The 72,089-nt window shown below is 44.6% G+C and overlaps 2 protein-coding genes and 1 non-coding gene across 4 annotated transcripts; all 3 read right to left on the bottom strand.

Moving 5' to 3' along the window:
- Positions 1 to 34,620: 34,620 nt before the first annotated feature.
- On the bottom strand, positions 34,621 to 44,807 carry LOC123445114 (uncharacterized protein At5g08430-like). 2 transcript variants are annotated; one of them, XM_045122048.1, is made up of 14 exons: positions 44,381 to 44,807; positions 44,175 to 44,254; positions 43,395 to 43,588; positions 42,209 to 43,079; positions 41,791 to 41,912; positions 41,613 to 41,672; positions 40,420 to 40,470; positions 39,444 to 39,514; positions 39,116 to 39,273; positions 38,915 to 39,028; positions 36,560 to 36,616; positions 36,408 to 36,452; positions 35,918 to 35,983; positions 34,621 to 35,571 (listed from the first exon to the last, which is right to left on the bottom strand). In XM_045122048.1, exons 1-14 carry the CDS (start codon positions 44,485 to 44,487, stop codon positions 35,075 to 35,077), a joined length of 2,493 nt encoding a protein of 830 aa, XP_044977983.1. In that variant the 5' UTR covers positions 44,488 to 44,807; the 3' UTR covers positions 34,621 to 35,074. The 2 variants fall into 2 exon arrangements, with proteins under 2 accessions (XP_044977983.1, XP_044977984.1); XM_045122049.1 differs by lacking the exon at positions 38,915 to 39,028.
- Positions 44,808 to 63,507: 18,700 nt separating this feature from the next.
- Positions 63,508 to 63,589, bottom strand: TRNAS-AGA. The gene has a single exon. It is a non-coding gene; the product is annotated as a tRNA-Ser (tRNA).
- Positions 63,590 to 64,478: 889 nt separating this feature from the next.
- LOC123445113 lies at positions 64,479 to 66,961 on the bottom strand. Its single transcript, XM_045122047.1, has 2 exons — positions 66,148 to 66,961; positions 64,479 to 64,863 (listed from the first exon to the last, which is right to left on the bottom strand). Exons 1-2 carry the CDS (start codon positions 66,763 to 66,765, stop codon positions 64,756 to 64,758), a joined length of 726 nt encoding a protein of 241 aa, XP_044977982.1. The 5' UTR covers positions 66,766 to 66,961; the 3' UTR covers positions 64,479 to 64,755.
- Between the last annotated feature and the right edge of the window lie 5,128 nt (positions 66,962 to 72,089).

Raw genomic sequence — 72,089 nt, 5'->3', positions numbered from 1 at the left:
CTTCGTAGAATATGTAGGATCCAATATGGGCATCCAGGTCCCGCTATTGGATATTGACCGAGGAGTCTCTCGGGTCATGTCTACATAGTTCTCGAACCCGCAGGGTCTGCACACTTAAGGTTCGACGTTGTTTTATGCGTATTTGAGTTATATGGTTGGTTACCGAATGTTGTTCGGAGTCCCGTATGAGATCACGGACATCACGAGGGTTTCTGGAATGGTCCGGAAACGAAGATTGATATATAGGATGACCTCATTTGATTACAGGAAGGTTTTCGGAGTTACCGGGAATGTACCGGGAATGACGAATGGGTTCCGGGAGTTCACCGGGGGGGCAACCCACCCCGGGGAAGCCCATAGGCCTTGGGGAGACACACCAGTCCTTAGTGGGCTGGTGGGACAGCCCACAAGTGGTCTATGCGCCAAGAGAAGAAAAATCAAGAGGAAAAAAAAAAAAAGGGGAGGAGGTGGGAAGGGAGGAGGACTCCCTCCCACCAAACCTAGTCCAACTCGGTTTGGGGGGGGGAGAGTCCTCCCCCTTGGCTCGGCCGACCCCCTTGAGGGTTCTTGGACCCCAAGGCAAGGACCCCTCCCTCCCACCTATATATACGGAGGTTTTAGGGCTGATTTGAGATGACTTTTCCACGGCAGCCCGACCACATAGCTCCACGGTTTTTCCTCTAGATCGCGTTTCTGCGGAGCTCGGGCGGAGCCCTGCTGAGACAAGGTCATCACCAACCTCCGGAGCACCGTCACGCTGCCGGAGAACTCTTCTACCTCTCCGTCTCTCTTGCTGGATCAAGAAGGCCGAGATCATCGTCGAGCTGTACGTGTGCTGAACGCGGAGGTGCCGTCCGTTCGGTACTAGATCGTGGGACTGATCGCGGGATTGTACGCGGGGCGGATCGAGGGACGTGAGGACGTTCCACTACATCAACCGCGTTCTCTAACGCTTCTGCTGTACGGTCTACAAGGGTATGTAGATCACTCATCCCCTCTCGTAGATGGACATCACCATGATAGGTCTTCGTGCGCGTAGGAAAATTTTTGTTTCCCATGCGACGTTCCCCAACAGTGGCATCATGAGCTAGGTTCATGCGTAGATGTCTTCTCGAGTAGAACACAAAAGTTTTTGTGGGCGGTGATGTGCGTTTTGCTGCCCTCCTTAGTCTTTTCTTGATTCCGCTGTATTGTTGGATTGAAGCGGCTTGGACCGACATTACTCGTACGCTTACGAGAGACTGGTTTCATCGTTACGAGTAACCCCCTTTGCTCAAAGATGACTGGCAAGTGTCGGTTTCTCCAACTTTAGTTGAATCGGATTTGACCGAGGAGGTCCTTGGATGAGGTTAAATAGCAACTCATATATCTCCGTTGTGGTGTTTGCGTAAGTAAGATGCGATCCTACTAGATACCCTTGGTCACCACGTAAAACATGCAACAACAAAATTAGAGGACGTCTAACTTGTTTTTGCAGGGTATGATTGTGATGTGATATGGCCAACGATGTGATGTGATATATTGGATGTATGAGATGATCATGTTGTAATAGAAATATCGACTTGCACGTCAATGGTACGGCAACCGACAGGAGCCATAGGGTTGTCTTTATACTAACGTTTGTGCTTGCAGATGCGTTTACTATTTTGCTAGGATGTAGCTTTAGTAGTAATAGCATAAGTAGCACGACAACCCCGATGGCAACACGTTGATGGATGATCATGGTGTGGCGCCGGTGACAAGAACATCGTGCCGGTGCTTTGGTGATGGAGATCAAGAAGCACGTGATGATGGCCATATCATGTCACTTATGAATTGCATGTGATGTTAATCCTTTTATGCACCTTATTTTGCTTAGAACGACGGTAGCATTATGAGGTGATCTCTCACTAAAATTTCAAGACGAAATTGTGTTATCCCCGACTGTGCACCGTTGCTACAGTTCGTCGTTTCGAGACACCACGTGATGATCGGGTGTGATAGACTCAACGTTCACATACAACGGGTGCAAAACAGTTGCGCACGCGGAACACTCGGGTTAAGCTTGACGAGCCTAGCATGTGCAGACATGGCCTCGGAACACATGAGACCGAAAGGTCGATCATGAATCATATAGTTGATATGATTAGCATAGGGATGCTTACCACTGAAACTATACCCAACTCACGTGATGATCGTACTTGGGATAGTGTAAATGGATCATGAACCACTCAAATGACTAGAGAGATGTACTTTTTGAGTGGGAGTTTAGCATATAATTTGATTAAGTTGAACTCTAATTATCTTGAACATAGTCTAAGTCCACTTTGAATATATTTGTGTTGTAGATCATGGCTCACGCGACAGTCATCCTGAATTTTAATACGTTCCTAGAGAAAGCTAAGTTGAAAGATGATGGAAGCAACTTTGTAGACTGGGCTCGTAATCTTAAGCTAATCTTACAAGCTGGGAAGAAGGATTATGTCCTTAATGCTGCGCTAGGAGATGAACCACCCGCTACGGCTGATCAGGATGTTAAGAACGCTTGGTTAGCACGTAAGGAGGACTACTCAATAGTTCAATGTGCAGTCTTGTATGGCTTAGAACCGGGACTTCAACGTCGCTTTGAGCGTCATGGAGCATTTGAGATGTTCCAGGAGTTGGAGTTTATCTTTCAGAAGAACGCCCGGATCGAGAGGTATGAGACCTCCGATAAATTCTATGCTTGCAAGATGGAGGAAAACTCGTCTGTCAGTGAACATGTGTTCAAAATGTCTGGGTACTCAAACCGTCTAGCTGAGCTGGGGATTGAAATCCCGCAAGAAGCTATCACTAACAGAATCCTTCAATCACTGCCGCCAAGCTATAAAGGCTTTGTGTTGAACTACAACATGCAAGGGATGAACAAGTCTCCCGGCGAGTTGTTTGCGATGCTGAAAGTCGCAGAGTGTGAACTCCGTAAAGAGCATCAAGTGTTGATGGTGAGCAAGACCACTAGTTTCAAGAGAAACGGCAAAGGCAAGAAGGGCAATTCGAAGAAGAGCGGCAAGCCTGTTGCCAATCCGCCGAAGAAACCCAAGGCTGGACCTAAGCCTGAAACAGAGTGCTTCTATTGCAAGGGTATGGGTCACTGGAAGCGCAATTGCCCCAAGTATCTGGCAGATAAGAAGGCGGGCAAAGAAAAATCAGGTATATTTGATATACATGTTATTGATGTGTACTTAACCGGCTCTCGTAGTAGTGCCTGGGTATTCGATACCGGTTCTGTTGCTCACATTTGCAACTCGAAGCAGGAACTGCGGAATAGACGAAGGCTGGCGAAAGACGAAGTGACGATGCGCGTGGGAAATGGTTCCAAGGTTGATGCAATCGCCGTCGGCACAGTGTCACTTCAGCTACCATCGGGATTAGTGATGAACTTAAATCATTGTTATTTAGTGCCTGCGTTGATCATGAACATTATATCTGGATCTTGTTTATTGCGAGACGGTTACTCTTTTAAGTCTGAGAATAATGGTTGTTCTATTTCAATGAGTAACATCTTTTATGGTCATGCACCGAATGTGAGAGGATTGTTCATATTGAATCTTGATAGCGATACGCATATACATAACATTGAGACCAAAAGAGTTAGAGTAAACAATGATAGCGCCATATTTTTGTGGCACTGCCACTTGGGTCATATTGGTGTAAAGCGCATGAAGAAACTCCATGCTGATGGACTTTTGGAGTCACTTGACTTTGATTCACTTGACACGTGCGAACCATGCCTCATGGGCAAGATGACTAAGACTCCGTTCTCCGGAACAATAGAGCGTGCAAGTGACTTGTTGGAAATCATACATACCGATGTGTGTGGTCCGATGAGCGTAGAGGCACGCGGCGGATATCGTTATTTTCTCACCTTCACTGACGATTTAAGTAGATATGGTTATGTCTACTTGATGAAGCACAAGTCTGAAACATTTGAAAAGTTCAAGCAATTTCAGAGTGAAGTGGAAAATCATCGTAACAAGAAGATCAAGTTCCTACGGTCTGATCGTGGGGGTGAATATCTGAGTTTCGAGTTTTGTGCTCACTTAAGACAATGTGGAATTGTTTCGCAGTTAACACCGCCTGGAACACCACAGCGTAATGGTGTGTCCGAACGTCATAATCGTACTTTGTTAGAGATGGTAAGATCTATGATGTCTCTTACTGATTTGCCGTTATCATTTTGGGGTTATGCATTAGAAACAGCTGCATTCACTTTAAATAGAGCACCATCAAAATCCGTTGAGACGACACCATACGAACTGTGGTATGGCAAAAGGCCAAAGTTGTCGTTTCTTAAAGTTTGGGGATGTGATGCTTATGTCAAAAAGCTTCAGCCTGAAAAGCTGGAACCCAAAGCGGAAAAGTGCGTCTTCATAGGTTACCCAAAAGAGACAGTTGGGTACACCTTCTATCTCAAATCCGAGGGCAAAGTGTTTGTTGCTAAAAACGGAGCTTTTCTCGAGAAGGAGTTTCTCTCGAGAGAATTGAGTGGGAGGAAGATAGAACTTGACGAGGTTGTCGAACCTCTCATCCCTCTGGATGGTGGCGCAGGGCAAGGGGAAACCTCTGTCGTTGCGACGCCGGTTGAGGAGGAAGTTAATGATGATGATCATGAAACTCCAGTTCAAGTTTCTGTTGAACCACGTAGGTCGACGAGATCACGCGCTGCTCCAGAGTGGTACGGTAATCCCGTCTTGTCAATCATATTGTTAGACAACAATGAACCTGCAAATTATGAAGAAGCAATGGTGGGCCCAGATTCCAACAAATGGCTAGAAGCCATGAAATCCGAGATAGGATCCATGTATGAGAACAAAGTGTGGACTTTGGAGATACTACCTGAGGGCCGCAAGGCTATTCAGAACAAATGAATCTTTAAGAAGAAGACGGACGCTGACGGTAATGTGACCGTTTATAAAGCTCGACTTGTGGCAAAGGGTTTTTCACAAGTTCCAGGAGTTGACTACGATGAGACTTTCTCACCCGTAGCGATGCTTAAGTCCGTCAGAATCATGTTAGCAATAGCTGCATTTTTCGATTATGAAATCTGGCACATGGATGTCAAAACGGCGTTCCTTAACGGTTTCCTTAAGGAAGATTTGTATATGATGCAACCCGAAGGTTTTGTCGATCCTAAGAATGCTAACAAGGTGTGCAAGCTCCAGCGATCCATTTATGGACTGGTGCAAGCATCTCGGAGTTGGAACAAACGCTTTGATGAGGTGATCAAGGCATTTGGGTTTATACAAGTGGTTGGAGAATCTTGTATTTACAAGAAAGTGAGTGGGAGCTCTGTGGCGTTTCTAATATTATATGTGGATGACATATTACTGATTGGAAACAACGTAGAGCTTTTGGAGAGCGTAAAGGATTACTTGAATAAAAGTTTCTCTATGAAAGACCTAGGAGAAGCTGCTTACATTCTAGGCATTAAGATCTATAGGGATAGATCAAAACGCCTGATAGGACTTTCACAAAGCACATACCTTGATAAAGTTTTGAAGAGGTTCAAAATGGAACAGTCCAAGAAAGGGTTCTTGCCAGTTTTACAAGGTACGAGATTGAGTAAGACTCAGTGCCCAGCAACTGATGAAGATAGAGAGCATATGCGCTCCGTCCCCTATGCTTCAGCCATAGGTTCTATCATGTATGTGATGCTGTGCACTAGACCAGATGTTAGCCTGGCCATAAGTATGGCAGGTAGGTTCCAGAGTAATCCAGGAGTGGATCACTGGACAGCGGTCAAGAATATCCTGAAGTACCTGAAAAGGACTAAGGAGATGTTTCTCGTGTATGGAGGTGACGAAGAGCTCGCCGTAAAAGGTTACGTCGATGCAAGCTTTGACACAGATCCGGACGACTCTAAGTCGCAAACCGGATACGTATTTATTCTTAATGGGGGTGCAGTAAGCTGGTGCAGTTCCAAGCAAAGCGTCGTAGCAGATTCTACATGTGAAGCGGAGTACATGGCTGCCTCGGAGGCGGCTAAGGAGGGTGTCTGGATGAAGCAGTTCATGACGGATCTTGGAGTGGTGCCAAGCGCACTGAATCCAATAACCTTGTTCTGTGACAACACTGGTGCCATTGCCTTAGCAAAGGAACCACGTTTTCACAAGAAGACCAGACACATCAAACGACGCTTCAACCTCATCCGCGACTACGTCGAGGAAGAGGACGTAAATATATGCAAGGTGCACACGGATCTGAATGTAGCAGACCCGCTGACTAAACCTCTTCCACGGCCAAAACATGATCGACACCAGAACTGTATGGGTGTTAGATTTATTACAATGTAATTCGCATGGTGATGTGAGGGCTAGATTATTGACTCTAGTGCAAGTGGGAGACTGTTGGAATTATGCCCTAGAGGCAATAATAAATATAGTTATTATTATAATTCCTGTATCAAGATAATAGTTTATTATCCATGCTATAATTGTATTGAATGAAGACTCATTTACATGTGTGGATACATAGACAAAACACCGTCCCTAGCATGCCTCTAGTTGGCTAGCCAGTTGATCAAAGATAGTCAGTGTCTTCTGATTATGAACAAGGTGTTGTTGCTTGATAACTGGATCACGTCATTAGGAGAATCACGTGATGGACTAGACCCAAACTAATAGACGTAGCATGTTGATCGTGTCATTTGTTTGCTACTGTTTTCTACGTGTCAAGTATTTATTCCTATGACCATGAGATCATATAACTCACTGACACCGGAGGAATGCTTTTTGTATATCAAACGTCGCAACGTAACTGGGTGACTATAAAGATGCTCTACAGGTATCTCCGAAGGTGTTAGTTGAGTTAGTATGGATCAAGACTGGGATTTGTCACTCCGTGTGACGGAGAGGTATCTCGGGGCCCACTCGGTAATACAACATCACACACAAGCCTTGCAAGCAATGTAACTTAGTGTAAGTTGCGGGATCTTGTATTACGGAACGAGTAAAGGGACTTGCCGGTAAACGAGATTGAAATAGGTATGCGGATACTGACGATCGAATCTCGGGCAAGTAACATACCGAAGGACAAAGGGAATGACATACGGGATTATACGAATCCTTGATACTGAGGTTCAAACGATAAGATCTTCGTAGAATATGTAGGATCCAATATGGGCATCCAGGTCCTGCTATTGGATATTGACCGAGGAGTCTCTCGGGTCATGTCTACATAGTTCTCGAACCCGCAGGGTTTGCACACTTAAGGTTCGACGTTGTTTTATGCGTATTTGAGTTATATGGTTGGTTACCGAATGTTGTTCGGAGTCCCGGATGAGATCACGGACGTCACGAGGGTTTCCGGAATGGTCCGGAAACGAAGATTGATATATAGGATGACCTCATTTGATTACCGGAAGGTTTTCGGAGTTACCGGGAATGTACCGGGAATGACGAATGGGTTCCGGGAGTTCACCGGGGGGGCAACCCACCCCGGGGAAGCCCATAGGCCTTGGGGAGACACACCAGCCCTTAGTGGGCTGGTGGGACAGCCCACAAGTGGTCTATGCGCCAAGAGAAGAAAAATCAAGAGGAAAAGAAAAAAAAAGGGAGGAGGTGGGAAGGGAGGAGGACTCCCTCCTACCAAACCTAGTCCAACTCGGTTTGGGGGGGGAGAGTCCTCCCCCTTGGCTCGGCCGACCCCCTTGAGGGTTCTTGGACCCCAAGGCAAGGCCCCCTCCCTCCCACCTATATATACGGAGGTTTTAGGGCTGATTTGAGACGAATTTTCCACGGCAGCCCGACCACATAGCTCCACGGTTTTTCCTCTAGATCGCGTTTCTGCGGAGCTCGGGCGGAGCCCTGCTGAGACAAGGTCATCACCAACCTCCGGAGCGCCGTCATGCTGCCGGAGAACTCTTCTACCTCTCCGTCTCTCTTGCTGGATCAAGAAGGCCGAGATCATCGTCGAGCTGTACGTGTGCTGAACGCGGAGGTGCCGTCCGTTCGGTACTAGATCGTGGGACTGATCGCGGGATTGTTCGCGGGGCGGATCGAGGGACGTGAGGACGTTCCACTACATCAACCGCGTTCTCTAACGCTTCTGCTGTACGGTCTACAAGGGTATGTAGATCACTCATCCCCTCTCGTAGATGGACATCACCATGATAGGTGTTCGTGCGCATAGGAAAATTTTTGTTTCCCATGCGACGTTCCCCAACAGTTAAGTGCACACTCGGAGAGAGTTAATACTTAGGCGATGCGGGATCGTAGCTAAGCCTCCGAGTGTGACGTTAAGTACTCACTCGGAGAAAGTTAATACTTAGGCGATGCTAGATCGCAGCTAAGCCCCCGAGTGTGACGTTAAGTGCACACTCGGAGAGAGTTAATACTTAGGCCATGCGGGATCGCAGCTAAGCCCCCCGAGTGTGACGTTAAGTGCACACTCGGAGAGAGTTAATACTTAGGCGATGCTGGATCGCAGCTAAGCCCACGAGTGTGACGTCAAGTGCACACTCGGAGAGAGTTAATACTTAGGCGATGCGGGATCGCAGCTAAGCCCCCGAGTGTGACGTTAAGTACACACTCGGAGAAAGTTAATACTTAGGCGATGCTGGATCGCAGCTAAGCCCCCGAGTGTGACGTTAAGTGCACACTCGGAGAGAGTTAATACTTAGGCGATGCTGGATCGCAGCTAAGCCCCCGAGTGTGACGTCAAGTGCACACTCGGAGAGAGTTAATACTTAGGCGATGCGGGATCGCAGCTAAGCCCCCAAGTGTGACGTCAAGTGCACACTCGGAGAGAGTTAATACTTAGGCGATGCGGGATCACAGCTAAGCCCCCGAGTGTGACGTTAAGTACACACTCGGAGAAAGTTAATACTTAGGCGATGTTGGATCGCAGCTAATCCCCCGAGTGTGTACTTAGGCGATGCGGAATCGCAGCTAAGCCCCCGAGTGTGACGTTAAGTACACACTCGGAGAAAGTTAATACTTAGGCGATGATGGATCGCAGCTAAGTTTTTTTTTTGAGACCGGAGTCTGCGACCGCGGAAGAACTTTGAACCTGCAAAAAACTCAGTCTGCTTTATATTATTTCGCCAACACTTGTTCTTTACATCGCTTCAGTCGACGGTCACGTGTAGAAGCGCTTCAGGAGATCTCCGTTCCATGCGCGCGGCTCGTCAGTCTCTCTTTCGATGTTGTAGGGTCTGTATGCTCCGTTGTTCAGCACCTTGGAGATGATGAAGGGTCCTTCCCAGGCCGGAGCCAGCTTGTGGGGTCTTTGTTGATCCACTCGGAGCACCAGGTCGCCTGCTTGGAACGTCCGACTTCTGACGTGGAGTGCATGAAAACGCCGCAGATTTTGTGGATAAATGGTCGAGCGAGTTAACACCATCTCGCGCTCCTCTTCCAGAAGATCCACTCCGTATTGCCTTGCTTGTTCTGCTTCGGCTTCGGAGAAGAGTTCGACTCGTGGCGCATTGTGAAGCAAGTCACTCGGAAGGACCGCTTCTGCTCCATAAATGAGGAAGAACGGTGATCGCCCTGTAGATCTGTTCGGGGTTGTCCGAAGTCCCCAAAGCACTGAAGGTAGCTCGGTAACCCAAGCGCCAGCGGCATGTCCTATCTCTCGCAGGAGTCGGGGCTTCTATCCTTGCAAAATAAGCCCGTTTGCCCGCTCTGCTTGTCCATTGGACTGAGGATGTGCTACGGAAGCAAAATCCACTCGGATGCCCTGGCTTGTACAGAACCCTTTGAATCTGTCTGAGTCAAAGTTTGTCCCAGTTGTCCGTAATTATGCTGTGAGGTACACCGAATCTGAAGATGATGTCCCTGACAAACTTGACGGCTGTCGAAGCGTCGAGCTTCTTGATGGGCTTCGCTTCGATCCACTTCGTGAACTTGTCGACTGCCACCAACAGATGCGTGTATCCACCTTGGCCTGTCTTGAATGGGCCGACTGTATCTAATCCCCACACTGCAAACGGCCACACAAGAGGGATCGTCTTCAACACAGACGTTGGCTTGTGGGACTTGTTGGATTAGAACTGGCAGCCCTCACATCGATCAACCATATCCTTAGCCATCTCATTAGCCTATAGCCAAAAGAAGCCAGCCCTGAACGCCTTGGCTACGATTGCTCTCGAAGAAGCGTGATGACCGCAGGTTCCCGAGTGAATATCCTCCAGAATCAGCTGCCCCTCCTCTGGGGAGATGCATCGTTGAAGAACACCCGAGATACTTTCCTTGTACAATTGGCCTTCAATGACAGTGAATGACTTCGATCTGCGGACTATCTGCCTGGCTTGGACTTCGTCTTCTGGAAGTTCTTGCCTCAAGATATATGCCATGATCGGCAGAGTCCAATCGGGAATGACAGCTAGAATCTCCATGACCAGATCAACCGCCGCAGGTACATCGACTTCAGTCGGATCTGTTGCGCTCTTGGGTTGTACCGATTCCTCTGTGAAAGGATCTTCTTTGACTGAGGGGAGGTGGAGGTGCTCGAGGCAGACGTCACTCGGGACTGGTCTCCGAGTGGATCCGAGTTTTGCTAACTCGTCAGTCGCTTGGTTCTTCAGTCTTGGAACATGGTGGAGCTCCAGACCTTCAAACTTCTTCTCCAGCTTCCTCACTGCATTGCAGTATGTGGTCATGGTGGGGTTCCTGACGTCCCACTCTTTCATCACTTGATTGACCACCAAATCCGAATCGCCGTAGACCATCAAGCGACGGACGCCGAGTGAGATGGCCATGCGCAATTCGTAGAGGAGAGCCTCATACTCTGCCTCGTTGTTGGAGGAATCAAAGTGTATCTGCAACACGTATTTGAGCTTGTCGCCCTTTGGTGATATGATCACAACGCCAGCGCCGGAGCCATTCAACATCTTAGACCCATCGAAGAACATTGTCCAATGAGCCGAGTAGATGTGGGTCGGTTGCTGTTGTTCTACCCATTCTGCTATAAAGTCAGCCAGAGCTTGAGACTTAATAGCTTTCTTGGCCTCGAACTTGATGTCACAGTACAGCATCTCCATTGCCCACTTCGCCACTCGGCCTGATGCGTCTCGATTGTGGAGAATTTCCGACAACGGAGCATCAGAAACGACAGATACCGAGTGGTCTTGGAAATAATGAGCCACCTTCTTCGCAGTCATATAGATCCCACAGATAAGTTTTTGATAATGGGGATACCTCTGCTTGGAAGGAGTCAGGACTTCGGAGACGTAGTACACTGGCCGCTGAACTTTGTATGCTTTGCCTTCTTCTTCTCGCTCAACTGTAAGAACAGTACTGACGACTTGATTTGTAGCCGCAATATATAGAAGAAGGGGCTCTTTACTGAGCGGAGCAGTAAGAACCGGCTGGGTGGAAAGTAGGACTTTGAGGTCGTCGAATGCGACTTGGGCTTCATCTATCCACTCGAAGGTATCTGATTTCTTCATGAGTCGGTACAGAGGAAGTGCTTTTTCGCCGAGTCGACTGATGAACCTGCTCAAAGCCGCTAGGCAACCTGTGAGCCGTTGAACATCGTGTATTCTGACCGGCCTTTCCGTTCGGACGATGGTCCCGATCTTTTCGGGGTTGACGTCGATCCCTCGTTCGAAAACGAAGAAACCGAGTAACTTTCCGCTGGGAACACCGAATGAACATTTGGCTGGGTTGAGCTTGATATCGTACCTACGAAGGTTGGCGAATGTTTCTGCCAAGTCAGTCAGCAGGTCGGAACCTTTGCGTGACTTGACTATGATATCATCCATATATGCCTCCACATTGCGACCGATCTGGTCGAGGAGACATTTTTGGATCATGCGCATAAAGGTAGCTCCTGCATTCTTCAGACCGAAAGGCATAGTGATGTAGCAGAAGCACCCGAATGGGGTGATGAAGGTTGTCTATAACTCATCGGGACCATACAGACGGATCTGATGATAGCCCGAGTAGGCATCAAGAAACGACAGACGCTCGCAACCCGCAGTCGAATCGACAATTTGATCTATGCGGGGGAGCGGAAAATGGTCTTTCGTGCATACCTTATTGAGGTGCTTGAAGTCGATGCACATTCGGAGCGACTGGTCCTTCTTGGGCACCATGACAACATTGGCGAGCCACTCGGAGTGGTGAACCTCGCGAATGAAGTTGGCTGCCAACAGCTTGGCCACCTCTTCCCCGATTGCCTTCCTCTTGTGTGCGGCGGACCGCTGCAGGCGCTCTCGGACAGGTCGAGCCGTGGAATCCACGTGCAGTCGGTGCTCAGCCAACTCCCTGGGTACACCTGGCATGTCAGAGGGTTTCCATGCGAAGATGTCCCAGTTCTCACGGAGGAATTGGGTGAGCTCGGCTTCCTATTTAGGATCGAGGGTGGTGGAGATGTTCGTCGGGGCAGCAGTGGCGTCCGTCGGGTGGATGCTGACCTTCTTCGTCTCTCCCGCCGACTAAAATACAGACTCTGAAGCTGGCTTCTTCGAGCGCATCAGGTCGGCGGGGTCGACTGTTTTCTTGTACTCGTCCAGCTTGAGGACGGCCATCTGCTGGTCGGCAATCCTTGATCCCTGCTGCAGACACTCTTCAACCCGCTGTCGATTGCCTGTGGTGGTGATCACGCCTTTCGGGCCCGGCATCTTCAACTTCAGGTACACGTAACATGGACGGGCCATGAAATGCGCATACGTTGGGCGACCCAGAATTGCGTGATAAGCGCTCTGGAAGTCAACCACTTCGAACGTCAGCCTTTCCTTGCGAAAGTTCTTGTCGGAGCCGAAAACGACGTCCAACGCGATCTGGCCGAGTGATTTGGCCTTCCGTCCAGGGACGACTCTGTGGAACTGCATGCTGCTCTCGCTGAGTCTAGACATCGGGATGCCCATCCCCTTGAGGGTGTCGGCGTACATGATGTTCAAGCCGCTGCCGCCATCCATGAGGACTTTGCGCAGTCGAACTCCTTCTACCACCGGGTCGACGACCAGGGCCTGTCTTCCCGGGGTGGGTACATGTGCCGGATGATCCGACTGGTCGAAGGTGATCGCAGTCTGAGACCATTTGAGGAACTTGGGGTTGGAAGGGGTGGCCATGTTCACCTCTCGGTTCACCAGCTTCAGTCAGCTCTTGCTCTCGACGTCAGCAAAGATCATCAGGGTGGCATGGACTTGGGGGAACGGATCCTCCTTATCCTCCTCATCCTGTTCATGGTCCTTGTCACTCGGTTGCCCTTTGCTGAATCCCTGGATCAGGAGGCGACACTGTCGAGTGGTATGCTTCGCATATATGGAGTTGCCTTCTTTGTCCATCTTCGTGTGCACCGGACAAGGCTGGTCCAGGATGGGATTGTTGAACGGCTTCTTCTTGGGGGTAAACTGCGCCTTCCCTTTGTCCTTGAACTTAGCATTGGTCACGGCTGCAGCCTCTGCTTGCGGTGTGGGCGGAGCTTTCTGTTTCTGCTTCCGAGTGTTACCTCCGTCAACATCACCGACTGTCTTGTGCTTGCCGCTCCGGATGCGGTCCTCTTCTTCGCCATCTGCATAGCGCGCCGCTATCTCCATCATCTTGCTCATGGAGATGTCGCCTGTTCGACCGAACTTTAAGTACAGCTCTCTGTACCGCACGCCTGCCTTGAAGGCGCAGACTGCCTGATGCTCGGTGACGTTCTCCACCGTGTGGTAGAGAGTTGTCCAACGCTGGATGAAGTCGCGTAGGGGCTCATTCGGCTTCTGGACACAGTGCTGGAGCTCCACAAGGCCTGCAGGGCGTTTGCACGTCCCCTCGAAGGTCCTGATGAATACTCGGGCCAGATCTGCCCAACTGTAAATGCTCGAGGGTGGCAACTGGTTTAGCCACGCTCGCGTCGAGCCGTCGAGCATCAGAGGGATGTGCTTCATAGCGACATGGTCGTCCCCTCCTCCGATCTAGACTGCCACTCGGTAGTCATCCAGCCATGTTTCCGGCTTGGACTCTCCTGTAAACTTACTAATTCCCGCTGCCAATCGGAAGTTGGGCGGGATGTCAGCCGAGCGGATGGCTCGACTAAAACACTCGGGACCGGACACGATGGCCCTGCTTCCACTCGGACTGTCCATATCGTAACCATCGCGGTGGGCTCGACCCCTGTCGACTCTTCGCTGGGCGATACGTCCTCTTGCGTCGGGTCTTGGGTCGTGAGTGTCGCCGACTGAATGCCGATCATCATGATGTCGGGACCCATAAGTCCCACCCCGCGGAGGGGTGCGTGAGCGGCGGCGATCTTCATGAATCAAGGAACGGCTGCCTCCCCTATGGCACTGATGGGACCCAGGGCTGTGAACCGACCGATGCGTGTTGGCGTGGACGGAACTATTGTAGATCCGGTTGTGCGACTGGGAGACTGCCGAATTCTGCTGCTGTGCCGTGTGCAATAGGGCTCGGATCTGCTCGATCCCCCTACCAGCCTCTGAATCAGTCGGCTGGAGGGAATCGTCTATCTTGGCAGCAGGAGCCAAGTTGAGGAGGGGCGTGCGGAACAACTCTACGTTGCTCCGCCGAGTGTGTCGACTGGCAGAACGGCGAGGTGGACGGCGCGCACCGGATGCTTCGCTGACCTCTCGCTCGCTTTGACCAGCTTGACGGGGATCTTCATGGGTGTTGGCCATGTGAACTTCTGCTGCAGGCCCGCGGCCCGCGTACTCGGAAGGAAACTCAGTCGGAACTGAGCCCGAGTGCTGGGAACGCGGGGCAACCACAACAGACTCAAGAACTGCCACTTGAGAAGACGCGATCTGACGCGCTCGGGCATGCTGCACCCAACGTTGGAGACGTGGACGGCGGGACCGCTTGTTGCGGCGCATGATGGAGGTGAAGGTCGACAACGGAGCCGGTTGTTGGAGAAGAAGAACGCCGCGGGCGCCAGCACGGAAGTGCGTGGCCCCGCGACGGGGAAGCGCCTCGACGTCGAGAGGTGCCTCCCGAAGCCACGCCGAATCGTCGACGGTGAAGGAGAGAGCGCCGAAGAAGATCTGGTGACCCATGCTCGAATCTCCACCGGACGACATGACGAAAGGAAGTAGTCGCAAACTCGCCGGAAGTCGCTTAGACGCCTGCCCCACGGTGGGCGCCAACTGCCGTGGGTATAAGCTTGACAGTAGATGTGTAGGGTACGAATGAGATGGGCAGAGTCCTAGCTACGACGAGGTTGTATGAGTTCAGGCCCCTCTGTAGTGGAGGTAACAGCCCTACGTCTCAGTGCTCTCGGAGCTTGTTGTCGAGTGTAATATGGAATACAATGATTTTCTAACCCTTCTACCAGTGGGGGAGGGCGGCTTATATAGAGTGCGCTGCCCTCCAGAATGGTTCCGGTATAAGGGCGGAGTAGTGGGGATTGAATGCATACGTTACAGGTAACGTATGCTCTAAATGCTAATAAATGCACCCGGAAACGTACGACCGTTTCCCTCCAGGGAGGTTACGATGTACCGAGTGTATCCAGTCGGTTAGCTTGGTATTCTTTGAATGCTAGTATCCGACTGGATGATATAGGACCTGTTGCCAACTGGATAATGGGGATTCCTTAATTCAGTCGGGGTAGACTTAGGGTCTTGCCCTTTGTGTGGGGTAGTCCTTGGGTAGGACCTGCATGGTAGGCCTATGACCCTACCCTAGGACTATGACCCCATCACCATGATTTCACATCTGAACCTATTATGTTGTCGCCAATATACGTGTGTTTTAGATCCTATCTTGCAAGTTGTAGTCACCTACTATGTGTTATGACCCGGCAACCCCGGAGTGACAATAGCCGGAACCACTCCCGGAGATGACCATAGTATGAGGAGTTCATGTATTCACCTTGTGTTAATGTGTTGGTTTGGTTCTTTATTAAAAGGAGAACCTTAATATCCCGTAGTTTCCATTAGGACAACGCTGCCACGGGAGGGATGGACAATAGATGTCATGCAAGTTCTTTTCCCTAAGCATGTATGACTACATACAGAATACATGCCTACATTAGATTGATGAACGGGAGCTAGTTACATATCTCTCCGTGTTATAGCTGTTACATGATGAATCACATCCGTTACATTCATCCATCACCGATCCACTGCCTACGAGTCTTTTACTACTGGTTCTCGCTACGTTACTTTGCCTAGGCTTGTCCCTTGCTACAAGAGGGATTGGGCCACTTTGGTGCTGTTGTCACTACTACTCTTACTTGTCGCTTTGCTGCTGTTGTCACTATTGCTGTTACTTGTTACTGTGCTACTGCTGTTACTTGTTACTCCATTGTTACTTGTTGCAAGACTTTGTTGGCGCTAACATCCCGTCAACAAGGCTTTTTCTAGCGTTATTGCTGGGAATTGTCAAAGCTTTTTCTGGTGTCGTTGCTATCATACTACCTTGCTACTGATACTTTGCTTGCAGACACTAATCTTCAGGTGTGGTTGAATTGACAACTCAGTTGCTAATACTTGAGAATATTCTTTAGCTTCCCCATGTGAGCGAATCAATAAATTTGGGTTGAATACTCTACCCTTGAAAACTGTTGCGATCCCATATGCTTGTGGGACATCAAGGTTTTTTCTGGCGCCGTTGACGGGGAAGCACAGCTATATTCTCTGAGTCACTTGGGATTGACGTCTGCTGATCACTATGAGGAATCTGAAAGATCCAAGAACTAAAATCTTACCTTCCACTACGAGGAGAGGAAACGAACTGCCATCTAGCTCTGCACTTGATTCACCTTCAGTTTTGAGTAAGTTTGCGACATCGCCTCCGCCTAGAAATCTTGATATGTCGCTTATGCCTGATGATGCTATGCTTGATACTATGCCTGATGATGTTATGCTTGATACTATGCCTGATGATGCTATGCTTGATACTATGCCTGATGATGCTATGCTTGATACTATGCCTGATGATGCTATGCCTGATACAACTTTGCCACTTGGTGCCCTTGATGCACAACTTGCTAGAATTGCTGCTAGATGTGATGATACCTCTGAAACTGCTGATACTATTGAAGTAGAACCTGCTACTATACCTGAATTGCCTGTTATGCCTGATACGCGCTATGTTATGGAGGGAGAGATATCTGAGGATTTTCTTGCGTGTAAGGATAGCTATGATGTTGAGAAACTTCTGCGCAAGTGGAAAGAAAAATCTATGAACGCTAGGATGAAATACGACCCGAAGTTTGACACTTCGCCTATCTTCGTGACCGATAAGGATTATGAATTCTCTGTCGACCCTGAGTTAATCACTCTGGTCGAATCTGATCCCTTTCACGGTTATGAATCTGAAATGGTTGTAGCCCATCTTACCAAACTGCACGATATAGCCACCCTATTCACTAGTGAGGAAAAGATACGCCACTACTATATGCTCAAGCTGTTTCCTTTCTCGCTAAAGGATGATGCTAAGACCTGGTTCACTTCTCTTGCTCCTGGTTGTGTGCGTAGTCCCCAAGATATGGTCTACTACTTCTCTGAAAAATATTTCCCTGCCCATAAGAAGCAAGCTGCCTTGCAGGAAATATACAACTTTGCTCAAGCTGAAGAAGAGAGTCTCCCACAAGCTCGGGGGAGGCTTATCCAGCTACTGAATGCTTTGTGTGATCACCCTCTTGAGAAGAATGAAATACTTGATATCTTCTATAATGGACGTACCGATGCTTCCAAAGACCACTTAGATAGTTGTGCCGGTAGTGTTTTTAGGGAACGAACCGTAGAACAAGCTGAGATTCTGTTGAACAACATCTTGTGCAATGAGAATGCTTGGACTATTCCCGAACCACCTCCTAAACCAACTCCGAAGAAAAGAGGTATTCTATTCCTCGGTCCTGAAGATATGCAAGAAGCCAAGAAATCTATGCGAGAGAAAGGCGTTAAATCTGAAGATGTCAAAAATCTACCACCTATCGAAGAGATCCATGGTCTTGATAACCCGATACAAATAGTAGAAGTAAATTCTCTGCGTAGGTTTGATGAGAGTGATATTCCTTTTGATAAACCTGCTAGCTTATGCCCGGATGAATTTGATAACTTTGTTGCCAAACAACAGAGTTTCAATGATTATGTTAGCAGACAATTGGAACATAATGCTCGTATGCTTAGTCATTTAAGTGCTTGTGTGGACAGAAATGTCAACGGTCTTAAGCTTCTGAGTAAACATGCCTCTATGGTTACTACTCAGGTAGAACAAGTACTTAAAGCTCAAAATGACTGGCTCAATGAGTTGAATGACAATTATGTCAGAGTCGTCACTAGAGGTGGTAGAATGACCCAGGAACCTTTGTATCCTGAGGGTCATCCGAAGAGAATTGAACAAGATTCTAAAGGAGTTAGCACTGATGCACCTAGTCATCCTAGAAAGAAGAAGAAAGATGATAGGAACTTGCACGCTAGCAACCCTGTTGCTGCTACACCTGAGAGTCCAAACAATGTCTCTGTCTCTGATGTTGAAACACAATCAGGTGATGAACATGAGCCTAATGATAATATCAATAGTGATGTTCATCTTGATGCTCAACCTAGCAATGATAAGGATGTGGAGATTGAACCTGTTGATCTTGATAATCCACAGCCTAAGACTAAGAGATACGATAAGAATGACTTCACTGCTAGGAAGCATGGTAAAGAAAGAGAACCATGGGTTCAGAAACCTATGCCCTTTCCTCCCAAACCATCCAAGAAAAAGGATGATGGGGATTTTGAGCGATTCGTTGAAATGATCAGACCTGTCTTTCTGCAAATGCGTTTGACATATATGCTCAAGATGTCTCCGAATGCTAAGTACATGAAAGATATTGTGACTAATAAGAGGAGGATACCTGATCTTGAGATCTCTGCCATGCTTCCCAACTACACTTTCAAGGGTGGAACTCCGAAGAAACTAGGTGATCCCGGTGTGCCCACTATACCTTGCTCCATTAAAGGCAACTACGTTAGAACTGCGTTATGCGACCTTGGAGCCGGTGTTAGTGTTATGCCTCTCTCTCTTTATCGTAGGCTTGAACTGGATAAGTTGACACCCACTGAAATCTCTCTGCAAATGGACGACAAATCAACTGCTTTCCCTATCGGCATTTGCGAGGATGTGTCTGTTGTGGTTGCTAACACCACTATCTTAATAGACTTTGTTATCTTGGATATTCCCGAGGACGATGCCATGGCTATCTCCTCGGAAGACCCTTTTTAAACACTGCAGGGGATGTTATAGATTGCAATAAAGGCAATGTCACTTTCCATGTCAACGGTAATGAGCATACGTAGCACTTTCCGAAGAAACAATATCGAGTACATTGCATCAATGCTATCGAAAAAACTTCATCGATTCTTATTGGGAGCTTTGAATGCCCTATTCCTCGTGTCAAGATGAAGTATGATTTGCTTGTTGGGGAGATACACATCCCCATTGAGGTGACCTAGTGACTATTCGTAAATTCTCCGTCTTCTTTTGCGATTCGAGAAAGTTTTGTCGAGGGGATTTGATCAACCCCATTGATGGAGTTCTTTCGATGACCATGAGATGGATGAATCAAGGAGTCACAAACCTCTGTTCCAAGCTTTCCCTTTTCGTTGCTTAGAAGAAAAATGATAGGTTTAGTTCAGTTTTCCCTCTTTTCTGTTTTAGCGTCCAGTAGAAAAGTACCCCAAAAATCAAAGTTCTCTGAACGCTGTGAAAATCAAGTATGATTTTTTTGGTATTTTTGAAAAATTCTGGGACAAAGAGTCTGTCTGGGGGCCACACCAGTGGGCCACAAGCCCTAGGGGCGCGGGCACCCCCTGGCCACGCAAGCCAGGCTTGTGGGGCCCACAGGAACCCCTGCCACTCATTCTTGCTCCCATCCAGTTCTCCTACCTCCAGAAAAAATCGCTTCGCAGCTCAAACCCGTGTTCTTGCTCATCTTGCTGGGATTTTCGATCTCTTTGCTCAAATCACCATTCTCCGAACTGTTTTAGGGAAATTACTCCTTGGTAAGTGACTCCTCCATTGGTCCAATTAGTTTTTTCTCTAGTGCCTTATACTCCCGTATTTTTGCTGCCTTGGTGACCATGTTCTTGAGCTTTGCATGCTGATTCTAGATGGTCCCAAGTAGTTTTGATGCGTAATATGGTCTCTAGGCACTCGTTGGAGTAGTTGCTACTAGTTTAGTTGAACCTTGTTCGCCTTCCCTTTGGGTCACTGAAAAATTCAGAAAAGGAAGATGTTCAGGAGAAGCTTTCATGGTGGTTCCTCAAGCAAGAGAGGTCCTCATATGGCGATTAGGGAGCCTGATCCTTACCAACCTAGGGACGCGCAGGTACAACCATGTGAATGGCCTTCTGATGAATTTATGATTGAGGCAGGTTTCAAAGATGAGTTTGATGCATTTGTTCACAACGTCGGACTCGAAGAATTCATCTCCGATAAATGTGAACAGTATGTTGCTCTCACTGCCTCTTTTGTTCGTAGATTCAAATTTTCAGCTGGCCGTGAGCCATCGGTACTGTTTGATCTCTACGATAAATCGTATACCATGGATTTAGAGGATTTCAGTAGAATTTGCAAAATACCTACTTGGGGTAGCCTTAGTGATCCTCCTAAATCTTCGGTTAGAGATTTTTGCGCTGGTATTACGGTTGGAGAAACTAGAGACATTACGCAAGCTACCATGGGGAGTATTCATTTTCCTGCCTTGCATTACTTTGCCCTCTTCATAGGCAGATGCATTAATGGCAAGATTGAGCATTGTCACCTCTGCGCACCCGACCTTAGCATCCTTAAGAGCGCAGTGACGGGTGACAAAAGCTTCAACATGGGAGCTATTATAGCAAGGAGGCTGAATAAGAATGCTATTGAAGGGGATTTCTTTGGTGGGATCTATGCCACTCGCATAGCAAATTTTCTTGGAGTACCCATCCGCGAAGGAGATCCCCCGCTCCATACAGCTTTCCTTGACCGCGTCGCTTTGACACGCTACCAGTTCCTTGAGAGGGATGATGAAAAGGACGTGGATGTCGCCTAGAGGGGGGGGGTGAATAGGCGCTTTAAAATAGTTAAGGTTTAGGCTTGAACAACTGCGGAATAAAACTAACGTTTAATATGTCAAGCACAAAACCTACAAACAACTAGGCTCACCTATGTGCACCAACAACTTAAGCTAAGCAAGATAAACAACTAAGTGATAGCAAGATATATTACAATAAACAATATGTCTATCACAAAGTAAAGTGCATAAGTAAAGGGTTCGGGTAAGAGATAACCGAGGCACGGGGAGACGATGATGTATCCGAAGTTCACACCCTTGCGGATGCTAATCTCTGTTAGAGCGGTGTGGAGGCACAATGCTCCCCAAGATGCCACTAAGGCCACCGTAATCTCCTCACGCCCTCGCACAATGCAAGATGCCGTGATTCCACTAAGGGACCCTTGAGGGCGGTCACCGAACCCGTACAAATGGCAACCCTTGGGGGCGGTCACCGAACCCGTACAAATGGCAACCCTTGGGGGCGGTCACCGAACCCGTACACGTGGCAACCCTTGGGGGCGGTTACCGGTACCCGTACAAATTGCTCGGGGCAATCTCCACAACCTTATTGGAGACCCCGACGCTTCCCGGAGCTTCACACCACAATGATTGAGCTCCGAGACACCACCAAGCTTCTAGGACGCCAAAGCATCCACGAAGAACAATATCAAGGGTACTAAGTACCAAAGGTAGTAAGCTTCTCAACTTCTCACTTCCACGTATCACCGTGGAGAACTCAAACCGATGCAACTAATGCAATGGCAAGAACACACGAAGTGGTCAAGTCCCTCACACTCAAATCCCTCCACAACAACAAAAGCTATGGAGAAATATGAGAGGAAGAACAAGGAGCTCACAAAGAACTCCAAGATCAAGATCCAAGGGGTTCCCCTCACATAGAGGAGAAAGTGATTGGTGGAGATGTGGATCTAGATCTCCTCTCTCTTTTCCCTCAAGAGCAAGCAAGAATCATTGGAGGGATTGAGAGTAATCAAGCTCTAAGAATGTCAACAATGGAGGTAGAACAAGAGCTCAACGGATGGATAAGGCAAGGGGGAAGAAGACCCCCTTTATATAGTGGGGGGAAGAATCAGACCGTTACCCCCACTCTCTGCCCGAGCTCCAGCGGTACTACCGCTGGCTCCAGCGGTACTACCGCTGTCACTCCAGCGGTACTACCGCCAGCTAGCGGTACTACCGCTGGCTGCAGCGGTACTACCGCTGGCACCCCAACGGTACTACCGCTGGGCCCCTGGTAGTGCAAAGGCACTACCACCGCCAAGAAAGTCTTCGCAAAAAGGTCCGTCCACGAACAACCGCTAGGCAGGCGGTACTAAGCTCCTGGGGCGGTACTACCGCTGACCAGGGGCGGTACTACCGCGAGCCAGCGGTACTACCGCTAGGGCCAGCGGTACTACCGCCAACTCTAGCGGTACTACCGCTAGGTCGAGCGGTACTACCGCTAGGTCCAGCGGTACTACCGCTCGCCACTGAAACAGCCATAACTTTCGCATACGAGCTCCGAATCGAGCAAACCCAAGCTTGTTGGATTCAGGACGACAAGGGCTATCCAAATCTTAAGACCATGCGGTTATGAATATGCCAAAGATATAGAGATGTGAGATCTCTATGAATGAAGAACTGGCAAAAACTCCAACATCGAAAACATCATAGTAGATGCATATGGACTCCGTTTTCGATGAACTCGAGCTTGTCATGAAGATGACCATAAGCTCTAAAACTCACAAAGAGAAACACCAACTAAGAACCAAGAAGTATGATGCAAGGATGCAACTGGTTTGAGCTCTCAACGAACGATACGATCAAGCTACTCACTTGAGAGCCCCCCCCCTTGATAGAACAACAATCTATCCTAACCAGAAAACCTATCAAGGGCAAACCTATACCTTGCACCTCATCCTCTTGAGCTAGATGATGATGATCTTGGCTTCCTCAAGATGGACCACCTTTCTTGATTGTGTTGGCTTGATGAATACTAGTTGATTGCTCCCCCATACTCACTATGGGTGAGCCACTCTTCAGCATATCTTCACAAGTCCATTGCCACCATAATGGACGGCAAGCTTCAAGCATGCTATCTTCGTGCTGATCCACTTGAACTTGCACGTCGCAATCTTGATGACAATCACAACTTGACGTCATACTCCATGGGTTGTATGAGATCTTCCCTTTGACGCAAGCTCATGGAAACACACCTAACCCCCACATAGAACTCTCACGAAGACCATGGGTTAGTACACAAACACGTAATGGACAATGCTTACCATACCATGGGATCACTTGATCCCTCTCGGTACATCTTGTACGCTTTGTGTGTTGATCATCTTGGTTTACTCTTTGTCTGAGATCTTGATCAACCATTGATGATGATCACAACTTGACGTCATACTCCATGGGTTGTATGAGATCTTCCTTTTGACGCAAGCCCATGTAAACACACCTAACCCCCACATAGAACTCTCACGAAGATCATGGGTTAGTACACAAACACGTAATGGACAATGCTTACCATACCATGGGATCACTTGATCCCTCTCGGTACATCTTGTACGCTTTGTGTGTTGATCATCTTGATTTACTCTTTGTCTGAGATCTTGATCAACCATGTCTCTCTATGACAGATGGACTTCAAGAAGTGCCTATGGACAAATCCATACCATGGGATCACTTGATCCCTCTCGGTACATCTTGTAGGCTTTGTGTGTTGATCATCTTGATTTACTCTTTGTCTGAGATCTTGATCAATCATGCGTCTCTATGACCATTTTTTGGATAATACCTTGAATACCATCTTGGTCATCATATAAACTCCTTGAACCCAACAGATGGACTTCAAGAAGTGCCTATGGACAAATCCTATAAATGTAACTTAAGGCAACCATTAGTCCATAGGAATTGTCATCAAGTACCAAAACCACATATGGAGATATATGCTCAATATATGCTCCAACAGATGATGAATCCCTCCTATACCGATTGATATTTAACCGGCAGCGTGTTTTCCATATTACCCTTCCTGCTCCTGCTCTCTTTGACTTTCAGGTAAAACAGAGATATTACATAACCAGAGGAGAGGTAGAGGAGTATGAGAGGGAGGCAAAGGCTGCTCGTCTCCGTGAGGCAGCTATTCACGCAGTGGCTGCAGTGCTCCCGTATAACCCCCATTATGATTTTGGGTTTCGCCAGGACTATCCTTGGGAGTAGACCAACTTAGGCCAAAAGCCTAAGCTTGGGGGAGTACGTGTTCTCACCGACTTTACATTCTTGCTTATGATTTCACTTTGTTAGCCGGTGTTCACACTTTGCCACTGTATCATCCATGCTAGTTTATTTTCTTTTTCTCGTTTCTTTTCGTGTGTCTGTCTAGTTTGAGAAAAAACAAAAAGATTTTCTTTTTCTTCTTTTGCTTGTTGGGAGCTTTCCCGTGTAGATAGTTTTCTTTTTCTTTGGGTCAATGTAGAAGACCATGGTTACAATGTTTAGTGGCTCTTGCATGCATACATGTTTAGCTATCAAGAACCATATTACTTTGTCTTCTCCTTTGTGTTTGCGTGCAGATTCCAGCTTTAGTCCAATGCACGAGCACTCTTATTATTGTTCACATCGTTCGGTCGTGCAAGTGAAAGGTAATAATGACGATATATGATGAAGTGACTAAGCCTGGAAAAGCTGGTATGAACTCGATCTATTTTGTTTTTGTAAATATGACTAGCTCATTGTTCCTGATTCGGCTTTGTTGTGAGAGAAACATGTTTGCAATGACAATTTAGAGATCATAGTTGCTTATGCCATGCTTACTTAGCTAGGAGCTTATAATGGTTTGTCTTGGTTGCCAACATGAATGTTGAGATGACTATGATGTAGTATGATAGGATGGTATCCTCCTTTGAATGTTTCAAGTGGCTTGACTTGGCGCATGTTCACGCATGTAGTCGAAACAAAATCAACATAGCCTCTATGATGTTCATGTTCATGGTGATTTATGTCCTACTCATGCTTGCACTCAATGTTAGTTACTCTCAATGTATTTTGATGACTGTTGTCGCTCTCTAGTTGGTCGCTTCCCAGTCTTTTGCTAGCCTTCACTTATACTAAGCGGGAATACTGCTTGTGCATCCACTTCCATAAACCCAAAGTTGTTCCATATGAGTCCACCATACCGACCTATGTGCGGTATCTACCTACCGTTCCAAGTAAATTTGCATGTGCCACTCTCTAAATCTTCAAGAAATAATTTGTTTTACATGCCCGGACCGCTCATGTGGTGACAGGGGGCTATTAGTATCTTCCATGCTAGGCGTGTTATCCTCGATATGTGTTTATTCACTATCATTCACGAGAAAGGGGTCGGTAATTGGAATTCCCAGTTCTATGCTCAAATCGAAAAGATAATTACAAACAAAACTCCCCCAGGATTGCTGTTGGTATGGAAGGTACCCGAGGGTTCGGCTAGCCGTGGAGTATGATTGATTGGTGGTGGGGGAGTCAAAACTTTACTTTTCTGTTTGGGAACCGCCTATAGCATGTGTAGCGTGGAAGATGTTGAGAACTCTTAGTCATTGCGTTGAAAATGAAAGCATGCCACCCAAAATTATTATCTCTGTTTTCAAAGCTTGAGCTCTGGCACCTCTGCAAATCAATGCTTCCCTCTGCGAAGGGCCTGTCTATTTATGTTCCTATTGAGTCATCCTCCTCTTACAAAAGCACCAATTAGAGAGCACCTCTATCATTTTTATGTTTTGCTTTTAACTGTGTTGAGTATGACTATGACTGGATCTTCATTGCCTTGAATTACAATGTTTAGTCAGCCCTTGGTCTTTTAAGGTGCTCTGCATTTATGTTTTGCGGTCTCAGAAAGAGCTAGCGACATACCATCTATTCGTACTGCTTCATGTTGTTTTGATTGAAGTGTTGACATTTGAGGCTTATTATTATTTGCTCGCTAGTTGATTATGCCATTGGTATGAGTTTACCGTGAGACCTAGATGTCATTTTCTTATGTGGTTTGCTTGTGATGTTGCTGAAATTCTGGTTATGAGTTAGACATAGTTGCAACAACAAGATCAAACAGAGTTCGTCAAAGTTTTTCTTTTGTCTCTCTCAGTTTGTCAAAAGAGTTGCTTGAGGACAAGCAGGGCTTTAAGCTTGGGGGAGTTGATACGTCTCCGTCGTATCTACTTTCACGAACTCTTTTGCACTTGTTTTGGACTCTAATTTGCATGATTTGAATGGAACTAACCCGGACAGAAATAAAAGTTCTCGGAATGTCCTAAAAATTTACGGAGATTTTTTCTGGAATAAAATAAAAATACCTGCGCAAAGATCCAGGTGAGGGGGCGCGCGAGTGGGCCACAAGCCCACAGGCCGCGGCCACCCCCTATGGCCGCGCCGTGCAGGCTTGTGGGGCCCACATGGCACCATCGCCCCCAATCTCAGCTCTATATTTTCCTTCTCGCCCAGAAAAAAAATCAGGGAGAAGGTTTCATCGCGTTTTGCGATACGGAGGCGCCGCCACATCCTGTTCTTCATCTGGACGATAGATCTGGAGTCCGTTTTGGGCTCCGGAGAGGGGAAATCGTCGCCATCGTCATCATCAACCTTTCTCCATCGACAATTCCATGATGCTCTTCATCGTTCATGAGTAATCTCATCATAGGCTTGCTGGACGGTGATGAGTTGGACGAGATCTATCATGTAATCGAGTTAGTTCTTGACGGGGATTGATCCCTAGTATCCACTATGTTCTAGCTTGATGTTGCTACTACTTGTCTATGCTTAATGCTTGTCACTAGGGCCCGAGTGCCCTGATTTCAGATCTGAACCTATTATGTTGTCGCCAATATATGTGTGTTTTAGATCCTATCTTGCAAGTTGTAGTCACCTACTATGTGTTATGACCCGGCAACCCCGGAGTGAAAATAGCCGGAACCACTCCCGGAGATAACCATAGTATGAGGAGTTCATGTATTCACCGCGTGTTAATGCGTTGGTTTGGTTCTTTATTAAAAGGAGAACCTTAATATCCCGTAGTTTCCATTAGGACGCCGCTGCCACGGGAGGGATGGACAATAGATGTCATGCAAGTTCTTTTCCCTAAGCACGTATGACTACATACGGAATACATGCCTACATTAGATTGATGAACGGGAGCTAGTTACGTATCTCTCCGTGTTATAGCTGTTACATGATGAATCACATCCGTTACACTCATCCATCACCGATCCACTGCCTATGAGTCTTTTACTACTGGTTCTCGCTACGTTACTTTGCCTAGGCTTGTCCCTTGCTACAAGAGGGATTGGGCCACTTTGCTGCTGCTGTCACTACTACTATTACTTGTTACTCTGCTGCTGCTGCTGCTGTTACTTGCTACTCCGATATTACTTGTTGCAAGACTTTGTTGGCGCTAACATCCCGTCAACAAGGCTTTTTCTAGCGCCGTTGTTGGCAATTGCCAAAGCTTTTTCTGGTTCCGTTGCTATCATACTACCTTGCTACTGATACTTTGCTTGCAGACACTAATCTTTCAGGTCTGGTTGAATTGACAACTCAGCTGCTAATACTTGAGAATATTCTTTAGCTTCCCCTTGTGAGCGAATCAATAAATTTGGCTTGAATACTCTACCCTCGAAAACTGCTGCGATCCCATACGCTTGTGGGACATCAAGGCTTTTTCTGGCACCGTTGCCGGGGAAGCACAGCTATATTCTCTGAGTCACTTGGGATTGACGTCTGTTGATCACTATGAGGAATCTGAAAGATCCAAGAACTAAAATCTTGCCTTCCACTACGAGGAGAGGTAAGGAACTGCCATCTAGCTCTGCACTTGATTCACCTTCAGTTTTGAGTAAGTTTGCGACATCACCTCCTCCTAGAAATCTTGATATGTCGCCTATGCCTGATGATGCTATGCTTGATACTATGTCTGATGATGCTATGCTTGATACTATGCCTGATGATGTTATGCTTGATACTATGCCTGATGATGTTATGCCTGATACTGCTTTGCCACTTGGTGCCCTTGATGCACAACTTGCTAGAATTGCTGCTAGATGTGATGATACCTCTGAAACTGCTGATACTATTGAAGTAGAACCTGCTACTATGCCTGAACTACGTGTTATGCCTGATACGCGCTATGTTTTGGAGGGAGAGATAGTTGAGGATTTTCTTGCATGTAAGGATAGCTATGATGTTGAGAATCTCTGAACGCTAGGATGAAATACGACCCGAAGTTTGCCACTTCGCCTACCTTCGTGATCGATAAGGATTATGAATTCTCTGTCGACCCTGAGTTAATCACTCTGGTCGTATGTGATCCCTTTCACGGTTATGAATCTGAAACGGTTGTAGCCCATCTTACCAAACTGCACGATATAGTCACCATATTCACTAGTGAGGAAAAGATACGCCACTACTATATGCTCAAGTTGTTTCCTTTCTCGCTAAAGGATGATGCTAAGACCTGGTTCACTGCTCTTGCTCCTGGTTGTGTGCGTAGTCCCCAGGATATGGTCTACTACTTCTCTGAAAAATATTTCCCTGCCCATAAGAAGCAAGCTGCCTTGCAGGAAATATAGAACTTTTCTCAAGCTGAAGAAGAGAGTCTCCCACAAGCTTGGGGGAGGCTTATCCAGCTGCTGAATGCTTTGCCTGATCACCCTCTTGAGAAGAATGAAATACTTGATATCTTCTATAATGGACTTACTGATGCTTCCAAAGACCACTTAGATAGTTGTGCCGGTAGTGTTTTTAGGGAACAAACCGTAGAACAAGCTGAGATTCTGTTGAACAACATCTTGTGCAATGAGAATGCTTGGACTATTCCCGAACCACCTCCTAAACCAACTCCGAAGAAAAGAGGTATTCTATTCCTCAGTCCTGAAGAGATGCAAGAAGCCAAGAAATCTATGCGAGAGAAAGGCATTAAATCTGAAGATGTCAAAAATCTACCACCTATCGAAGAGATCCATGGTCTTGATAACCCGATACAGGTAGTAGAAGTAAATTCTCTGTGTAGGTTTGATGAGAGTGATATTCCTTTTGATAAACCTGCTAGCTTATACGTTGGAGACGTATCACTGGTTAAAAGAGAGGATGGTTATTTTCTATAGATTTAGTGTTGGTGGGCTTGAGTCGTAGGAAAATTCGTACTATCAAGAGGGGTCTGCATTTGGAAAGGGTTGAACGGAATCATCACGTACACACTTGCACACCTTTCCCTTCCCGACACTTTGGAGCTCTTGTTCCCTCCGAGATAGCCTCAGCTTCACCTAAGCGGAAGTACCGCTCGATCGGTACTATTTCCCTACGGTGCATTGGCCACTTCCGCTTGTATGAACTGATGTAACCTTTGCCTTTGTTAAGCGGGAGTATCACTGGGGTGGAAGCAGTAGTACCGCTCGAACGATACTGGCGCCCTCCACTTCTGGGGTACTACCGCTTATTTTTTTACTCCGTGGGTAACTGCCTCACTCGAGATAAATTAGAGCGACAATAATCAACTGTGATACCACTACGCGCGGTACTATTGTACTGCCCTCCTCTGATTTGGCTAAGTCCCCCTTCCTATAGTGCTAAGCGAAAGTACCGCTGGCAACGAGGCACTACTAGGAAAAACCTTATAGGCAGGACCTCAGTAGTAGCGTTGGAAAACATAAAATGCTACTGCTAATTAGCAATAGCGTTGATCCGGTTAAGCGCTACTACTAAAATCTTAGCAGTAGCGCTGGATATATACCCAACGCTACTGTTAAAGGAGGCCCAACGAGGTGCACAGACGGTAGCGTTAGTAGCAGCGCACGCTTGTGTAAAGCGCTACTGATAAGTTGAATAGCAGTAGCGCTTTCCTTAAACGAGCGCTACTGATATGTATATCTTCTCCACCTTATCCAACTGGCCGCCCCTCCTACTCCCCTCTCCACTCCAATTCTCCCCCCCCCCCCGCACCCCCGTCGTCCGCCACCGCCGCTGTTCCCGTCGCCCGTCGTCCGCTGCCGCCATTCCCGTCGCCCGCCGCCCGCCGCTGCCGCTCCTGGTTCTCCTCCTCCCTCCTCCCACCCCCCGTCGTTCGAGTTCATCAATGGTGTATATTTTTCTTGTATATGTGAAATCGGTATCTTTTTCCTTTCAACTTTTTGTATGGGAAATCAGTATCCTAATGTCACAGTGATGAGTTCATCAATTTATTTTCCTTTCAACTTTTTGTATGGGAAATCAGTATCCTAATGTCATTTTTGTGTGTGTCCTGGACATCATATAGTGTGCATGCATTCAGTGTTGTAGACAATCATATGAACCAGCTAAATATAGTAATCTTGATTACATTGACGAACTTGCACTAAAATTTACGAAGAAACCTTTCAAAACAAAAAATGAACCAAAATAAGTGTCGTTAAGAATCATATTAATGTTCATTTTGTGAGGTTTCTCAATGTAATATTATAAAAAAGTATCCTTGAGATTACAACTTACGAGCATATTTGTTGGTCTTTGTGAAAACATGTTGAGCTCTTTTTCTCTAATGATGAAAGGATCCAATATAACATCTCTAATACATATATCTAGCAATGCTTCACTTTTTAGCCACAAGTAGTTTATTTCCTTGTGCTACATTATATTTCAATATAAGTATAATGTAGTTTTTTTACTGTTTTTAGTAAGTGTTTATTATAAATAGTTTATTTAGTAAAAATTAATAGAAATAGTTTAATCGGTGAGGGAGCGTCCACCATATATGAGAGAAGAAGAATGTCGATTGTTGTCATGGGGTCGCTTCTCCTCCTTCTCCTTGTGCTAGATATTTGTGATGCACTAGGGGAAGTAGGAGTAGCGACCATCATCGACGGTCGAAAAATCGGTGAGGGAGTGTCCACCATATATGAGAGAAGAAGAATACCGACTGTTGTCGTGGGGGTCGCTTCTCCTCCTTCTCCTTGTGCTAGATATTTGTTATGCACTAGGGGAAGTAGGAGTAGCGACCATCATCGACGGTCAAAAAATCGGTGAGGGAGTGTCCACCATATATGAGAGAAGAGTGTCCATCATATGTCGTTTATTTAAGTTCCTTAACCATATTTATTAAGTAATTTATGTCGTTTATTTAAAAATATTTGACAACTAATTTCTATTGACAACTTATTTTCATCCCCTCTCAGCGATTCTCATTCTCCTAGGGTTAGCGCCGCCGCCTCCGGCCACCTTCGACGTCGCCACCGGCCACCTCCGACGTCACCCCCGGCCAACTCCGACCCTGCCCCCGCACGGTACTGCCACGCTCTCGCTCCCCTCTAATTCATACTACCTCAAACTTGCAAACATGCACAATCATTATTTACAGTTGATATAAAAAAATGTAGGCAAGTAGTACATTGCACTGTGTTGTTGACTAGAATCAAGAAGAAAATATTGTGTTTGTGTTTGGGTTTGGGTTTGGGTTACCTACCTGAGCGTTGATCCCCTGGACATGAGCTAATTAGCTTTTGTCATATGAACTTAGTTAATTTGTCATATGATGTTGCCATGTTCTCTTGAGATAGCCTATGTCATATTTGGTTAATTTGTCATATGATGTTGCCATGTCATTGTTGGTTGAAACATTAAACAATAAGAAAATTTTCTCACAGGAATTTGTATCGGCTTCGACAATGCCCGACCCGCATCCTCGTCGTCGAGTGGTCGTCGAGAGCCTGCTTGATAGGCGCCATGTCCGGGACTGGGCTCCGTCGGGCTGGCACTGGGAGGTGCTACCTTCTGAGGGGCTCACCTTGGTGCGGAATTCGGGTCTCATCGTTGACCCGAAGCTTCTTTGGTGGCGGTCACGTGGGCCATTATAGGTGACGAGGGAGCCGGGCCCCACGGAGGTGGTACGTCGTCGTGTCAGGAGGAGGACGAGCACGTATGTCGCTACATGGCTGCGTTGGATGCCAGGTTCTCCAATACCTGGCAGGTTCTACAGGGACATCACCCGAGCTATGATCCGGTGATGGTTCCTTATCTTTGGGTTGCCACCGCCTGCACCGTGAGACGTCAACTGGATTATTATTAGTGATATTGTTATATGAGTATGAGTATGAGTTATATGAGTTGTTAAATGAGTATGAGTTATATGAGTTAAATGAGTATGAGTTATATGAATATGAGTTATATGAGTTGTTAAATGAGTATGAGTTATATGAGTTAAATGAGTATGAGCTACCGATAATCCGATCCCCATGTTGTTGATATAGATGATGATGATGCAAATATTGTCGATGATGATGATGATGATGCTAAATACGTAGAGCTTGAAAATATTCTGAATACTGCTAATATTGTCGATGATGATGCATTCTGAATATTTTGAATATTGCTAATATTGTCGATGATGATGATGCATTCTGATGATGCAAATCTGTGAAAGCAATAAAAGTTAGCAGTAGCGCTGGAAAATATTAGTAGTAGCGCGGCTTAGCAGCAACGCTTTTTATGCACAAGCGCTACTACTAAAGTTACCACTAGCGTTGCCCGTACCGACGCTACTACTAGTTTTTAGCTGTAGCGCGATAGCCGTAGCGCTTGGACCAGCGCTACTAGTAGGGTTTTCCCTAGTAGTGAGGCGGAAGTACCGCTGTGACACCACTACCGCCCCCTCTGGCCGTGTCAGCTGTATGGGAGCCCAGAACTTCCATGCAAGCAGAAGGTAATGCCACTTATGTGCGTCCTATGAGCAGAAAACGGTCAGATTTTCTTCCACTTCCTCCAAGTGGATTCACCACTTTTCCCAAAAAAACTCCATTGATGCTCCTAAGCTCATTCTTTCCCGATCTCTCTTCCTAGCCATCGAATCTTGTTGATACTCTAGGGTTTCGAGGAGAAAGCCTTGATCTACACTTTCACCAAGAGAAATTTGATTCCCTCCACTAATCCCTTGAGAATCATGTTACTCTTGGGTGTTTGAGCATCCTAGATGGAAGAGATCACCTCGAAGCCATATTCCATTGTGGTGAAGCTTCGTGGTGTTGTAGGGAGCCTAAAATTAAGTTGTGGAGATTGACCCAACCTTGTTTGTAAAGGTTCGGTTGTTGCCTTCAAGTGCATCATCAGTGGAATCATGACATCTCGCATTGTGTGAGGGCGTGAGGAGAATACGGTGGCCTTAGTGGTATCTTGGGGAGCATTATGCCTCCACACCGCTCCAACGGAGACGTACTTCCCCTCCACTTGTGGTTACTTCTTACCTTTACTTTGTATTTGTTACTTGCTTGTTATTGTTGTTGTTAGCATCATATAAGTTGCTCACCTAGTTGCATATCTAGACAACCTATTTGTTGCTCAACTTAATTTGTTAAAGAAAAGCTAACAAATGGTAGTTGCCTATTTCCCCTCCCCCCCTTCTAGTCAACCATATCAATCCTTTCACCAATAGTGTCATTGGTAAGCTGGTGGTGGGATCCTTTCTCCGGTGCCCCCGCTCCTTCTTCCCACCACCACTCCTATAGATTTCTATCTAATGACAGGTTGTTGACTTCCTCGTCTTCCATTTTCTCTCTAATTGAACTTTTATGTTTGCTAAGTCGTTGTTGTTTCACCGTTGGTTATTGGATTTTGTTTGAATCATGGGTAAGAAGATACAAGAGAATGGAATAAATACACGCCAAATAGCTTGATTCTTAATTGATAACATACTCATTATGATTATTTTCCATACCCCTTCCAGATGGGAGCCATCTTTCATTATACTCCCTCTGTTCCTGAATATAAGGTGTATTGTTTTTGTAAAGTTAAATTTCTCAAACTTTGACCAAGTTTATAGATAAAAATATCAAAATCTAGAATACAAAATCATCAACACTAGATTCGCCCTAAAATATATTTTTATATTATACTCCCTCCGTCCTAAAATAAATATTTCAAGCTTAGTACAACTTTGTACTAGACCTAGTACAAAGTTAAGATACTTGCTTTAGAATAGAGGGGGTATATATTCGATATTGTAAATATTTTTTATATATTTTGGTCTCGTGGGGACACATGGCAGTCAGAAGAGGCGGATGGTGAGCGAAACGTCTACATTCGAATGCAACGAAGTGTTGTGGTGACTGTCATAACTAATTCTGGCAAATAAATATGTCAAAGCCATAACAATTTGTTGGGAACATGACTAGAAAATAGTAATCCCTTCGTTTTAAAATAAATGTCTTAATTTTGTACTAGCTTTAATACAAAGTTGTATTAAGTTTGAGACACTTTTTTAAAACGAAGAAAATACTATCAAAATTCTTAAATATAAGTCATTTTAAAGATTTCACTACGGGCTAAATACGAAATAAAATGAGTGAATTCTACTTTTACTGTTTTTAAATATAATTTTTTTAAAGATTTCACTAGGGACATATGAAGCAAAATGAATAAATCTATACTTTAAAATAAATTTATATTAAATTTATATACATTCATATGTAATTCTCTAATGAAACTTTTAAAAAAACTTATATTTATAAACAGAGGGAGTAAAATATATCAAAATACACTACATACAAAGCAAAATGAATAAATTTATACTTTAAAATAAATTTATATATATTCGTATGTAGTCCTTTAATGAAACCTTTAAAAAAACTTAAATTTAAAAATGAAGGAAGTAAAATATATCTAAATACATCTATATGTAGTCCTTAATGGAATCTTTAAAAGAATTTATATTTTAGGAACGGAGGGAGCAGGTCATAGTTTTACAAGAACAGTGTTAAACAGAACCGTTGCCATGAAAAGTCAAAAAAATCCCTACTTTTATTCAACAAAGTGCGGGCATAAATCAAATAGGCCCGATCTGTTGCTGTCAGGATCCAATCTACACTGACAACACAAAAGAAATCTGAATTTCAATGCTATGGGAATTAACTGCATCAGAATATGCTAAAACTGACTATGTTGCTGGAATGGAGAGGAGCAAGGAATTGGCTGTACAGCAAGAGGGTTTTCCACTCTGGACCATCTCCTACCCAAACCAAACATCCACAATAACATTTCAACTATAATGGTGCCCGGCTCAGTTACAGTTGAGCAAAGCAACGAGCAAAACTGTACTCTCCAAGGCTTTCCAAGCAGAATGCAACTCAAAGAGGACACCGCACTAGTGCGACCGCATGGCATCTACAAGCAAGATGGTTCTCCTCCGCCGTGATTTCCCTGCTTTCCACACGCGGAAGTCCTCAGGGAAGTACCCGAGTTGCTGCCACTCCCGCATTCGAGCCATTGGGAATGGCCCATGCTCTTGCCCCTGAGGATCCATGTAAAGCCACCCTTGATCTGACTCGCCTATCCCATTCACAGTTACAGGATCACGTGCCATGGCTTGTGAAGTACTGCGTGCAGGCCCCGTGATTCCATCCAGATCATCGGAAACACGGACTGTAGGTATGGTGACCCCATTGACGGCTTCCGGTCCATCATGTGCATGAGCAGCGATCCCATTGTCGGCTTCCGGTCCACCACATTTTGCCCGTTCTGGCTCACGTTGGTTCTCGTCGTCATCACTGACCAGATCGATGATATTTTGTTCGTCACTACCATTGTGATGACTAAGACCATTTACATACTCCTCGTTGTCGATATCAATGACTCCAGCAACTGCAGTAAATTTACAAGATTATTTTTTTATTTGGGAAGGGGAAACAGGTAGAAAAGCAGTTACTATCAAATGGTTTAGAATAGTATTTCAATGCATCTTATATGGTGGGATTGATCAAACCTCCCTCCATACAACCAGAATAGTAAACCATGTATGTACCAACAGGTAAAATGCGAGCTAAATGCTAAGCATCTTTTTCACAATCCACTACGATCTAATTATAGCGCTATTAATAGGACCAGGCTCATAAATTGATGGAAAATGGAGCTCAATATGCAGCATAAAAAACCTCCAGCAAGTTAACATGTTCAAAACTATCGAAAGGGTCGAGTAGCAAAATTTGACCTGTGTTCGATGGAGTGTGCAATCCAGGACCAGGAGTGCCACCATTACAGAGGGCTTTGCCGGCAGCTGCGAGGATTAAAATGGATACATAAAGGTCCAACTCTAACAGTAGCAAATTAGCAATTGCATGCAATCAATAAATCAGGAGCCATGGAAGAAGATAGATAAGAGTAAAATCAGAGGACAGCTCATAGCAGACACGATCACTAATCCTTGGAAACAGATAAACTATGCTCATATGTGAATATTCTTATTTGCAGACATTATATCAGCATGTTGGACACAAGAAAGTAGTCCTCTTCATAGGGATCAATGGTACCTCCTCACAAGGATCATACTCAACTTCATTGGGCCAACAGCCGCACGAGAAGGGGGGGGGGGGGGGGGGGCTAGCATTATAGAGAGAGGGTATGCAGATTTTATTTTATTAGATACTTGGCAATGGCTAGCGAAAATGCAAATAAGGAAAGAAAGAATTGCTGTAGAGTACCTTCAAAAGCAACTTCACAAGCAGCATCATGTTGCAGTGATGCACCTGGAGACAGAGAAGATTGCCAGTAGGTTTATTAAAGAAAAGATGGATAGTAGTCTCTTCAAACATGAGCTTCCAGAAAACCCCATATCTGGTTACCAAACACGAACCTTCTAGCGATTGATCTATACCAACTTCCAAAGGGTCGGCTACTGTCTGTGTCACACCTGAGAAAAGAAAGGACAGTAGATATTTATATTGAAAAGTTTGATCTAATAGTAACAAGTCAAGGCTTAAGCAATGAAGCTTATTGTGAGGTAGAAAAGTAGAGGTGACAACTAGAAAATATACATGGAATGAAACCCTAAGGGAGAAAACATGGTGAAAATAAATTCAACTCCAAAAATATGAATCAACTCGTGACATGCACCACAAAAAAAAACTCAGATTGTAACGGCACAATTCTGAATACAAACAAATTTACACTCAAAACTTTAAAGATTGCATACTAGGTATCTAACCTAAAAAGAAAAGCATAAGCATACATGAAACTGGAAAGAAAGCTGAACCATAGTTTATGTTGGATCCAGATTATACATTGTAGTAATATTGCAACACTACAAAAAAGCCAAGTACTTCCCGGTAAGAAAATCTAGTATTTGTTATGAAAATATATAAGGCATCCAAACGAAAAAAAGAAAGCACAAAAATAGGAAAGACCCAGTGCTAGAAGCTACCACACAAAAATACCCCTGCACAGTTCAATGCAGAAGGGCAGGACATCTTGGCACAAGTGGGGAGTACTTCACCACTGCGCCAGGTCAGTCTTTTAAAAAAACATCAGCAACCTGGCAATAAATTTGTTCATGCAATACATATTCGCTTAAAATTAGGATCCACTGCTTTATATTAATATGCCTATATATGCACGACCCGGTGTTTAATACGGAGCATGTAATCTGAGTCATTGGTGGTAATATGGTCAGTAAACAGGCTGCAAAATATCAATGGCATATTATGCCAAATCCAGCTCAAACCTACATATCCAATAGCAGGTTATACCATCGCTAAAGTAAAAACTTGCTAGGACATCATCAAGGTTTGACTAGTTGCTCCAGTCAAATTGCAGCAGAAATTGCGAGCTGAGGTTATAGTACAGTTTGTTTCCTTATTTAATGAAGCTTGATAATCTATGAAACTCGAACCATGCTTTAGTTGATCACCTGGATGTAGCTAAGGTATTGATTGAGCGAATGAGTTAGGCTTCAATGGCTAAATTTTGATGAGACGGGATTGCATCGGGATGGTTGCTAAATATTGCTCGACCTAACATATAGACTTCACCAGCTAAAGTAGTGCTTGATCAAGCAGTTTAGGCCTTATTGCCACTTGCATGCATTGGTGCAGTATTGCTCAAATTATCCACAGTTGTCGTGTCAGGAATTCAGTAATCACATTCACATCACATGTACATACTACTAATGTGTGTTGGCCACTCCTCCATGCGCTAGTTCAAGTGCGCGTGTTCCAGAAGTTTCACAGGGAGCCCCTCAGTGCAGATGCAACTAATGGACTTAAGGTACTTACCTCCGCTTTCTTCTAGGACTACAAATGTCTCTTGATAGCACTCAAGGTGCATCGATAATTGGTGTCAAATGGACTTGTTTCAGAAGGTAACATACATGTTTTAAATACTACTCCCTCCGTCCCAAAATTCTTGTCTTAGATTTGTATACATATGAATGTATCTAGTCACATTTTAGTATTTAGATACATCCATTTCTAGACAAACCTAAGACAAGAATTTTGGGACGGAGGGAGTACATAACATACAAATTGTAACATTTAGGCATGCAATTGAAGAGGTCAGTCTGTTACTATCTAAGTCAAATATTGGTGGGCGTCGCAGGAAGTTTGGCTCCTCCCTGCCATTGGAAGTTAGATAGTTATCGGCATTTGTGCAGGGATGGCATATCCCTAGGCATGTACATGTACATGAACCTTTGCTGTTTTGCCAGTTTGGCAGTTTCTATCAATGCATCGAGACATCAATCTTTGATGTTTTCTCGAAATAGAAAAAGAAATACTTGGATGCGAAAAAGAAGAGGCCAATGTAAACGTAATGTTCAATCAATTGACTCCACAGTATTTGGTAAACAGGTCACAAAGTCAATATTTATAGTTTACGCAACGTAGCATATTAATAAATAATCAACTTCTACAAGGATAAATACAACCAAATGCTAAACTTAGAAAAGAAAAGTGCAAACTTATGCTGCAAATTCACACAAGAATTGCGCAGTGACAAAATCAAATAGCTGTTGACAGTATAATTGACAGCTAAAAGTTCTCCCCAGAGAATCAGCAAAGAAATATCTTCTGTAATGGGAACCAGTGGGGAAATCTCGGATGGAGCATGTAATGTTTTGAACATATTTGGCATCATTACGAATATAAAGCTTATAGAATGAAAGAGAACAAAAAACAATTATATAATTAAGAACTGAAATTTCAAGCGTTTGTACCTCGATTCCCTTGAAAAGGATTCATTGCTGCTGATTCAATCTCAGTTTCTTTATTCTCTTCTTCTACATCTGGAATAACTTCAGGGATCGCCTCAACACGTCGCTGTCTGTCATCTGCTTTGAACATATTTGGCAGAATTATAAATATAAAGCTTTTAGAATGAATTGAGAAGGAAAAAAATTATATAACTAAATTTCTACCTCGATTCCCTTGAAAAGGGTTGCTTGGTGCTGATAAAATCTCAGTTTCCTTACTCTCCTCTTCTGCATCTGGAATAACTTCCGGGATCGCCTCAAGACGGCGCTGTCTTTCTTCTGGTGTGCTTAGAAGCACTTTTTTACAAGTTAGGTCATGGATTGTAAGAATCGGTCAAGGAAAAAAGATCCGCACAAAGTTTCATTCCTGTGCATTAAGTTATAGGATGGCAATACATGACAGAAAATAATATGAAAATATATACAAAACTACAAATCATAAGCATGGCAAGTTACTGCTGCATGATCATTATAGTCAATCTGGAAAGGATATTCTTGGCGCCAACCCTTCTCACGCGCTCTTTCCAACTCCTTTCCCAATTTTGCAAGCTGCTTATCAAACCACTAAAGGAAAAAAGGGAACTTCGCCAATTAATGCATAGAAGCATATAGATATGGAGAAAGAAACGATATATATTAGTAAGGAGGCTAGTGTTCAGTTCGATGAGAAACCAGGATTTTTCTTTCAAGCTCCATATGATATCTATAAAACAAACATAAGCAATTTGGCATGCAATGAAGGCACCATGCTACTAAAAACATCTAAATAAAATCCTTTCGAAGAATGGTTGGGAAAATCTAATGACCCATGAGTACGCCATTAAATCCAGCCAACTTAGGAAAAATCATATCCAGCCTCCTAGCTACAGGTCATTCCAGCGCCAAACCTACAGCCTGATCTTTAAAGGTCAGGTCCACCACTAAAAACATTGGTTGATTTTCAGGGAAGAATATTGCATTCGTAATCTGCTTAATACAGTATCTGTTTATTGCACTTTACCTTTTATCAGGATTCAGAAAAGGCCGAAACTGCTCAGGTGTCAAAAAATCAGTCCAGACCGACTCCGTTGAGCATGAACTACCCTAAACTTATAATACTAGAAGACTTCACATATCAAACTAAAGACAAAGAAGGTAAAAAACAACTACTCCCTCTGATCCAGATTAATTAAAAGTTGTACTAAAGCTGGGTCAATTAATTCAAATCGGAGGGAGTAATAAATATATACAAGTTCTAACACAATCTAAGGTTGAAAGTATGATACTCCTTTATGCAGTTAGAGTTGAGACTTAAAAGAGTACATAAGAACCTTTTGCTGAGTCATGCACTATCTCACAAAAATAATCACTTGGCCTCTTTCTATATTGCTTCAGATAATCAATTAGTTATGAAAAAATCCTATTTATATGTATTTTCATTCAATATTTACCAGTAAAGTTCCAAATTGAAGTCATATGAGTGCACTTACATGATTTACTATGTCTGCATGTACACTTGCCTCCTTTTCCTCTAACTCAGCCTGTCAAAAAGCACAAGCTCGGAGCATTAAGAGAAGCACACAAATGTTTTAAGAAGCTTAAGTAAAACAAGAGACTGAATGACACCTAAAAGCGATAAAGAATAAGCCTTTGAAACATTTTCAATCTATTAGAAACTAAAAGGGCTGCCCGGCGCACATAGCTCCCGCTTGCGCAGGCTTCAGGAAAGGGTCCGACCACTTAGGGTCTTTCCCTGCATTTCTGCTGCCTTTAGCTGTAGTTTTAATATATTAGAAACTAAAACGCACAAGACAAACAAGCTGGCTTGTACGGCACCAAAATATTTGCTGTCTGATCTCATGTGCACTTGCTACATTAGGCTAGTCATAGTGGGGAGTAACTTAGACTAGTGTCACTAGTCTATGTTACTACCTTCATAGTGCTTAGTGTCATAGAAGTAGTATCATATATGGTTGCATTTATTAGCTTGCAGACGCAACTTCTCTTGGGAAGCGCTATGTGATGGTAACATAATATGTTACTCCAAACACCTCTCTCCTCATTAACTAGCTGCCAGATAAGCAAACTTGTCTTGGGATGTGTTATGTTAATAGCCAAGTAACTCCCACTATGACTAGGCTTACCCCCACCAATCAAAGAGTGACACCTTGGGACATGTGGAGTCAAATTTTGGCCAAGAATGTACTCCCTCCATCCCAAAATAAGTGACTCAACTTTGTACTAACTCTGTACTAAAGTTAGTAGAAAGTTGAGTCACTTATTTTGGGACGGAGGGAGTAGTCGTGAATATTAAAATATTTAGATTGATTTCATTTCAGGAAAATTCTATGGGTAGATCTATCTCTACTTTCATAATGTATAATTTAATCCGGTTCTATGACCTTACTGCCCAGAATGAAAAAAAAATATGACAAAAGGCTTGTTATTACATAATCTCAGTTAAAGAAATAGTATCCAACGGGGCCACTGACAGTCAATTCCTTAAAAAAAATACCTTCCTTATGACTACATAATGTAGGCTTGTTCTTACTTAAGTATTTGTTACAGTCTCGGATGCATCAACTGGGAACAGAGAACAAAGAGCGAGAAATGCTAAGACCAATTTGACTATAGACACATAGCACAAGGAGGTCAAACATTGCAGTTTAAAAGGAACACTTACAACGGTAGGCCTTTTGAAGAGCTCTTTCTTGGCCGACAGAAGAAGATCATTGCACTCATCCTGTTATCAAGAACAAAAAAGAATTATTTGACCAGGCTAATTCTAAAAGAAGGCTGTATTTGGAGTAGGTGACCAGGCCAATACTAAAATAAATGCTACTGGAGTGAACAAAACATACTTCCTCAAAGTCCTCTTCTGATAGCATCGAGATCTTGACATCATCCCACATGCTGGAAACACATAAAAGAATATCTGTACGTGTATCCTTAATCTTGTATTCTTCTGAAGATTTCTTAATTCCTGTTATGGATGTTTTCACGGGTGAGAACATTGTGGCTTTCTTAGAATCGAAAAAAGACAGCAGAATGCACATATATCGCATTTATTGAGACATTGAGATATGAATTTGTTGGGATGGTCAGCTCACTCTTCAATGCACAAGTGTTCTTATTTACCAGCTAATGAAGTAAGTAAAAGGATGTCACGACATGATTTGGGCTTTCACTCTAAAACCACATGTCTGCTGGGCATGCTTGACAAAATAAACTAAAACTATGGAAATAGTCAGAAGACGAGTGGATTCAACTGGACATTACCTGTAACTAGTCCAATCTGGTAATATTTCTTAGTCATCTGATAAGTATAACTCTTGAGATCATTCCTCACTCTAACCAAAGAACCAATAACCTTCTGTTCAAATGTGTCTAGCTCAGTCAGAAGTTTTATAACTAAGGTTCTTCTCAGATAAATCAGATTGAGGTTATTCTGGTTGAGAGCGGCAAGACACTTCTTCTTTAATCCTGAAACACTCTTAGGAATTAATTGGTCTGTTCCTGAAACACTCTTAGGTATTTTTGGCTCCAAACTATTCCGAAGCTTCTTTTTTACCGTGTAACCGTTGTCATCCACAGATCGATCACTTTCATCCTCTGAAATCGCATTTGCAGAAAGATGTGTTTCCAGCAAGCTATGGATCATGTTATACTTAAATTTCCTTTTGTTAAATAAAGATTGCAGATTCGGATCAGACATGACAGATTTCTTCTTCTTATCATGTAGAAGATTCTTCTGTCGAACATACTGCTTGACAACTTCAGTAACTTTGAAATGGTCAAGAGGCGTGCTTGTATCCTTACCAATACATGATAGGAATTCTGTTAGCTCTTTTGAACCCCAGCCAACATATGTTTTTTTCTCCAGCTTCTTTCGCTTCATAGTTGCTTGCACTTCATTTGGTTTGTCCATCGTGTCAAGAAGAGATGATGGTCCAGCACAATCATTGTCACCTAATGGCTTGTGATACTTATCCAAATCATTCCCTTCTTTACACTTTAGGCTTCTTTTATGACGAATATTTGCTGTTTGCAAGTCGAGCAATGTGAAATGCTCCTTGTCATTAAGTAATGTCCAGTAATCTTTAAACAATATTTTATAGTTCTCCGGGGCACCTCCAAAAACAACCATTAACTGGAGATGTACATGAGTTCTTGTCAGAAAAAGTCAAAAGAAAACATAATGGGTGGGTAAACTGAATTTTGTATTCAAACCAGCCCAACTGCTATCTATTTACTAAGAAATCCAACACAAGTGCAGGTGGACAACCTTCAGGTAAATAAAAGAGAATAGCTTGACGGTAAGCAACAGGATTGTTAAAAAAAATTCCGGTGGGATGACAAAATTGACGAATGCAATAGCATGGCGTGCAAATTTAAACATAGTGCCACTTTGAGATGGAAGCTCGTTACTGTAATTCAAAAATGAGCTTGGGGGCATGCATATTACCTCTTCATGGTCATCTTTCTCAGTCGCTACTGCCATATTAAAACAGCTGCGGCAGAACCCCACGCTGATTTCCTTGCTCTGCTTCACTGGGACGAAATCAACTTTTCCAAAGCAGACTCCACAAGTGGAGGAACTTGGACAGCACAAACATAAATAGAGTGCATCACTTCTGCATTTAGCACATTTGTGCCAATCTGAAAATAGTTAAAATTAGGTGCAAGAACCAATGCCATTATTTTACAGGACAGAAGTAAAAGAAACATTTGATAAATTCAAGATATATATGGTAATAATCAAGACTGTAAAGTGGACACCAAGAATATGAACTTCTGTTGTAACATGTTCTGTTTATGCATGCGGAGTTTCTAGTTGGGATATTGCAGCGCTGGAACACGGTTCACTATCATGCTGCATGATGCTGGAACAATGATAAAGCATGCGTTCTAAAAGGTTAAGCATCAAACAGCATTTTCCTTTTCATGGAAGAAAAGGACAAGGGCATGAACAACAGGGATTTCACACATATGCAGGATATATGATCTAGGATTCTCCGCCGTGAACAAGGAACGAGTAACTGAATTTGAGCACGCAGAACAGAATAACAGGTGCCCGATGTAGTGCCGGTTCCACAGCAGTCATGCATGGTGAAATAACTAGGGATGATTCAGCATAAGCGGTCACCACAAATGTATATGAGCACGCAGCATAACAAGTGCACAAACGCAGTGCAGCAGCCACGCGTGGTGAACCAACTAGGACTCATTAAGCGTAAGCGCTAACCACAAACGTATCGGTCACTGGAATCAATGAAGTCGTCCGGCTTCCCCACGCAGCCCGGGTGGTAGCTCTTGAGGCAGTTCCTGAAACGCGGCATGACAGGGCAATTAATATCCAGCGAAGTTCACAGCGATGATTCCGCGCGCACCCACCGCGGCGACGACCGAGGGTACAGAGGAGGGATAAAGACGGGGGAGGGCGGGGCGGACCTGAAGTCGCAGACGCGGACGTCGCCGGCGTCCTTGCAGACGAAGCACTGGAACTCGGCCACGTCGCCGAGCGTCCTCCTCCACCCGCCCATCTTCTCCTCCCCCATCCCTCCCCCCTGGCCCCGCGCGGCGGGCGGGCGGGCGGGCCGCGGCGGTGGGTGGGCGGGGCGGCGCGGCGGCGGGTAGGGTTTGGGGATTCGAGGGGGGCGGAAATGGATTGGTGCGGGCGCGGATTGGTGCGGGGATGCGAGAGGGGAACTGATTAGGAAGGCGTTAATGCGCCCCGAGAGGGGAGGGGGAGGAGGAGGAGTCGATCGAACGCCGCGGGGTTGAGGTCGCTGGTGAGGTGGCTGGTGAGTGGGGAGGCGGAGGAGCGTCGGGGTTCAGGTTTGGGGATGGCCGTTTCCGGTCGAGGGAGAGGGAGAGGCAGAGCCAAGTGTCGCCTGTCCGGTCGCCGCGTGGCGTGGCGGGTCGCTTCGCGGTCGATCGCGTTTCGCGTGACTGACGTCGACGGCCGCGTGTGCGCACTTGGCGCTGCAGTGCGACGCCAGCACGTTCCGTGCGGTCCGATCTGCGTTACTGCGTATCACCTGCCTGCCCCGATGGGGAAACGGAGCTCCGCGAGGCCCTGGGACCGGGACCAGGAACTGCCTAGCGTCGATCGGGCAACCTGGGCGCGCTTCTCTGCTCCCCATTCCCATGACGCCATCCGTCTGGGGCTCCCTGTACTCCCGCAACAAAGAAACATGCTACTACATGGTTTTGAAACATGCTACTACATGGTGACCATTCCTTTGTTTAAGTTTCTTTTCTTTCGGGTAAACTGGAATGTACAATGGAGGCTATACCATAGTGCTGCCCCATCATCCACGTACGAAACAGTTGCTAAAAATTCCATCCACCCAATGCATCCATTGTCTCACTGGGCATGTACAATGGGCAGCACTTGGTGATGCCTCATTACCTCCACGTATGCATAAAGTAATGAAGCTATCATGTACTCCTTCCGTACACTAATATAAGAGTGTTTAGATAATTAAAATAGTAATTTAAATATTTTTTATACTCCCTCCGTCCCAAAATAAGTGTCTCAACTTTGTACTAGCTCTAGTACAAAGTTATACTAGGTTTGAGACAGTTATTTTGGGACGGAGGGGGCATTAGTTTATGAAGGGTGTATATTTTTCATCACCCAACGGTGGGTGGATCCATTTCTATGGACCCCACCTCAATAATTTCCTTTTCATCTCCTTCTCCTTTCATCACTCTCCACCCACTCTCTCTTCTCTTTTGTTCGTCTCTTCCTTTCTTTTCTCTTGCTTCTTTCATGGAGCGGCTAGCTCCTCTGCAAGAGACCGCTGGTCCTACAAAGCAACACCCGAACCTATGTTGCAGAGTCCGAACTGAGTTGGACCCGTGGAGCACCACATTGGGGCAGCGCGTTGGCCATGCCCTAATTTTTCTCCAATCTGCTGCACGTACTCGGCTCCTTTCTTTCCCCTGCCTTTTGTGCTTTTCTCAGGGAAGAACCCGGTTCCTCTGCAAGTTTCCACTTTGCTTTTGGAACAACAGGTTGAGCTAATTTGTCGCATCAAAGCATCTATAATCGAACCCCCTCATATCCGTTTTAAAACGACTCGGCAGGCAGTCAGGTCACTGGCCGGTCACGAAATTTTAACGCAGTCGGACGCCTCAAACCGTTCGAGCTGACTAGCACCTCTCATATCCAATCCAAATATAGGATGCGGCATGCCCGCCACGTCGGCCTGATGATTGGGTCCCAGGCGGACTCGCTCGAAAACCCAGCGGTCTGACGGACGCCTCATCTATCGCCGCGGTGTGAACGTCGCGTGGCGTCGCTTCAACTCGCCGCCGAGGCCAAATTCGGCTATTTTAAGCCGGTCGACGTCCCCCAACCCTAGCACATCCACCTCCGCCCTCTTTGCGTCGCCATCCGAGCCCGTCCCCCTCCTCTCCCATGCTCTCCCGCGCTCTCCGATGTCGATATGGTCCGGCGTAGGATCACGGCCTACGTGATGCTCACGCCAGAGCGCCGGATGCAGATGGAGGCAGAGATCCAGGCTAGGCGAGCTACATGCATCACTGTGGATCTGCCTCCGGACTCGCCGGAGCCGGAGGAGGAGTAACCGGAGACGATGGAGGTGGTGGATCCGGAGAAGGACGAAACTGCTTCGGGGTTCATCATGGCGGGGCCGGATGCGGAGTTCGCCGTCGCCCAAACCGAGGAGATGGCGGAGCAGCGGGCCATCCTGGAGTCCATCCACGATGATGTAGAGGTGGAGGCCAGCCGGGAGCTCATCCGGCAGAAGTAGGCAGAGGCGAACGCGCTCTTCGACGAGCTCGACTCCGATATGTTGGCGGAGGAGGTCAAAGGGAGTAGCCAGAGCTACAGTTGCCGCGAATGTATCCGTCAGAGGGCACGGAGATAGTTGACATCTCAAACGAGGAGTAGTTATGTAGTATGTGTGTTTTTTAGTTTGCATGCTTTTGTATGGATGTAAGAATCTAGTATGGTATGTCCGGATGCATTGATGCTAATTTGAGGCGTATCTGGTCACTCCCCACGGACGCGCCCGGGCGCGTCCATGGGCATTTTAGGGGTCACATTTGCCATTTGTGGTTGTAGATGCTCTCAAAGCTCACGCATAGGGCTTGGGCCAGCCGTCGAGGTTACATTACTAACTAGGCTACTATTGTGTTCTTCAATAGAAATTGTCAAAGGATGTTATGTCTCTGTTGATGCATGTCAAAGGTGAGATACCAATTACTAGTGAAACCTACGGCCCCCGGGTTTCTTCTCATCATATTTGCCTTTGCGATCTATTTTCCTTTGCTTTTATTTTCAGACCTATTAAACCAAAAACACAAAAATACCTTGCTGCAATTTATTGGTTCTGCGTTCTATTTATCCTATCTACCACTTTTACCTCACGTTATTTGCCTATCTTGAGGCGCCGTATCTGATTGAGATTGACAACTCCTTTAACACGTCGGGTTGCGAGTATTTGTTATTTGTGTGCAGGTGATGTTTACGTGGTGTGAGGAGATTCTCCTACTGGTTCGATAACCTTGGTCTCATCACTGAGGAAAATGCCTACCGTTGATATACTACATCATCCCTTCCTCCTTGGGTAAAATACTGACGTAGTTCTAGCAGACATCACCCTACAACCTTCTTCCAATGCTCGTTGGTCTTCTTTTGGTCCAGAAAAAATCACCAAAAAGTTTCAGGGCAATGGACCTCATTTGGTATGGAAAAACCGCAAAGTGAAAAAAACACAGAAAACAACAACTGGCACTGGGTCAATAGGTTAGTGATCAAAAATAATATAAAGTGGTAAATAAATACCCCAAAAGTATTCTAAAATGATAATATATCAACTTGGAACAATCAAAATTTACAGGTACATTGGAGACGTATCAAGGGTCTTACCAGCATAATGGATAACATTCAATTTCTTGTCTATTCTTTGCCCTAGAATAGCACCAACAGCATAATCACTAGCATCACACATAATTTCAAAGGGTAGGTTCCAATCAGGTGGTTGAACAATAGGTGCAGAAATTAAGGCTTTCTTAAGTATTTCAAAGGCGTCTACACAATCATCATCAAAAACAAAAGGAACGACTTTTTGGAGAAGATTAGTTAATAGCCTATAAATCTTTGAGAAATCTTTAATGAAATGCCTATAGAAACCAACATGACCAAGGAAACTTCTTATACTTTTGATATCTCTTGGGCAAGACATTTTATCTATTGCATCAACTTTGGCCTTATCCACCTTAATACCGTGTTTAGAAATTTTATGCCCAAGACTATACCTTCATTCACCATAAAGTGGCACTTCTACCAATTCAAGACAAGATTAGTTTATTCACATGTGTGCAAAACTCTATCAAGGTTGCTCAAGCAATCATGAAAAGAAGTCCCATAAATGGAAAAATCATCCATGAAAACCTCAATAATCTTTTCACAAAAGTCGGAAAAATAGTAGTCATACATCTTTCAAAGGTAGCAGGTGCATTGCATAGACCAAAAGGCATATGCCTATATGCATAAGTTCCAAAGGGGCAAACAAATATAGTTTTCTCTTGGTCCTCTTTTGACATAGGTATTTGAGAGAATCGAGAGTAACCATCAAGAAAGCAAAAGTGTGTGTGCTTAGATAATCTTTCTAACATTTGATCAATAAAAGGTAAGGGGTAATGATCTTTTCTAGTAGCCTTATTCAATTTTCTGAAATCAATTACCATCCTATAACTAGTTACTATCCTTTGTGGCATAAGTTCATTTTATCATTAGGAACAACAGTTATACCACCTTTCCTAGGAACACGATGAACATGACCCACCCATCTACTATCAGCAATAGGATAGATTATATCTGCCTCGAGAAGCTTTAGTATTTCAGTTCTTACCACCTCTTTCATCTTAGGGTTGAGACGGCGTTGATGATCAACAACCGGTTTAGCATCAGGTTCCATATTAATATTGTGCTCACAATGAGTGGGGCTTATGCCTTTAAGATCATCAAGAGTATATCCAATAGCAGCCTTGTGCTTCTTTAAAGTTTTCAGTAATCTCTTTTCTTCATGTTCTGAAAGGTTAGCACTAATAATAATAGGATATATCTTCTTGTCATCAAGATAAGTATATTTCAAAGTATCAGGTAAAGCCTTAAGCTCAAATACGAGATCTCCTTTGGGTGGAGGAGGATCACCTAAAATTTCAACTGGTAAATTGTGCTTAAGGATATGTTGTTGATCAAGGAGTATCCTATCTATTTCATTCTTTCATTCAAATGCATATCATTCTCATGGTCTAGCAAATATTGTTCTAGTGGATCGGTAGGAGGTACAACAATAGAAGCAAGACCAATTATTTCATCCTTACTAGGGAATTCCTTTTCACGTGGCTGTTTTCCAACCTTATAGAAGTTAAATTCATGAGAAATATCACTAAAGCTCAATTTAACCTTCTGAGTAGCACAATTAATTTCAGCATTAACCGTATTCAAGAATGGTCTACCAAATATGATGGGAGAAAAGTTATCTTGTTCTGAACCAAGTACTAAGAAATCAATGGGGTACTTTTGTTGGAATTATGCCCTAGAGGCAATAATAAATATAGTTATTATTATAATTCCTGTATCAAGATAATCATTTATTATCCATGCTATAATTGTATTGAATGAAGACTTATATACATGTGTGGATACATAGACAAAACACTGTCCCTAGCAAGCCTCTAGTTGGCTAGCTAGTTGATCAAAGATAGTCGGTGTCTTCTGATTATGAACAAGGTGTTGTTGCTTGATAACTGGATCACGTCATTAGGAGAATCACGTGATGGACTAGACCTAAACTAATAGACGTAGCATGTTGATCGTGTCATTTTGTTGCTACTGTTTTCTGCGTGTCAAGTATTTGTTGCTATGACCATGAGATCATATAACTCACTGACACCGGAGGAATACTTTGTGTGTATCAAACGTCGCAACGTAACTGGGTGACTATAAAGATGCTCTACAGGTATCTCCGGAGGTGTTCGTTGAGTTAGTATGGATCGAGACTGGGATTTGTCACTCCGTGTGACGGGGAGGTATCTCGGGGCCCACTCGGTAATACAACATCACACACAAGCCTTGCAAGCAATGTGACTTAGTGTAAGTTGCGGGATCTTGTATTACGGAACGAGTAAAGAGACTTGCCGGTAAACGAGATTGAAATAGGTATGCAGATACTGACGATCGAATCTCGGGCAAGTAACATACCGAAGGACAAAGGGAATGACATACGGGATTATATGAATCCTTGGCACTAAGGTTCAAACGATAAGCTCTTCGTAGAATATGTAGGATCCAATATGGGCATCCAGGTCCCGCTATTGGATATTGACCGAGGAGTCCCTCGGGTCATGTCTACATAGTTCTCGAACCCGCACGGTCTGCACACTTAAGGTTAGACGTTGTTTTATGCGTATTTGAGTTATATGGTTGGTTACCGAATGTTGTTCGGAGTCCCGGATGAGATCACGGAAGTCACGAGGGTTTCCGGAATGGTCCAGAAACGAAGATTGATATATATGATGACCTCATTTGATTACCGGAAGGTTTTCGGAGTTACCGGGAATGTACCGGGAATGACGAACGGGTTCCGGATGTTCACCGGGGGGGCAACCCACCCCGGGGAAGCCCATAGGCCTTGGGGGTGGCGCACCAGCCCTTAGTGGGCTGGTGGGACAGCCCAAGAAGGCCCTATGCGCCATAGGAAGAAAATCAAAGAGAGAAAAAAAAAAAGAGGAGGTGGGAAAAGGGGGAAGGACTCCTCGGTTTGGAAGGGGAGGGTTGCCCCCCTTGGCTCGGCCGAAGTCCTTGGGGGTCCTTGGACCCCAAGGCAAGGTTCCCCCTCTTCCCCCTATATATACGTAGGTTTTAGGGCTGATTTGACACAACTTTGCCATGGCAGCCCGACCACATATCTCCACGGTTTTACCTCTAGATCGCGTTTCTGCGGAGCTCGGGCGGAGCCCTGCTGAGATAAGATCACCACCAACCTCCGGAACGCCGTCACGCTGCCGGAGAACTTATCTACCTCTCCGTCTCTCTTGCTGGATCAAGAAGGCCGAGATCATCGTCGAGCTGTACGTGTGCTGAACGCGGAGGTGCCGTCCGTTCGGCACTAGATCGTGGGACTGATCGCGGGACGGTTCGCGGGGCGGATCGAGGGACGTGAGGACGTTCCACTACATCAACCGCGTTTCTTAACGCTTCTGCTGTGCGGTCTACAAGGGTACGTAGATCGAACATCCCCTCTCGTAGATGGACATCACCATGATAGGTCTTCATGCGCGTAGGAAATTTTTTGTTTCCCATGCAACGTTCCCCAACAACTTTACTTTTCCGCACAAGACTTTAACATCTCTAACAATCCCAAGTGGCGAAATAGTATCATGGTTCACAAGCTTAATAGTGACATAAATATCTTCAATTTCAGAAGGTGCTATATCATGCGTAATTTCTTGATATGATGTAAAGGGTATAGCAGTAATACTAGCACCAATACCACACATGCCATGATAGCAATGATCTCCAAGTTTAACTGAGATGACACGTGTGCCTACCACCGGCTTATTTTTATCTAGTTCATCTCGTTTGTTTCTATCAGGTTTTGCAGTTCTAGCAGCTTCATCACAGATGTAAATAACTTGCCCATCAAAATTATCAACTAGGAGATCTTTAACTATAGCTACATTAGGCTCAACATTTATTTGTTCAAAAGGTATAGGTGTTCTAACATAACTCTTATTAACCATTATTGTAGCCTTAGCATGTTCTCTAATCCTATCAAGGAAAGGAGGTTTTTCAATGTAAGCACTAGGAACAATTAGATCAACATGGTTAACAATTATTTCTTCCTTCTTAATTCTAACAAGTTCATGAGGTAATTTTCCAATTGGAGGATGATATTTGAATCACTTTTCCTTAGGCAGGTCAACATTGGTAGCAAAATATTCGTAGAAAGAAGCTACTATGTCAGAGTCAAGGCTAAATTTGTTGCTAAACTCATGAAAAGGAGAAGTTTCCATAAAAGATTTAGCACAATCAAAATTAATCTTTATACCTGACTATTTACCTTCATCGAGTTCCCAATCTTCAGCGTTGTGTTTAATCTTTTCTAGAAGATCCCATCTGAATTCAATAATCCCCTTCATATAGGAACCGACTACATAAGCATCGAGTAAGGTTTGATCATCACGAGAAAGCCGAGCATAAAAAAATTGTATAATAAATTCCTTCGAGAGCTCATGGTTGGGCAAGTGTGCATCATAGATTTGAGCCTCCCCAAGCTTGAGCGATGCTTTCTCCTTCACGAGGCCAACAATTATAAATAAAATTCCGATCGTGATAAATTAGATGCATATATAAAACTTCTGATGAAATTCCAGCTTCAAGCGATTCCAACCCGTGATCCAATATCATCGAACAGCATGTACCACATTAGTGCTTTTACCTCCAAAGATAAAGGGAAAACTTTCTTCTTAAGTTTGTCTTCGGGAAAACTTGAAAGCTTAAACAATCCACAAATCTCATCGGTATATATCAAATGGTAATCTGGATGAGTTGAACCGTTATAAGGATTAACCAGCAGTTTATCTACCATACCTGAAGAAATATCATAATAAATATTTTCAGTAGGTTCAACAAGTTGAGAGACAATTTCCTCAACTTCCGTTCGAGGTGAAGATGTTCCGAACAAACCAATTAAAGGGTGACCGTTCATCGTGATAAGCAACAGTAAATTTCAGCATGTACAAAAAATGTTTCCTTACCAATTTCCACTTACCAAAGGCGCTCCACTCCCCGACAATGGCACTAGAAAAGAGTCTAGATAACCCACAAGTATAGGGCATCAATCGCAGTCCTTTCAATAAGTAAGAGTGTCGAACCCAACGAGGAGTAGAAGGAAATGATAAGTAGTTTTTAGCAAGGAATTCTCTGCAAGTTCTGTAAGTAACAATGATAGATAGTTTTGTTAGGGAACGTCGCATGGGAAACAAAAAATTTCCTACGCGCACGAAGACCTATCATGGTGATGTCCATCTACGAGAGGGGATGAGTGATCTACGTACCCTTGTAGATCGTACAGCAGAAGCGTTAGTGAACGCGGTTGATGTAGTGGAACGTCCTCACGTCCCTCGATCCGCCCCGCGAACAATCCCGCGATCAGTCCCACGATCTAGTACCGAACGGACGGCACCTCCGCGTTCAGCACACGTACAGCTCGACGATGATCTCGGCCTTCTTGATCCAGCAAGAGAGACGGAGAGGTAGAAGAGTTCTCCGGCAGCGTGACGGCGCTCCGGAGGTTGGTGATGACCTTGTCTCAGCAGGGCTCCGCCCGAGCTCCGCAGAAACGCGATCTAGAGGAAAAACCGTGGAGGTATGTGGTCGGGCTGCCGTGGAAAAGTCGTCTCAAATCAGCCCTAAAACCTCCGTATATATAGGTGGGAGGGAGGGGAGGAGGCAGCCTCAAAACCTAAAGGTTTGGCCGAAATTGGAGGTGGAGGTGTCCTACTCCAATCCTACTTGGAGTAGGATTCCACCTTCCCACTTGGAAACTCTTTCCACCTTGTGTTTTTTCCTTCTCAAACCTTATGGGCCTTAGTGGGAACTTATTCCAGCCCACTAGGGGCTGGTTTATCTCTTCCCATAGCCCATGAGACCCCTTGGGGCGTGACACCCCTCCCGATGGTCCCCGACACCCCTCCCGGCACTCCCGGTACACTACCGATGAGCCCGAAACTTTTCCGGTAATGCACGAAAACCTTCCGGTAACCAAATGAGGTCATCCTATATATCAATCTTCGTTTCCGGACCATTCCGGAAACCCTCGTGACGTCCGTGATCTCATCCGGGACTCCGAACAACATTCGGTAACCAACCATATAACTCAAATACGCATAAAACAACGTCGAACCTTAAGTGTGCAGACCCTGCGGGTTCGAGAACTATGTAGACATGACCCGAGAGACTCCTCGGTCAATATCCAATAGCGGGACCTGGATGCCCATATTGGATCCTACATATTCTACGAAGATCTTATCGTTTGAACCTCAGTGCCAAGGATTCATATAATCCCGTATGTCATTCCCTTTGTCCTTCGGTATGTTACTTGCCCGAGATTCGATCGTCAGTATCCGCATACCTATTTCAATCTCGTTTACCGGCAAGTCTCTTTACTCGTTCCGTAATACAAGATCCCGCAACTTACACTAAGTCACATTGCTTGCAAGGCTTGTGTGTGATGTTGTATTACCGAGTGGGCCCCGAGATACCTCCCCGTCATACGGAGTGACAAATCCCAGTCTTGATCCATACTAACTCAACGAACACCTTCGGAGATACCTGTAGAGCATCTTTATAGTCACCCAGTTACGTTGCGACGTTTGATACACACAAAGCATTCCTTCGGTGTTCGTGAGTTATATGATCTCATGGTCATAGGAACAAATACTTGACACGCAGAAAACAGTAGCAACAAAATGACACGATCAACATGCTACGTCTATTAGTTTGGGTCTAGTCCATCACATGATTCTCCTAATGACGTGATCCTGTTATCAAGTGACAACACATGCCTATGGCCAGGAAACCTTGACCATCTTTGATCAACGAGCTAGTCAACTAGAGGCTTACTAGGGACAGTGTTTTGTCTATGTATCCACACAAGTATTGTGTTTCCAATCAATACAATTATAGCATGGATAATAAACGATTATCATGAACTAAGAAATATAATAATAACTAATTTATTATTGCCTCTAGGGCATATTTCCAACAGTCTCCCACTTGCACTAGAGTCAATAATCTAGTTCACATCACCATGTGATTCCAACGAATCCAACACCCATATAGTTATGGGGTCTGATCACGTCTTGCTCGTGAGAGAGGTTTTAGTCAACGGTTCTGAAACTTTCAGATCCGTGCGTTCTTTACAAATCTTTATGTCATCTTATAGATGCTGCTACTACGTGCTATTCGGAAATGCTCCAAATATCTACTCTACTATACGAATCCGTTTCACTACTCATAGTTATTCGGATTAGTGTCAAAGCTTGCATTGACGTAACCCTCTACGAAAAACTCTTTAACCACCTCCATAATCGAGAAAAATTCCTTAGTCCATTAGTTACTAAGGATAAATTTCGACCGCTGCTAGTGATTCAATCATGGATCACTCTCTGTACCTCTCAACATACTTTGAGTCAAGGCACACATCACGTGCGGTACACAGCATGGCATACTTTAGATTCTACGGCTAAGGCATAGAAGACGACCTTCGTCTATTCTCTTTATTCTGCCGTGGTCGGGTTTTGAGTCTTACTCAAATTCACACCTCACAACGCAACCAAGAACTCCTTCTTTGCTGATCTATTTTGAACTCCTTCAAAAACTTGTCAAGGCATGCATCTTGTTGAAACTTCCATTAAGCGCTTTTGATCTATCTCCATAGATCTTTGATGCTCAACGTTCAAGTAGCGCAATCCAGGTATTCCTTTGAAAACTCCTTTCAAACAACCTTGAATGCTTTACAGAAATTCTACATTACTTCTGATCCACAATATGTCACCCACATATACTTATCAGAAATTCTATAGTGCTCCCACTCACTTCTTTGGAAATACAAGTTTCTCATAAACTTTGTACAAACCCAAAATCTTTGATCTCATCAAAGTGTATATTCCAACTCCGAGATGCTTGCACCAGTCCATTGAAGGATCACTGGAGCTTGCATACTTGCTAGTATCTTTAGGATCGACAAAACCTTCTCGTTGTATCACATACAATGTTTGCTCAAGGAAACCGTCGAGAAAACAATGTTTTGACATCCTACGTGCAATATTTCATAAATAATGCATCAACAACTAACATAATTCTAACAGACCTTTAGCATCGCTACGAGTGAGAAAGTCTCATCATAGTCAACTGTTTGATCTTGTCGAAAACATCTTTGCGACAAGTCGAGCTTTTCTTAATAGTGACTTATCACCATCATCGTTTGTCTTCTTTTAAAGATCCATTTTACCCAATAGTCCCATGACCATCAAGTAGTTCTACCAAAGTCTACACTTTGGTTTCACACATGGATCCTCTCTCGGACTTCATGGCTTCCAGCCATTTGTCGGAATCTGGGCCCACCATCGCTTTCTCCATAACTCGTAGGTTCACTGTTGCTAAACAACATGACCTCCAAGACAGGGTTACCGTACTACTCTGCAGCAGTACGCGACCTTGTCGACCTACGAGGTTTGTAGTAACTTGATTCGAAGCTCAATGATCACCATCATCAGCTTCCACTTCAATTGGTGTAGGCGCCACAGGAACAACTTCCTACGCCCTGCTACACCCTGGTTGAAGTGATGGTTCAATAACCTCATCAAGTTCTACTACCCTCCCACTCAATTCTTTCGAGATAAACCTTTTCTCGAGAAAGGATCCTTTTCTAGAAACAAACACTTTGCTTTCGGATCTGAGATAGGAGATGTACCCAACTGTTTTGGATATCCTATGAAGATGCATTTATCCGCTTTGGGTTCGAGCTTATCAGACTAAAACCTTTTTCACATAAGTTTCGAAGCCCCAAACTTTCAAGAAACGACAGTTTGGATTTCTCTAAACCTCAGTCTATACTGTGTCATCTCAACGGAAATACGCGGTGCCCTATTTAAAGTGAATGTGGTTGTCTCTAATGCATAACCCATAAACGATAGTGGTAATTCGATAAGATACATCACATCATGCACCATACTAAATAGTGCGTGGTATGACGTTCAGACACATCATCACACCATGATGTTCCAGGTGGCATGAACTGTGAAACAATTTCCACATTGTCTTAACTGTGTACCAAAAACTCGTAACTCAGATATTCATTTCTATGATCATATCGTAGACAGTTCATCCTCTTGTTACGACGAACTTCACTCTGAAACAGAATTGAACTTTTCAATATTTCAGACTTGTGATTCATTAAGTAAATACTCCTGTATCTACTCAAGTCGTCAGTGGAGTAAGAACATAATGATATCCACTGCGTGCCTCAGCACTCACTGGACTGCATACATCAAAATGTATCACTTCCAACAAGTTACTATCTTGTTTTATCTCAATGAAAACAAGGCCTTGCTCATGTGGTATGATTTGCATGTCACTAGTGATTCGAAATCAGGTGAGTACAAAGATCCATCAGCATGGAGCCTCTTCATGCAATTTATACTAACATGACTCAAGCGGCAGTGCCACAAGTAAGTGGTACTATCATCATCAACTCGTATCTTTTGGCACCAATATCATGAACATGTGTAACACTACGATCGAGATTCAATAAACCATTGAAGGTGATTATTCAAGAAAATAGAGTAACCATTATTCTCTTTAAATGAATAATCGTATTGCAATAAACACGATCCAATCATGTTCATGCTTAACGCAAGCACCAAATAACAATTATTTAGGTTTAACACCAATCCCGATGGTAGAGGGAGCGTGCGACGTTTGATCATATCAATCTTGGAAACACTTCCAACACGTATCGTCACCTCGCCTTTAGCTAGTCTCCGTTTATGCCGTAGCTTTCATTTCGCGTCACTAATCACTTAGCAACCGAACCGGTATCCAATACCCTCGTGCTACTAGGAGTACTAGTAAAGTACACATCAACATCATGTATATCAAATACATTTCTTTCGACTTTTGCCAGCCTTCTTATCTACCAAGTCTCTTGAGTTGCTCCGCCTCAGTGATTGTTCCCCTCATTACAGAAGCACTTAGTCTCGGGTTTGGGTTTAATCTTGGGTCTCTTCATTAGTGCAGCAACTATTTTGCCGTTTCACGAAGTATCCCTTCTAGCCCTTGCCTTTCTTGAAACTTAGTGGTTTTACAAACCATCAACTATTGATGCTCCTTCTTGATTTCTACTTTCGCAGTGTCAAACATCGCGAATCGCTCAAGGATCATTGTATGTATCCTTGATATGTTATAGTTCATCACGAAGCTCTTACAGCTTGGTGGCAGTGACTTTGGAGAACTATCACTATCTCATCTGAAAGATTAACTCCCACTTGATTCAAGCGATTGTCGTACTCAGACAATCTGAGCACATGCTCAACGATTGAGCCTTTTCTCCAGTGCTTTGTGGACAAAGAATCTTGTCGGAGGTCTCCTACCTCTTAACAAGGGCACAAGCATGAAATCACAATTTCATCTCTTTAGAACATCACTTATGTTCCGTGACGTTTTACAACGTTTTCGGCGCCTTGCTTCTAAGCCATTAAGTATTTTTGTACTGAACTATCGTGTAGTCATCAAAAACGTGTATGTCGGATGTTCACAGCATCCACAGACGATGCTCGAGGTGCAGCACACCGAGTGGTGCATTAAGGACATAAGCCTTCTGTGCAGCAACGAGGACAATCCTCGGTTTTACAGACTCAGTCTGCAAAGTTTGCTACTATCAACTTTCAACTAAATTTTCTCTAGGAACATATAAAACAGTAGAGCTATAGCGCAAGCTACATCGTAATTCGCAAAGACCATTAGACTATGTTCATGACAATTAGTTCAATTAATCATATTACGTAAGAACTCCCACTCAAAAAGTACATCTCTCTAGTCATTTGAGTGGTACATGATCCAAATCCACTATCTCAAGTCCGATCATCACGTGAGTCGAGAATTGTTTCAGTGGTAAGCATCCCTATGCTAATCATATCAACTATACGATTCATGCTCGACCTTTCGGTCTCATGTGTTCCGAGGCCATGTCTGCACATGCTAGGCTCGTCAAGCTTAACCCGAGTGTTCCGCGTGTGCAACTGTTTTGCACCCGTTGTATGTGAACGTTGAGTCTATCACACCCGATCATCACGTGGTGTCTCGAAACGAAGAACTGTCGCAACGGTGCACAGTCGGGGAGAACACAATTTCATCTTGAAATTTTAGTGAGAGATCACCTCATAATGCTACCGTCGTTCTAAGCAAAATAAGGTGCATAAAAGGATTAACATCACATGCAATTCATAAGTGACATGATATGGCCATCATCACGTGCTTCTTGATCTCCATCACCAAAGCACCGGCACGATCTTCTTGTCACCGGCGCCACACCATGATCATCCATCAACGTGTTGCCATCGTGGTTGTCGTGCTACTTATGCTATCACTACTAAAGCTACATCCTAGCAAAATAGTAAACGCATCTGCAAGCACATATGTTAGTATAAAGACAACCCTATGGCTCCTGCCGGTTGCCGTACCATCGACGTGCAAGTCGATATTTCTATTACAACATGATCATCTCATACATCCAATATATCATATCACATCGTTGGCCACATCATATCACAATCATACCCTGCAAAAACAAGTTAGACGTCCTCTAATTTTGTTGTTGCATGTTTTACGTGGTGACCAAGGGTATCTAGTAGGATCGCATCTTACTTACGCAAACACCACAACGGAGATATATGAGTTGCTATTTAACCTCATCCAAGGACCTCCTCGGTCAAATCCGATTCAACTAAAGTTGGAGAAACCGACACTTGCCAGTCATCTTTGAGCAAAGGGGGTTACTCGTAACGATGAAACCAGTCTCTCGTAAGCGTACGAGTAATGTCGGTCCAAGCCGCTTCAATCCAACAATACCGCGGAATCAAGAAAAGACTAAGGAGGGCAGCAAAACACACATCACCGCCCACAAAACCTTTTGTGTTCTACTCGAGAAGACATCTACGCATGAACCTAGCTCATGATGCCACTGTTAGGGAACGTCGCATGGGAAACAAAAAATTTCCTACGCGCACGAAGACCTATCATGGTGATGTCCATCTACGAGAGGGGATGAGTGATCTACGTACCCTTGTAGATCGTACAGCAGAAGCGTTAGTGAACGCGGTTGATGTAGTGGAACGTCCTCACGTCCCTCGATCCGCCCCGCGAACAATCCCGCGATCAGTCCCACGATCTAGTACCGAACGGACGGCACCTCCGCGTTCAGCACACGTACAACTCGACGATGATCTCGGCCTTCTTGATCCAGCAAGAGAGACGGAGAGGTAGAAGAGTTCTCCGGCAGCGTGACGGCGCTCCGGAGGTTGGTGATGACCTTGTCTCAGCAGGGCTCCGCCCGAGCTCCGCAGAAACGCGATCTAGAGGAAAAACCGTGGAGGTATGTGGTCGGGCTGCCGTGGAAAAGTCGTCTCAAATCAGCCCTAAAACCTCCGTATATATAGGTGGGAGGGAGGGGAGGAGGCAGCCTCAAAACCTAAAGGTTTGGCCGAAATTGGAGGTGGAGGTGTCCTACTCCAATCCTACTTGGAGTAGGATTCCACCTTCCCACTTGGAAACTCTTTCCACCTTGTGTTTTTTCCTTCTCAAACCTTATGGGCCTTAGTGGGAACTTATTCCAGCCCACTAGGGGCTGGTTTATCTCTTCCCATAGCCCATGAGACCCCTTGGGGCGTGACACCCCTCCCGATGGTCCCCGACACCCCTCCCGGCACTCCCGGTACACTACCGATGAGCCCGAAACTTTTCCGGTAATGCACGAAAACCTTCCGGTAACCAAATGAGGTCATCCTATATATCAATCTTCGTTTCCGGACCATTCCGGAAACCCTCGTGACGTCCGTGATCTCATCCGGGACTCCGAACAACATTCGGTAACCAACCATATAACTCAAATACGCATAAAACAACGTCGAACCTTAAGTGTGCAGACCCTGCGGGTTCGAGAACTATGTAGACATGACCCGAGAGACTCCTCGGTCAATATCCAATAGCGGGACCTGGATGCCCATATTGGATCCTACATATTCTACGAAGATCTTATCGTTTGAACCTCAGTGCCAAGGATTCATATAATCCCGTATGTCATTCCCTTTGTCCTTCGGTATGTTACTTGCCCGAGATTCGATCGTCAGTATCCGCATACCTATTTCAATCTCGTTTACCGGCAAGTCTCTTTACTCGTTCCGTAATACAAGATCCCGCAACTTACACTAAGTCACATTGCTTGCAAGGCTTGTGTGTGATGTTGTATTACCGAGTGGGCCCCGAGATACCTCCCCGTCATACGGAGTGACAAATCCCAGTCTTGATCCATACTAACTCAACGAACACCTTCGGAGATACCTGTAGAGCATCTTTATAGTCACCCAGTTACGTTGCGACGTTTGATACACACAAAGCATTCCTTCGGTGTTCGTGAGTTATATGATCTCATGGTCATAGGAACAAATACTTGACACGCAGAAAACAGTAGCAACAAAATGACATGATCAACATGCTACGTCTATTAGTTTGGGTCTAGTCCATCACATGATTCTCCTAATGATGTGATCCTGTTATCAAGTGACAACACATGCCTATGGCCAGGAAACCTTGACCATCTTTGATCAACGAGCTAGTCAACTAGAGGCTTACTAGGGACAGTGTTTTGTCTATGTATCCACACAAGTATTGTGTTTCCAATCAATACAATTATAGCATGGATAATAAACGATTATCATGAACTAAGAAATATAATAATAACTAATTTATTATTGCCTCTAGGGCATATTTCCAACAAGTTTTATAGCAAGACCATCTATCACTGTTACTTACAGAACTTGCAGAAAATTCCTTGCTAAATATTCTAGAAAAAATCTCCGTAAATTTTCAGTTCATTTGGAGCAAGTTGATTTTTCTGCCTTTTTCTCGGTTTCCCGGTCCAGAATTCGAGTTTACAGATATTTCCCTCTCAATGATGTACCTTGCATATTCAAAGAGAAAAGGCATAAGAATTGTATGATAATAATGGATAATGGACATGATCAACACAAATATCAATAGTAATTCATGGTGCAAAACTAGCGTATCATCAGTCCATACTGATATAGTACTGCCATCTCCTATTCATGAGATCAAGCCCATCTTGAGGGGCCCTCTTCCCACAATGACCGCCTTCCACGTAGCCGAAGCCGACTTAGACGGGTTGATGCTTGCATAAAAGCAGTGTGAGGGAAGTAACACCCCTTCCGAACTCTTGCACAAAGGGAATTTGGATTTGCCCGTGCAATCAGCTTCGGCAACTTCTAAAGAATCTATTAGGCCATAACCAATACATGTCATCATTTTGCCTCTCTAGTGTAGCAAATTTAGCTAATCTATCGTTAAACTTATTTTGATTGCGATTTAGAAGAGTAACACATGAATCATGAAGAGACACAAGGTGCCTAATCTCTCTAATCATAGAAGAATAAATCGATCTATCAAAGATATGAAGCTTGAATCAGCTTGACATCAACGACATAGTCCATTTCAACTATAATTTGGCAAGTCGCTCATTTGAATGGCAAAAGAGAGTCCTTCCATGCACCTATGCCATTCAACTAAAAAAACTATGTGTCGAGCATACATGAGTCTATGTTTCTTGTAATCATAACAAAGAAACATAATATATGGTGCTTATTTCCGTGTTACCGAAGAGTAAAGAGAAAAAAAATGCTTGCACGCATATTATAATTTTATCCTGCTAGAAAAAAAGTTGTGGTCGACAGGATTCAAATGAACTATGTCATTCAAATCATGTGTCGGAGTTTCTTGTAATCACAACAAAGAAACACAATATATGGTGCATATTTCTTTGTTGCCGGAAAGTAAAGAGAAAAAGGATTCGTACGAGCTATAATTTGACCCTCCTGAAAAAAAAATGTGGTCGGCGGGATTCGAACAAGCTATGTAATTCAAATTACGTGTCGGGGGTTTTCGCAATCGCAGCAAAGAAACGCGATCTATGATGATCATTTCTTTCCTCCAAAAAAATGGAAAAAATAAACTAAAATATTCGTGGTCGGCGGGATTCGAACCTAGTAACTTGATGACCCTCCAGAAAAATGAAAAAAATTAAACTAAAATATTCGTGGTTGGTAAGATTCGAACCTACTAAAGTGAAAAAATTGCCTAGAGCTGTACTACTATAACTTGACGACCCTCCAGAAAAATATCCTGCTAGAAAAAAAGTTGTGGTCGACAGGATTCAAAGGAACTATGTCATTCAAATCATGTGTCGGAGTTTCTTGTAATCACAACAAAGGAAAACAATATATGGTGCATATTTCTTTGTTGCCGGAAAGAAAAGAGAAAAATGATTCGTACGAGCTATAATTTGACCCTCCTGGAAAAAAAATGTGGTCGACGGGATTCGAACGAGCTATGTAATTCAAATTACGTGTCGGGGGGTTTCGCAATCGCAACAAAGAAACACGATATATGATGATCATTTCTTTCCTCCAAAAAAATGGCAAAAATAAACTAAAATATTCGTGGTCGGCCAGTTTTGGAGTAGAGATGGAACTAAGAAAGAGAACCATCGACTATAACCCCAAAAGAACCAGATTTCGCAAACAACATAGAGGAAGAATGAAAGGAAAATCCTTCCGAGGCAATCGTATTTGTTTTGGTAGATATGCTCTTCAAGCACTTGAACCCGCTTGGATCACGGCGGGATTCGAACCTAGTAACTTGATGACCCTCCAGAAAAATGGAAAAAATAAACTAGAAATTTCGTGGTCGGCAGGATTCGAACCTGCGCGGGCAAAGCCCACATGATTTCTAGTCATGCCCGATAACCACTCCGGCACGACCACTTTAATGTTAATTATGCCCATAAGCTCCTCAAGTAGTAATAAGCAACCTGGAACCATGATCAAACCTCACAACATGTATTATGCGGCAGTTCTATGTTAGACTCTTTTGTTGTTCTCTTACCCTTAGTCGTGTCTCATCAAATTGCTTGCTTTCTCACCCTAAAAAAACTTTGCTTGCTTTCTCGATGGTGCAAGCCAGTGATGCCATACTACCAACCATTACTTTGCTTGTTTTCTCGATGGTGCAAGCCAGTGAAGCTTGGCCGACGATGGGGAGAAAGCTGGAGGGAGGGATCCGGGCCGGCGGAAGGGAAGGGATCTGGCAGGGGAAGGGATCTGGCAGATGGCGCATGAGAGAAGAGAGCTCTTCTCTCTCTCTCTCTCAGATCGATTCCTTGCACCGGTGTGTTCCTCACTCTCTTTCATCTATTTCACCTCAGATTGTCTTCCAATTTCTATCCAATCCAATCCCGCCCAATTTCTGTTTCCCGTCCCGCCCCTCACTAGTTTCCTGCCCGACATGGACCAGGGCATCCAAATTGGGCCAAGGCAACGCCTCCCCCGCCTAGGCGAAGACCTGGACGCCTCAATAGGTGAATCTGGATGCCTTGGGCGATGGTCTAAGGCGAGCCCGACGCCCTGCGGTCTCCCGAAGCTCTGACGCCTATTCAACCTGCCGTCTCCCGACGCTCTGACGCCTATTCGACGCTTTGGGGACACCTTAAAAACCACGATAGGAATAACAGAAGGTGTCTCACTCATAAACATCGGCTGTTTTCGTAAATAATGCTATCCATTCTAGGTGTGCTGAATTCACAGCCAACACCATTTTCCAGTGAGAGAAGAAAACAACAAGAGAAATGTGGTGCTGAAAGGAAGCTCGCCGCAGTTTCAAACTGCCATTCTACAACCATATTCAGATACTTTGTCATATATACACAGCCACATTGTTCAAGCACATCAGGTAAAACAGGGCTACAGAAGAAAAATATACACACGGGTGCATTACAAGCATCAAGCAGAAAAGATAGTACTAAACGAGTCACTTAAGCATCCTTTTGTCTTCCACAAGTAGGCACTTCAGGTAGGGTATAAATCTGCAGGGGACTGCATAGTATGCTCACAAGCCAACTGCATTTCTAGCTCTATGCAGCGGATTCCACATCTCACAGGTGCCCCAGCACAGGCCATGGGGTCACTCCATTGCCAGGAAGCATAGGCTTTATCATCGGAGCTCGCCATAACATCGGCTGGGCCTTGAATTGAGATGCCTTCTGCAGGGATTATGAAAACATAAATGCTCAGCGAGAAAGTAGTTGACAACACAAATACGCAATTTTGCGAGATTCACACACAGATAAGCAGTACTGAGGTATATATAAGTGTCTGAAACAACATCAACACCCTGAAGTGTTTGAGCTCAATGATCCAATCAGTTTAACAGCGAGCCACAATTCACATAGCATATACTCCCTCCGTCAACTATGATAAGAGCGTTTATATCACTACTACTTTAGTGATCTAAACGCTCTTATATTACTCCCTCCGTTCCTAAATATAAGACCTTCTAGACATTCCACTATGAACTAGATACGGATGTACATAGACATATTTTAGAGTGTAGATTCAATCATTTTGCTTCGTGTGTAGTTTAGGCCCTGTTTGATAACAAAGAATTTTCGTAGTATTTTTAGAATACTGCAGTTTTGGAGATTATCATAGTTTTATTTACAATGAGGTGTTTGGTTGCCTCTAAGAATTGTGATTTTAAAACTGCAGTATTGAAAAAACTGTGGTTTTTTCTCTGCATAAAAAAAAGAACCCCAGACCTCTTTTTAAAAAACAGAGAAGGCGAAAAGAAGGGGTGGGACGTCGTTATCTTCTTCCCGTGTACTTGCTCGATCTAAACTGCAGTAATATGTGGCGTAATCAAACAGTTTCTCTACATTGTGAATACTGCAAAAAATGTTGTTATATTAAAACCATGGTATTTTCTATCTACACGTAAAATTACTGCAGTTTTTAATACTTTAGTTTTTTTACTAGTTTTTAATATTTTCTATCTACGTGTAATCTCTAAAAGGTATTATATTTAGGAACAGAGGGAGTAGTAACTATTGTTGTGTTTAAATACCGCTGGCATGCATTTCCTGACCGAGTACACACACAAGAACATCGCAACAGAAGCAGACAGAGTTATTTTTTTCATTCCTTTTTGCGAGGAAGCAAATCGATTTCCGAAATGCTCTACCTTCAACTTAAACAATACAGCTTCCTAGAATCACGAACAATTCTTGCAAGGAGATTCCTAGAATTTCTCCTCAACGTGGCACTATTCTTACAGCATGTATGTCAGCATGTACTCTACAGAATGTAAGTACGTAAGCTCCTTTGGAGCTGCTTATTGCTAAGCTCAGCGGTGACTGGTTCTAAAAGTGATACACGACGCAACGTCTCAACAACAGTAGACCCACGAGTGAGACGCCCACGCAAGCACAGCGGCGCAAGATGAAGCGATTGGGACGCGACATGTGGCTGAAAGGGGCAAAGGGCCTGACCTTATCGTCAAGGACGAGCCGCACGCGCGCCACGGCCTTGCTCTGCCGCCGCATCCGGTGCAGCCGGCGGCCCAGCACGGCGATCCCGAGCAGCGCGACGGCGACGGGCACCGACCACGCGCTCCTCGCCGCGCGCGCCGCCCACAGCCGCAGCACCTCCACGGGGAGCCTCCACCACCGCGCCGCGGCCCCTCCCTTTGCCACCGCCCCCTCGTCCGCCCCCGCCGCCGGCGCTTCCAGGGGAGTCTCCACCAGCGGCTCGGTCGCCTCCGCGTCCTCGCGCCTTTCCCCGTCGGACGACGAGTCGGACCAGAGCGCGGCGCGGTCGCGGGCGGGGAAGGCGAGGGCGCCCGGGTGCGGCTCCACCCAGCTCGACTCGCCGGCCTCCTCGTCCGTCCCCTCCTCCTTACCCTCCTCCTCAGCCCCGATCGACAGGGACGCCCTCCTGGCGTACTTGGCGTCGGAGCCGAGGTCGAAGTAGTCGTGCTTGATGGCCCCGGCGGCGTCGTCCTCCACCGGCTCCCCGGCGACGGCGTACGGCCCGGGCGCAGCGGCGGTGGGGGAGGCGAGGAGGAGCTCCCACTCCTGCAGGTCCGCCGTGGCGTCCCGGGCGTCCATCTCGATGGGGGTGACGCTAGGGTTTGACGGGTTCGGGGGGCGTGAGCGGCAGGATTGGGGGCTTTGGAGGCGAGCGCTTGGTGCTGTTGCGCCGTGTGGGGTGGGGAAAGGAAAGGGAAGATTCGGGGCGAGCAGGAGGTGGTTTGTCGCGCGGGGACACCCGGATTCTGCTCATTGGACTCTATCGTTTGGTGGGGAGGAAGGGAAAGAATGGAACCGGATTCTTTCTCGTCTGCACAAACGTTTTTTTAACCGAAAAAGATGTTTTTAAATCAAAATGATATTTTAATGTAATAGGTAAAAGAAGGAGGAGAGATGGACCGGTGTGATTTCAGGTGATGTTAACGTGTGAGTGGTCATCGTAGCCAGTCAATTTCAGTGATCCACCAAAAAAAATGTTGTCCTGGAACTGTGAGAACCAGGGGTCCACATGCCCAACATGCTTTTGTTGGCGACTACCCTTGAAGCCTTGTTTGGTAGTACTAGTGTATTTTAGAAAATTTGTAAGGATTATCCCGGTCAAACCCTTCAATCCCCACACATCTCATAACACCATTTGGTTCTAGTGTATTTGACATGTTTCATTCCCACATTTTCCCTCAATACCTAGTGTATCGGGGATAAATGGGGATTTCAATGGATTGGGTGAAGGTTGGGGTTTCACCCAATCCCTTGGGGGATTATCCTCACCAATCTCCTTAAAAACACTAGTATCAAACAAGGCGTGATGAATATTCCTCAGGTTTATAAGTGTTCTGAAAAAGGGTTTCTTCCGCTTTGTATTACAAAGCAATCAACCGCTACAACTAACGATAATGTGCTTGGATGGAAACAACACAGTCACACCTAAAAGAAAAAACAAAATAAATAAATACCGACAATGGCGAATCAACAGAAACGAAGAAGCTTCACGACCAGTGCGCCCACCAAAGTCTCTGACCAAGCTCTAAGGCTCCGAAGCGTCGGTATCAATCAACACCTTCAGAAAGGATCGCGACGATGATGACGCTGCTGCCAAGGATTTCCCCTGATACACAACGAGGCGAGACGAAGGGTAGCCCCCGACGCCCTCCAGGAAGGTCTGGCGGCAGTCACGGGCGCCACCACGTCGGTGTCGACCAGGCCGATAGGGGTTGATACGTCCCAAACGTATCTATAATTTCTGCTTGTTCTACGATCTTTTGGGTGACATTGTTATATGTTTTGCTACACTTTTATATAGCACGGAGAAGGACGAACTAATGTTTTTTGATAGAGAAGGGGATGCACGGGGGCATCCCCAAGCTTAGAGCTTGAGTCTCTTGAGTATTTCTTTGGGGTGCATGGGGCATCCCTAAGCTTGAGGGCTTGACACTCCTTGATCTTTTTTCATCATCTTCCATCGCATACTTGAAAACTCCCTTCATGCGGAACTCATCATAAGTTGATTAGACTAGTTAGTGCCCATAATAAAATAATTTATTCTCTATTGAAAATAAAGATTTTCATGAAGAGCTACTGCTTCTCAAGATCGCCAAAAGGTTTTTGCAAAAAAGAAAGCTTAAGATTTGCAAAATGATGAAAATGCAAAACGTGGCAGAATCTGTGAAAAACAGAACAACGGGTAGTAAATAATTGTTTCAGGGCACTTCTGCAATTCAAATAAAAAAACTCAGAACATACGCTAGATAGACAATTATATAGAGCATGCTGTCAAAAACATTCAGATCAAAAAGATGATCTCGTAATTTTTGGCGAATTTTTCCATCAAGCAGACATAATCTGTTTCTAGACAGCATGCCACAACTTTTGAACTTTCTTGTAATCGGAGGCTAAAACTTGGCACAAAGCTTGAAAATAAAGATACAATGATGTTGCTACAGTAGTAACAAGAATGAAGACCACTAAACTGAAAGTAAAAACTCAAAGTAAAGATAACAAGGGTTGTCTCCCTAGAGATCTTTCTTAATAGCCATAAAGATAGGCTTAAGATTTTAATGATGCTCTCATAGGAATAAGAGTTGTAGAATAAAAGAGAGCATCAAGAAGAAAATACCAAACACATTTAAGTATAACATGCTTCCTATGCATAGGAATATTGCAATAGAATAATTCATTGAAGCACAAATCAATAAGCATAGGAAGGCAAAACAAGTGCGACTTCAAAACCTTCGACATAAAGAGTGGAACTTCTTATTTTTTAGATATTTAGAACCATGTCTCCCCCTCATTATAAATTTCAGTGGAATCATGGATGAACTCAACTATATAACTATCACATAAGGCATTTTCCATGATCCAAAAGCATAAAAGTATCATTACTCTTCTTATAAGCAAAATCTTTCTTATTAGGAATAGTGAGAGTAAAGCAATCATTATCATCATGGTAATCATCATGTTTAGGAAGCATAGTATCATCAAAGCAAAATTTCTCCTCAAAAGTTGGGGGACTAAAAATATCATGTTCATAAAACCCGTCATCCCCAAGCTTAGAGCTTTCCCTGTCATTAGCAATATTGGTATTCAAAGAAAGCATACTAATAACATTGCCACCATCATGATTGTTATGCAAATAATAAAGTTCCATAGGTTTTTAATTTTCTCCTCAAACACTTCATGTCCTAGTTCAAGATAAAGTTTATAAATTTCTCTCATATTTTTCTTGTTTTCCATTAAGCCTAACTAGCTCATGGCAAATTAACAAGACTAAAAGCAAAGGTAAAAGATAGCGTGCAACTCCCCTATCTTGAAGACTGGAGTCCCCGGCAACGGCGCCAGCAACTTGCTTGATGACGAGTTGATGAATATACTTCTCGCCCCTCATTGGTTACCCCAAGTGGAAGGTGGAGATGTAGTCAGCAGCAAGTTTCCCTTACACGAAGACTGTAAGGTTTATCGAACCAGGAGGACTCTGAGGATCAACAAGTAGGTGTCCCCCGCCCTGGCGCTAGCAGAAGACGTGGACCTGCACACACAACAAATAACTTTTGTACCGACGAGTACAGAGAGGTTGTCAATCTCTCCGGCCTTGTAGTTTGCAAAGGATCAAAAACTCAAGCGGGAATAGTGATAGTGATTGCAACAGAAAAGTAAACAAAAGGAGTAAATGATGGAGGTGTAAGCAATGATGGTGATATGGACCTGAGTCACATGATGTTCACTAGTGATGTCTCTCTCCCAAACGACGATAAACAACTATGCAAGGGTAAACAAATTACAGCTGGGCAATTGACAGAATTATGAATGCAGCGCAACGATAATTATGCTACTTGAAAGTTAGAGGCTCAATAGTAATGGGCAATACGTCAAGACAAGTAGACCGTTTATCCATCAGCATCTACTTACTAATCATCCACCTTGAGATATCTATCCAGAACATCTCGCTGATATTAAGTTGCGAGCCCCACCCAAAGTGTAAACTCAAAGCAACAGACAACTGCATTAACGAACTTTGCGTAAGGTAAACAATACTTGCAACCGCGGTCACAAGCACAATTGTTTTTCTCCCTGGTGGCAACAACACATCCCCTAGTATCATGTTTCTGTCACTCAAGCTAGACATCAGGGGGCATGAACCCACAATCATGCATAACGCTCCCTCTTGGAGTTACAGTCTACTACTCGGCCAAAGCAATAAAGAGCAACGGAGAACATGCATGAATCACTAAAGAACCTAATATAAAAGGATAATCAAATATATAACTCATAACAGTCTGAACATAATCTCATAATCCATCGGATCCCATCAAACCGAGCATAGCAATAGCATGAAAATTACATAGATGCCTTGATCATGTAGGGTAGCTCACAAGGGCTAATCATTGAAGCACAAGATTGGAGAGAAGACATCACATAGCTACTGGTCATGGACTCATGGTCCAAGGAGGACTACTCACGGCACGTCCGGGAAGCGGCCATGGCGGTGGAGAAGCTCCCAGAGGTCAATCCTCCCTCCAGCAGGGTGCCGGGAAGAGGTCTCCTGACGCTCCCGATCTCGGAAGCGATGCGGCAGCGGAACGATGGAGAAATTCACGATTCTGGATATGCTTGAAGGGTTTCCGATTGGAGGGGTAAATATAGGCCAAATGAGGGCGTCAGAGGAGGTGGGGCCCACCCAGGCGAGCTGTGGGCGCGGCCAGGGGCCAGGCCGCCTAGGCAGCCCCTGGCTCCCCTCTAGCCCATCTTCGGTGATCCGGAAGCTTCCGTCACGCTGATTTATATATATTTTTCTTGGGATTTTTGGGCCTTTGGAAATTTGGGTAAAAGCCCATGCAAAAAAGACATCAGCACACAGGAACTGACACTGGGTGCACTGAGTTAGTAGGTTAGTCCAAATATGTGTAAAAGATATGAAGTGTAGCAAAACATATAATAATGTCACCCAAAAGATCATGGAACAAACAGAAATTATAGATACGTTTGGGACGTATCAACCATGAGGTGCCCACTAGGTACGAGGCCGCGCCAAGCGGGGCAGGCACGCCCTGGTGCCTAGTGGGCAGCGTGGGCCTCCTCTCCAGTGGGTCTTTGCTCCTCTGGATATCTTCTGGACAGAAAAAAATCTCCAAATAGTTTCATGACATTTGGACACCATTTGATATTGATTTTTTTTGCGAAGTAAAAACAAGCAAAAAACACCAATTGGCACTATGCACTATGTGAATAGGTTAGTCCCAAAAAATGATATAAAGTTGCTATAAAATGATTGTAAAGCATCCAAGAATGATAATATAATAGCATGAAACAATAAAAAATTATAGATACGTTGGAGGCGTATCAACATACCCTAGCTTCATTCTTGCTCGTCCTCGAGTAGGTAAATGATAAAAACAGAATTTTTGATGTGGAATGTTGCCCAACATGTTCATCATATTCTTTTGTTTATAGCATGGACATACAGACTTGTAGATGATTAAAAACACTAGTCTATAATTTGACATGAAAACTTTAATACTCAGGCATATCAACAAGCAACCAAGTCTTTCAAAATATCAACGCTAAAGAACGCTATCCCTAGCCCATCATGCAACGCACCCAAATATTAGCTACATCCAATGCTCAAGTATGATAATAGTGTTCCTTAGTTGGTGCTTTATAATGATCATTGAATTATCTTTGTCTACATCATATCATTGTTCTCCAAGCATTACTCTGTTTTATTTAATACTCTAGATGCATGCTAGATAGTGGTCGATGGGTGGAGTAATAGTGATAGGTGCAGGCAGTAGTCGGCCTATTTGCTTATTGGTGTGATGCCTATATACACATGATCATTGTCGTGAATATCACATAACTATGCGCTTTTCTATCAATTGCCCAACGATAATTTGTTTACACGCTGTATG

This window comes from Hordeum vulgare, chromosome 3H, assembly GCF_904849725.1.
Source record: "Hordeum vulgare subsp. vulgare chromosome 3H, MorexV3_pseudomolecules_assembly, whole genome shotgun sequence".
In the NCBI taxonomy this organism is placed as follows: domain Eukaryota; kingdom Viridiplantae; phylum Streptophyta; class Magnoliopsida; order Poales; family Poaceae; genus Hordeum; species Hordeum vulgare.
This window is presented reverse-complemented; position numbering and strand designations above follow the sequence as displayed.

Excerpts from the sequence above, each read along its gene's own strand:
- LOC123445114 (XM_045122048.1), bottom strand. The coding sequence starts at position 44,487 with ATGGGGGAGGAGAAGATGGGCGGGTGGAGGAGGACGCTCGGCGACGTG. Across the intron at positions 39,515-40,419 it reads ATGCAGACATAGTAAATCAT|TGGTTTGATAAGCAGCTTGC; the intron begins GTAAGTGCACTC and ends TTTTTCCTTTAG. Across the intron at positions 36,453-36,559 it reads TATAGATCAATCGCTAGAAG|GTGCATCACTGCAACATGAT; the intron begins GTTCGTGTTTGG and ends CTCTGTCTCCAG.
- LOC123445113 (XM_045122047.1), bottom strand. The coding sequence starts at position 66,765 with ATGGACGCCCGGGACGCCACGGCGGACCTGCAGGAGTGGGAGCTCCTC. Across the intron at positions 64,864-66,147 it reads GGCTCGTCCTTGACGATAAG|AAGGCATCTCAATTCAAGGC; the intron begins GTCAGGCCCTTT and ends TAATCCCTGCAG.